The sequence below is a fragment of the Furipterus horrens genome, unplaced genomic scaffold (genome assembly GCF_987537825.1).
Source record: "Furipterus horrens unplaced genomic scaffold, mFurHor1.1.pri manual_scaffold_13, whole genome shotgun sequence".
Classification (NCBI taxonomy): domain Eukaryota; kingdom Metazoa; phylum Chordata; class Mammalia; order Chiroptera; family Furipteridae; genus Furipterus; species Furipterus horrens.
The window spans coordinates 53,823,999-53,896,087 of NW_028327183.1; the positions used below are offsets into that span (position 1 = coordinate 53,823,999).

The window sequence follows — 72,089 nt, forward strand, 5'->3', positions numbered from 1 at the left end:
TAGGTTGTTCTGGGGCCCAAAGGTAATGGTGAATACTTTTCTTTTTACTGTTTACTTTCACTTTGTGTCTTTTCATCTGAATTGGGTCTCTTATAGACAGCATATTCTTGCCTCTTGTTCTGTTATCTATTCACTATCCTGTTTTAAAAATATTTTTATTTACTTTTAAAGAGAGGAAGGAGAAAGAAAGAAACATAGATGTGAGAAACAGCGATGGCTTGCCTCACATATGTGTCCCATCGGGTGACTGAACCCACAACCCAGGCACATTGCCTGACCAGGAATGGATCCAGAGATCTATTGCTTGTGAGACACGCCCAACTGAGAGCCACACCGGTTACGGTTACCTTCTCTTTTTTGTTCTGATTATGTAATCCATTTACATTGCAGTGATTATTGATATGTACACAGTTATTGCAAGTTCTATATTCAGCAATACAGCCATAGTAGGTGACTTTAACTTTCCATAGACATCCAAAGAGAGATCTGACAGAAAGTCAACAAGAAAACAGTGGCCCTCACTGACACATTACAGGATATTGACTTGGCATATTTAGAGAATTTTATCCCAAATCAAAAGAATATATATTCTGGACAGAATGATGCCAGAATGATCCCTAAACCTAGGGTCAATACACGCTTTTCTTTTTAAATGAACACAATAAACAAACAAAAACCAATGTAGGTAATATTTGCATCAATACACATCTTTAATGTTCCTAACTGGAGTACCTGGAAATGAACAACTCTCATCTAGCTGAAATAGTATTCCTATGGATGTTCTGGACCCTGGACGTTGTCCTGTAACAAAACTAAAACCAGAGTCACCTGTCCAGGTAATGAGTCCTAGACACAAAATGAATTCTGATGTTGACTGAGGTTTGCAAATGGGTACAGCTGTTCCACATTTTTTTTTTTTTGCTACATTCTCTCCAGTATCAATTTTGAGATATTGACAGAGATATGAAAGAGGATGAAGAACTTTACCAAATTTGTTACATTTTCAAGACTTCTCTTCAGTAAAAATTCTCTGATATTGAATGAGGGTTGAAAATGCTTACAGTTTATTCTTCTCATTTTCTGTTTCCCTGCAGCATTAATTTTAATTTTGAATAACTTCTGAGCACAAGGTAAAACATTGGCACATTCTCTACATTTAAACAGTTTTCCTCCAGAATGAATACTCTCTTGGTGCCTAAGACCTACTGATGATTAAAAAACATGGCACTTACATACGATACACTTATAAAGTTTCTCCCCAGTATGAGGAGCTGATGTGGGATCAGTTTCGAGGAGTGAATTAAGGATTTGCCACACGGTCCATATTTACAAGACATCTCTCAAGTATGACTACTGAGATGTCAAATAAGGGCTGAGGCCTGTCTAAAGGCCTGCCATTTTCCCTACACTACATCACCTTCCACCTTTATGAATTTTCTGAAGTTGAGCAAGTTTTCAGGAATCCCAAAGGGCTTTGAGACATTCTGCACTAATGAGGCTTCCCTCCGTATGAAGTTTTGAATGTTGAATTAGGGTAGAGGACTGGCAAAAAGGCTTTACCACATTCTCCAGTATGAATTTTCTGATGCTAAGCACTGAGGTTCGGAAAAAGGCTTTACCACATTGACTACATTTGTACAACTTCTATCCAGTATGACTTCTCTGATGTTGAGTAAGAGCGGAAAACAGTCTAAAAGCTTTGCGACATTCTCGACATGTATACGGCCTCTATCCAGTATGTATATTCTGGTGTTGAGTAAGCTTTGAGGACTCCCTAAAGGCTCTGCCACATTCTCTACATTTATAAGGCTTCTCTACAGTATGCATTTTCTGATGCTGGGTAAGTTTTGAGGACCGGCTGAAAGCTTTACCACATTCTGTACATTTATAAGGCTTCTCTCCAGTATGAATTTTCTCACATTGAATAAGGGTTGAGGACTGGCGAAAAACTTTACCACATTCTTTACATTTATAAGGCTTCTCCCCAGTATGAATTTTCTGATGGCGTCTTAGCACGGATGAGCAGGAAAAGGCTTTACCACATTCACTACATGTATACGGCGAATCTCCAGTATGTATATACTGGTGTTGAGTAAGCTTTGAGGACTCCCTAAAGGCTTTACCACATTCTCTACATTTATAAGGCTTCTCCCCAGTATGAATTTTCCGATGTCGAATAAGGTTTGATAAGTGGCAAAAGGCTTTGCCACATTCTCTACATTCATAAGGCTTCTCTCCGGTATGAATTCTCTGATGTTGAGTAACAGCGAAAAACAGTCTAAAAGCTTTGCCACATTCTCTACATTTATAAGGCTTCTCTCCAGTATGAATTCTCTCATGCTGAATAAGGTTTGAGGACGTGTGAAAAGCTTTACCACATACTTTACATTTATAAGGCTCCCTAGTATGAATTTTCTGATGTTGAGTAAGCACTGAGGTTTGGAAAAAGGCTTTACCACAGTCACTACATTTTTACTTCTCTCGAGTATGAATTCTCTGATGTTTAGTAAGAGTGGAAAACAGTCTAAAAGCTTTGCCACATTCTCTACATGTATACGGCCTCTCTCCAGTATGTATAGTCTGGTGTTGAATAAGCTTTGAGGACTCCCTAAAGGCTTTGCCACATTCTCTACATTTATAAGGCTTCTCTCCAGTATGAATTTTCTGATGTTGAGTAAGGCTTGGTAAGCGGCAAAAGGCTTTACCACATTCGCTACATTTGTACAACTTCTCTCGAGTATGAATTCTCTGATGTTCAGTAAGAGCAGAAAACAGTCTAAAAACTTTGCCACATTCTCTACATGTATACGGCCTCTCCCCAGTATGAATATTCTGATGGCGTATTAGCTTGGATGAGTAGGAAAAGGCTTTACCACATTCTGTACATTTATAAGGCTTCTCTCCAGTATGAATTTTCTCATGTTGAATAAGGGTTGAGGACTGGCAAAAAACTTTACCACATTCATTACATTTATAAGGCTTCTCCCCAGTATGAATTTTCTGATGGCGCCTTAGCACGGATGAGTAGGAAAAGGCTTTACCACATTCACTACATGTATACGGCGACTCTCCAGAATGTATATTCTGGTGTTGAGTAAGCCTTGAGGACTCCCTAAAGGCTTTGCCACATTCTCTACATTTATAAGGCTTCTCTCCAGTATGCACTTTCTGATGCTTTGTAAGTGTTGAGGACAGGCTGAAAGCGTTACCACACTCTGTACATTTATAAGGCTTCTCTCCAGTATGAATTTTCTCATGTTGAATAAGGGTTGAGGAGTGGCGAAAAACTTTTCCACATTCTTTACATTTATAAGGCTTCTCTCCAGTATGTATATTCTGGTGTTGAATAAGCTTTGAGGACTCCCTAAAGGCTTTGCCACATTCTCTACATTTATAAGGCTTCTCCCCAGTATGAATTTTCTGATGGCGTCTTAGCACGGATGAGCAGGAAAAGGCTTTACCACATTCACTACATGTATTCGGCGACTCTCCAGTATGTATATACTCGTGTTGAGTAAGCTTTGAGGACTCTCTAAAGGCTTTACCACATTCTCTACATTTATAAGGCTTCTCCCCAGTATGAGTTTTCCGATGTCGAATAAGGTTTGATAAGTGGCAAAAGGCTTTGCCACATTCTCTACATTCATACGGCTTCTCTCCGGTATGAATTCTCTGATGTTGAGTAACAGTGAAAAACTGTCTAAAAGCTTTGCCACATTCTCTACATTTATAAGGCTTCTCTCCAGTATGCACTTTCTGATGCTTTGTAAGTGTTGAGGACAGGCTGAAAGCGTTACCACATTCTGTACATTTATAAGGCTTCTCTCCAGTATGAATTTTCTCATGTTGAATAAGGGTTGAGGAGTGGCGAAAAACTTTACCACATTCTTTACATTTATAAGGCTTCTCTCCAGTATGTATATTCTGGTGTTGAATAAGCTTTGAGGACTCCCTAAAGGCTTTGCCACATTCTCTACATTTATAAGGCTTCTCCCCAGTATGAATTTTCTGATGTCGAGTAAGGGTTGGTAAGAGGCAAAAGGCTTTACCACATTCGCTACATTTGTACAACTTCTCTCCAGTATGAATTCTCTGATGTTCAGTAAGAGCAGAAAACAGTCTAAAAACTTTGCCACATTCTCTACATGTATACGGCCTCTCTCCAGTATGTATATTCTGGTGTTGAATAAGCTTTGAGGACTCCCTAAAGGCTTTGCCACATTCTCTACATTTATAAGGCTTCTCCCCAGTATGAATTTTCCGATGTCGAATAAGGTTTGATAAGTGGCAAAAGGCTTTGCCACATTCTCTACATTCATACGGCTTCTCTCCGGTATGAATTCTCTCATGTTGAATAAGGTTTGAGGACTTGTGAAAAGCTTTACCACATCCTTTACATTTATAAGGCTCCCTAGTATGAATTTTCTGATGTTGAGTAAGCACTGAGGTTTGGAAAAAGGCTTTACCACATTCACTACATTTGTACTTCTCTCGAGTATGAATTCTCTGATGTTGAGTAAGAGTGGAAAACAGTCTAAAAGCTTTGCCACATTCTCTACATGTATATGGCCTCTCTCCAGTATGTATATTCTGGTGTTGAGTAAGATTTGAGGACTCCCTAAAGGCTTTGCCACATTCTCTACATTTATAAGGCTTCTCTCCAGTATGAATTTTCTGATGTCGAGTAAGGGTTGATAAGTGGCAAAAGGCTTTACCACATTCTGTACATTTATAAGGCTTCTTTCCAGTATGAATTCTCTGATATTGAGTACCTGTTGAGGAAAATCTAAAGGCTTTTCTACATTCTCTACACTTATATGGTTTCACGGAAGTATGAATAGTCTCATGAATAGTAAGAGCTGAGAAGTAAATAAAAGATTTGCCACATTCTCCACATATGTAAGGTTTCGGTCCAGTATCTATTTTCTGATGTAGAGTAAGATCTAGAAGCCAATGATATGTTTTTCCACATTCTATACATTGTTTTTCTCCAATACAGATTTTCTTCACTCCATTTTCATTAACTATTTTACTGAACACTTTCCCACACAGTAAAGATGTTGAAACTTCCCTCAAGATCGGAATATTCTTTTGTTCAGTACTATTTGAAGATTCCTGAAATAATCTAACACAGTTAATTTGTTGGTTTGTCTTCTTCACAATAGGAATAACCTGGTAAGTTTTGTGATTTGACATTTGGTCAAACACTTTTCCGTTTTTATAATGGTTCTCTTGAAGATGAGTATTCTTACATATTTTACGATTTGACTTGTGGTTAATAATTTTCGAGTTTTGACTGCACTGATAACTTCTGTCTTCATTACATGTACTCTGGTGGTAATCATTAAAGATAGAAAGGCCTTTAGTGACACCTATAATTTATTAAACATGTACACTTATTCCCAAATAACATTTGTGTGATACCTATTAATTCGGTAGTTGAATGAAAAAATCACACCCAAGTTAATAAAAATTTTATATATTGCAGTAAAACATTTCTTCTCAATGAAGTATAATAATTCCTCTAATAAAGGTATTGCCAAGTCAATTATATTTAAATTTTACATGTGATTACAATTCACTAAACTTTATAAACTACTGAAAGTTTAATCCCACTCTCCATTTTAGACAATTCAAATGATGATATTCAGCATGAAATATGAGTTGATAATTTTCCAGACTGCTTTTAGAAAAATATATACACCTCCAAAATTGTTTTCTGGCTTCAAATTTTGGAACACACTGATCTGCAAATGTGACTGACTTAAAGTGAAAGTCTCCCCAAATGTGTTAGTTTTTACCTCTTTAGATAATAAGGATTTTATCATGAATAATTATCTGATTTTAACATCCTTTTTTCTTGTGGCACTTTCTTATCAGCCTTTCATTACATTATCAAAGGCACACCTTTGATATCTTACCAGTATTATTTCAGATAATAAATCTTCTATTCCTTGCTTTTCCAATAAGGCCTGGTTGCCTTCCGATGACAGGGCTGAAAGATAAAAAATTAAGGTTCAGAAGAATGACACTCAAGTGAATGTACACTTAAACAAAATATATTTGTTTGTTTATTTTGAGAGAGAAAAGAAAGGAGAAAGAGAGGGAGAGAAACATCACTGTGTGGTTGCCTCTCACTTGTGCCCCCAACTAGGGACCTAACATGCAACCTAGTCATGTGCCCTGACTGGGAATCGAACCAGCGATATACTTGGTATGCAGGCCAAAGCTCATCCACTGAGCCACAGCAGCCGGGTAGAACGTACACTTAAGTTAAACAATTACTGGGTATATTACATTTTTGAGCACTTCAAAAATGTTAAATCTTCAAAGCAAGACCAAGAAAGGTAAAATGAGAATTCAATCAGAGGAAGAAACAGTTCCTTACATTTGGTAACCATATTGCTCATCCCATGACACACAATGGCAGTACTTTAAGAATACTCCCAATTCCCTGTTTCTACTCTGGAGAGATGGAGGGTGCAGCATGTTCAATGAATCTGCTTTTCATAAGCATCTTCGAAATATGTGTTTCTGTGTTGCACGACATACAGTGCTAAAACCATGTCAATAAATGGTGAATGCATTGTAGCGCATAGTTAAAAGAAGAGTTGACTAATGGATCAAACACCATAGGAAATACAGTACTGAAGACCAGTATCAAGCGCCCAAAAAACATCTACAAAACAGTTATGAGATTGTTTTTCATAACATCAAAAGAAAAAGCAAAATAAATATAGACAATGGGATTACATAAAATATGAAAACTCCCGCACATAAAGGGAAATATACAGGGGTGAAAAACACAACCCGTGGAACAGAAGAAAATTGAAGCAAAGCATATATCTGATGTCTTTAGTATTCAGAATATATAAAGAAATTTTACAAAACATGATAAAACAAGTAACAAATTTTTACATGGTCAAAGATATATGGATAAGTAATATAAAAAAAGGCAGGAATAAACAATGGAGTGAGAGTGAGACAGATTCTTTAATAAATGGTACAATGAATACAGGACCAATACACACAAAATAATATAACTCCACCAATTTCATATGCCATGTACCAAAATAAATTCACAATGGACTGAAAACTACATTATAAGACCTAAAACCATGAAACCACGACAAGAAAGGATAGTCAATGAACTCTGCAAATGCACTTAAAAAAAAAAAGGATATATTTCGGTAGGCATGGCAAACAAGAACAAACATTTAAACAAATGAGACTACAACAAAATAAGTTTTTTTTGCACAGCAAAGGAAACCATCGAGAAAACAAATAAAATAACCTATCTGCTGAATAGGGGAACATACACCAATAATGCTATATATTGAAAAACATATGAGAAACTTACACAGCTTAACACTAAAAAACCAATATGATTGAAAAATGGGCAGAGGACCTGAATAAATATTTGTCCAAACAACACAGGAAGACAGCCATGACTTCCGGCCAAAATGGACACATAGGAAGAGATGCTTCGCCTCCTTCCACAACCATAAGAAGGATTACATCCACCTTAAAACAAAAAAAAAAAACGGGAACTACCAGAAAATCGAACTAAGTCCAACAAACAAAAATATAAAGAACTAATACTCATGGAAACAGGTAGGAGCGGTAGAGCTGGGAAGCCAAACAGAGAGACACAGTGTGGCTATAGAAGTGGCTGCCATAGTTAAGGCACTCGCTACAGCTGGCCAGTGGAAAGAGCAGTCACACATTATAAAAGTGGGGAGGGAACCCTGGAGGACGATTCCAGAGACAGGCCAGACTGCGAAGCTAACAGTTTCATTACCAGGAAAATAAAACCTCATTACTTCTGGCTGTAAAACCAGTGGGCATAGGAAAGGAGGAGGAAACTGTCTCTCAAGAGTCTATTGAGAAGAATCCACGGTCCTAGAATGTACAAACCCACCCACTCTGGGAACCATCACCAGGGCAAAGCTATAGGGGCATCGGTCACATATGGGAAGCGGGTGAACTGACTAGAAAAAGGGAGAGTGCTGAGAAGGCTACATTGTTCCCTCTCTGACCCCTTCCGCACATACAGCACCGCAAGGCAGGGAAATGGATCATCCATCCTGACAAATACCTAAGGCTCTGCTCCTTGAAACGTAACAGGTGCGACTGTTCTACCTAAGATACAGAGGCAAATACAGGATAGTGTAAAGCTGAGGAGACAGAGAAGTATGGAACAAAAGAGGGACTGGATCAAGGTTCCAGTGGGAGAAATAAGCAAAGAGGTGACAGACAACCTAACAGACGCAGAGTACAAAACACTCGTGATAATGATGCTCACAGACTTGACAGAAATGCTTGAGTATGGCAAATGCAGAAGGAAAGAAATGAAGGCTCATCTAAGTACAATGAAGGAAAATCCACACAAAACCAAGGGTGAAGGGAAGGAAGCTGGGGTTCAGATCAATGATTTGGAACATAAGGAAGAAAAAAACAGTCAACCAGTACAGAATGAGGAAACAAGAACTGAAAAAAAATGAGGAGAGGCTTAGGAAACTCTGGGACAATTTTAAACATACCAATATCTGAATCATAGGGGTGTCAGAAGGACAAGGGGAAGAGCAAGAAATTGAAAACTCATGTGAAAAAATAATGAAGAACAACTTGCCAAATTTGGCAAAGGAAATAGACACACAAGTCCAGGAAGCACAGAGAATACCAAATAAGCTAGACCCAAAAAGGACAACAGCAAGACACATAATAATTAAAATGTCAAAATTAAAGGTAAAGACAGAATCAAAAGCAGCAAGATAAAAGAAAGAGTTACCTACAAGGGGATTCCTATAAGGTTATCAGCTGATTTCTCAAAAGATACTTTGCAGGCAAGAAGGGATTGGCAAGAAGTATTCAAAGTGATGAAAAGCAAGGACTTATAACCAAGATTGCTCTCTCCAGCAAAGCTATCATGTAGAATGGAAGGGCAGAGAAAGTGCTTCTGAGACAAGGTAAAGCGAAATGAGTTCATCATCACCAAGCCCTTATTATATGAAATATTAAAGGGTCTTACTTAAGAAAAAGATCAAAACTATGAACATTTAAATGACAACAAACACAACTATCAAAAACAGAATGTAAAAAAGAAAATGAAAGACAAACTAAGTAAACAACCAGAATAGAAATAGAATAATAGGTATGGGGATCAGCTGGAGGGTTATCAACAGGAAGGGGGAAAGTGGACAAATGGTGCAGGAACTAAGAAGCCTAATTGGTAGATATAAAATAGAAAGGTGGAAGTTAAGGATAACACAAGAAAGGGTGATCCCAAAGAACTTATATGCATGACCTATGGACATGAACTAAGGGAGGTAGGATTGCTAGAGGGAAGGGAGCTACTAGGTGGAACTGAGCAAAGGAAAATTAAATTTGGACAACTGTAATAGCATACTCAATAAAATACACTTAAAAATAAAATAAAAATATTATGTAATATAGTTTTGATTTTGTAAAAATATAATTCAACTTAGAAAAGTTTTAAAAACAATTTATTTACTTATTTTTATTTTTTAAAAGATATTAGTTATTTATTTTTAGAGAGAGGGGAAGGGAGAGAGAAAGAGGGAGAGAAACATCAATGCAAGGTTGCCTCTCAGGTTCCCCCATCTGGGACCATGGTCCTCAACCCAGGCATGTGCCCTAACTGGGAATCAAACCTGCGACCCTTTGGTTTGCAGGCCAGTGCTCAATCCACTGAGCAACACTAGCCAAGCCTAGAAGTTTTTACTCACATAAACAGAACATAAATTCAAAAATGAAAAGAGATAAAATAACACTATTTCTGAAACACGCTGGACCAGTAACAAAGCACAGAAAGAAACAAGGTGAGTCATGAACAAAGTTGGGTAAAAACCACACAAATGTACACCATAATTTTGATGACAACTGACAAAATACTGATACGTATTAGTAAGTCCCACAATGTCTTTAGTTTACTGAGGGAAAAACTATCATTTATATTCTTAAGACATCAATAAAAACAAAAATGCAATCAACTGAACTTGAGGAACCTATCATAAAGAGGTAACACACCAGAACACTGGTGGGAATTGTGGCTAAGTGAGAATGAGGGGTGCTGGAATCCATGTCTTCCTCTGAAACGGTCGCACACAGACTTACTGGGACTCCCTCGCTCTGAACTCCAGCCTTAGGACAGCAGCTTAACAGGCCCCAGGGACATATGCAGAGGAACTGAATTGTCTGGCCTCAGGACAAAGGCTGGAAGGGCAGTTTTCTCCCACACAGTAGTCCTGGCACAGGCCATTATTCCCTTGCTGAGCCCTCCCCACCACAGAGCCACAGGCAGGTGCCATACATGAGTCCCTGTCTTCCTGGATAACACTGTAGCCATGTTCTACTGATTTCCTAGACCTTGCCCCACTCAACTTGATATCCCACCCAAGTTATGTCCAGTGGATTTTCCATAAAAACGGCCTCTCCTGTCTCATGCTTCAGACTGTCCTTAATCTCAGAAACAAACAGCAACTGGAAGCTCCATATCACACAGTAAGGGGTCACATGCACGGCACCGGCCGCAGCTGGCCTTGGATCACATCTTGGCCTCTCCTGGGCTCCTCCACGACAAACACAAGTAGGAGCAACTGCATATCGCTCTGTAACATAGCCAGGTGGAACCGGGCTGACCTTACACCTGAAGAGAAGATTCAGAGCCAATGCACCCAGTGGACAGATTAGGACAAGGCCGCATTACAACCCTACTACTTCTACAAGGAACACACTCATGGGGCCGACTCAGTGAGCACCAAGGCACCACTGAACACTTTGCTAAAAAAGAAGTGCCTAATAATTGTGTGACCCACTTCTTACCAAAAACACACAATAGGGCATGTTGTCTCAGCACTTCTTAAAACATAAGCAGAAATCTAACCGAGGTGTAATCAGAAAGTGAAAACACATCAGGCACAGTCCCGGGCATCATTGGACTGAACAAGATAGAATTACAGAACGATAGTGATCAAGAAATCAGGTTAAGAATAAAGACCATCATACATGGTGGTTCTAAGGCTGCCTATGGCAGTAATTTACTGAAGAACTCTATAAGGTAAGGAGATACTTTAAACAATTCTAACACAAAGAAACTGGAGTATACAAACTGGAGATTTCGTATGTCAGTTCGTACAAAGCAAAACGACATTGTGAAGGGCAAGAGAAAACTGGATTGTATCATTTGGGGGAGGTGTATAGGGTAGCAATGAAGTCACTGAATTTAAACTTCCTGGGGTTCTGTTTGAAGCCTATAGGATTACAAACTATACACCAGAAATCATGAACCCCAGGGTTCCTGAAACAAATCCCAGGCCCTCAACCACTTTCTTCATAAACTCCATCCATGAGACAAAAACAAAACTTAAAAAAACTAAGGCTGAATTTCTAATTTCTCAGCAATGAACACAGATTTTTCCAGGTCCCCAATGCAATGGTAGCAAAGCCTGACCATTCCGGACCTCATGGTCGAAGATGAGGTCTTTGGCCCCAAATGCTAATAGGATGACACAGGTCACTGGAGTAGAACCAGAGTCGGAAGATGACACTGGAGGAATGGACGTGTTGGAGACCAGCTGGCCCTCTGTGACAGCAACAGAAATCAACCTCAACTTTTCAGACTCCTTTTACTGAAGCACAGTTCACAAACCACATTTTAAGTCTGGTGTCCTGGGTGACCTTTAGGCCTCTTCCCTGTGTCATCTGCTGTTCCATTCCCACCTACCTGAGTGACCAGATATTGGTTTTTTTCTGCAAACATCCCAGCGCTCCTTCATTTGCTCCACAATAGCGACCAGGGCTGGCTTAGGGAAAACATGACCTGTTTATAAAAGAAACATTAGTTCTAATATAAATTCTGCCATTTACAGTGCAGTTTTTGCTAAGGTAAGAAGACTGGTAGACTAATAACCTCCAGTGTCTCCCTTGAGAGTAAGAGTCTGAAAGGCTAAGTCCCCAAATGATATTAAACTAATAAAGAAAACCCCACCCTGCAGCTGGTGTAGGAAGTTTGAAAAAAGACTCATCCTCACCCACGGAGGCCAGGTTCCTGTAGTTCTCCAACATCACATCCATGTACAATTTTCGCTGAGCTGAGTCCAGGCATTCCCACTCCTGCTGAGAGAAATCTACTGACACGTCCCTGAGTGTAAAAGGTCCCTGAAAAATAAAACACCTTTACCAAGTGGCCACCAGGCGTTAATAATGTAACCCAATATGAAAACAGTTAGAAGTGTGTTGAACCTTGGAGACTACACTGAATAATCCAGTAAGATCATTTTGATCCCGTAATATTCTCTAATGTATTTTCTAACAGTAGAAATGAGAATGACACCTGTCCACAATCCACTGCAGAGATTTTTCCATAAAAATAACCTTTTAAATGAGGGACAGACATAGCCGTATGCATTGGTCAGTGTTGTATTTGTAGTATTCATGATCAATTGTGTATATTGATCAGTAGGAAAATCATGGAGAATTGGACATATAAGTACCTCTTCAAATTTAACCTTTTGAGTGCCAATGTTGCTGTGAGTGACGCTGACAACTTTTCCCAAAAGTGCTGTCGTTCCCATTGACTCTTTCGATGGCTATAAATATAAATAACAATGAAGTAATTTGTATTTTGTTTTGTTCTGTATTTTGTACCTCAGGTTATATATTGATATAACTTTTTCTCATTTTGATCCAAATTTAGAATTTTTACGCTTGTTCAAATACTGACATATTGTTATGATTTTTTTTACATTTTAAAGAGTCCTTTTAATTTCATTTATCTTTGCAATAATCATCAAAACTATGCAGTGTGCAAGATAAAGAAACTTGCTTATACACATTTTCATTGTTTCACGGTAGAGCGTTAGCGTTTTGTTTACAAACTGTTTATTACTATTGATATCTATTGATATATGTCTCTAGTGTGAATGCCGTTTCTGTTCATATTTTTTCACATTATGAAGTTTTTTTCCCCAAAAATTTATGCAATACTTGGCATACTTCTTACTTGTTATACATGCTGTTATGTGTATTTTCAAATTATATTCATAGCTTTTATATTATGCCATATATTATACTTCAAAAGTCATATTGAAGAAATTTCTTTTTCTAAAATAATTGTTAATAAAATACTTTTAACGCAATAAATTTTTTGCTAAATTGTGTCAACACTGCTTACAATAGAAGTGTATTTACTAAATGTCGTGAAATTTTCAGCAATTATGAATAATGTTTTTATAGACATTTTTCATAAACTCTGCATTTCTCAGCAAAATAGCCTGGCATTTCCCACACGAATTTCAGCAATTACGCATGAACAAAGAACTGCAGTTTTTAAAAAATGTATATTCTCATTCAGAAGTTCTGGGATGGGGCCTGTGTTTCCACATCTTTTACAAGCTCACACTTTACTAGTGACACCATTGTTTCTGGTCCACATGACACACTTCTGAATAGAACAATAAGGAATACAAAATAATTCATACATGATTTTGAATTGAAGGACTTCTGCACTTCTCAAGGAATAAGAAACATATTGGCTAAAACATTACTTGAAAATTTAGTGAAGGTAAGCTTAGAACAACATTTTTCTTCCTATTAGAATATTTTCTGAAATACAGATTAAAACATAGACCTTCAGATTTTACTCCAAACTTGATCTAATATTTTTCAACAAACAGAGGCAAATACACATAGACACCTCACGAACATTCATTGCAGTTTCTATAATTGAGAATGAAAACATTTTAAGAGAGTAAGAACACTAAATAGCTCAACTGTTAACATTTTATGCACATGGACACATACACATATCGAAACTAGATATAAATGAAAAGTGATAGAAAACTGTACTTTTATGTTAATGAAATGAAGATTTTTCTGTGATTTGGTAAATCTTATGAATCTACTTGTGTATATCTTTTGTTTCAGGAACACAGTAAAAGGAGAAATGTAAAAAAATGATAAAGAATAAAATGTAACTAGTGTTTATTAGTCTTTTATTTTTTAGAAAAGTTTTGTGCATCGCCCTGCCTGGTGTGGCTCAGGTGATTGAGTGCCAGCATGCAACCTGAAGGGTTACTGGTTCGATTCCCAGCCAGGGCACACGCCTGGGTTCCGGGCAAGGTTCCCCAGTCTGCAGCAGGAGAGAGGCAACCAGTTTATGTTTCTCACACACATCGATGTATCTCGCCTGATTTTCCTCCCCCAGCCTAAAAAGAATAAAATCTTGAAAAAAATTTTTTTTACTCTAAAGTGGAGTTATATGTTAGAAATTTTATAATGCAATATTCATTATTATGACTCTTGTAAACTTTCTTAACACAAGTTATAACACAGAGTATGTTGGAAACAAGAGTGTGAAATGTAATGAAAATTTAGTGGAAAAAGGCATGGTTCATTAAACCCTCCATATCAAAAGCCAATGATCTCTAGGAAATAAATGTAGGGCCTTCATTTTCCAAAGCAAACTGAAATTAAGGGTTGTTTCCAATGGAATGTAATGGGTTTTTCCAAAACTATCAAAAATTCCCTGCTAAACCCTGGTTAATGATGATGAGAAACTATTGACTATTGGTGGAGAGACCACCTCAGCTAAATAAACATCAGATGCACTGGAACAGTGAATATCACGTGACCAAAGCACAGAGAAGATGTCATCACTGCTGTGACATTACTGAAAGAAAAAAAAATACGTAAGAAAAGAAGTCTTTGCTGTGGCTGGTGTGGTGCAGGGGATTGAGCGCTGGCCGCCAACCCAAAGGTCAGTGGTCAATTCCCCTTCAGGGCACAGGTCAGGGATGCGGGCCAGGTCTTTGGTTGGAGCCCTGCCAGAGGCAACTGATCCATATTTCTCTTGCACATCAATGTTAATCTCCTTGTTTTTCTCCCTCTGTACCCCTCTCTCAATATATACTATTTTTAAATCTTTTTAAAAAGGAAATAAATCACATGAAAATGTTCATAAATATTAATTTTGCAAATTTCAATGCACATGTGACTCTCATGTGTTGAACTAAAATACTGAAGTATATTTAGATAGAAACAAGCCCTGGCTGGTGTGGCTTAGTAAATGGAGCGCATGTCTGCAAAACAAAGGGTCACAGGTTTGATTCCCAGTCAGGGCACATGTCTGGGTGGCAGGCCAGGTCTCCATCCAGGTCCCTAGCTGGGGGCTCATGAGAGGCAACCATACATTTATGTTTATCTCCCTGTCTCTCCATTCCTGTCTCTCAAAATAATACATACATACATACATACATGCACACAAGCAAGAGATTTGTACCAAACTAGTGAGCTAGTTTCTTCTATCTACTCTTGTCAGAACTTGCTGAGCTATCCTGACCAATAAAATGAGCTTTTATTACTCCGCGTCTACAAAGATGATGCTGCAGCTACATGAACCTAAAAGCTTCATCTTACTTCTTCGCCAATACCTGCGCCTCTGAGCCCATTCCAACAGGGGTGTTGCACACGGGCGCCTTCCCAGGTAGATATGAGAGAAAGAGGTTGTTTTCAGTATTTAATAGCTAGTAATTCATGGCAGATATTCTTCATGGCCTTGGGGATCTTGGATAAAGAGAACGCAGAGAAGGCTCTGGGACAAAGGGGAGAAGTTTGTAAACTGCTGACCTGGGCAATCATAAGAAGAAAGGGAAAAAATAAGAAGATAAAAACAACTTTACTAGGCAAGAATACCGGAGGCAGAGAAATACAGGTTGCAGGTTCTAAGCCACTGACGTTCGGAAGAAAAGCAAACACAGCCTCTAACCCAGGACACATCGTTTACCTGAGAAGCAGCCATGGAACCCTGGTCCTGCTCCTGCTCCGGGCTGTTTTCACAGGCGATAATACGCTGAATTACTCTGGGATTTGAGACTGTACCTTCAGAGGTTTCTGCACAGCCCCTGATTCCTCTTCCAGCACAATGACAAGCAGGACCTGAAAATGCTGGAAAGGTCACCACTTCCGTCCTTTGTCAGAGGAGAGTCAGGAACAGTAAGCTCCTACATCACAACAACCACATGGTAGTTTTTTGTTCTTGTTTTCAGGTGCCCTCTCCCCTCACAGAGGCCCACAAACTCATAGAGCACTGAGAACGTGTGCTGCTCTCCTGAACCCCAAGCAGCAGAGCACCCTGCAGCCCCCCTGACCCAAATGCCCACCTGAACTTACAAGGAATGCCAGCATACCTTTTCTTTCCCTGCTCCTTCCCTTCCACCCTACAGATAAGCTTTCTCCTTTCTTTTTGCTAACTGACTAGAGCCCTTCTTTCAACTCTAATGTTCCCTGAGCTCACTGGTAACTGTGGAATTTTAATGAAAATGTTCTTATAATTAAAATAAAAGACATGCTGGCTGAGTGGCTCAGTTGATTGCAGCATCATCCCGGACACCAAAACACTGTGAGTTTGATTCATCATCAGAATACCTACCTAGGTTGCAGACTCCACCCCTCCCTGGGTGCATATGGGAGGTGCCCATACATGTTTCTTTCACACCAATTTTTTTTTGTCTCTCTCTCTTTTGCTCTGTCTCTACTATCAACAAGCACACCCACAAATAAGGATATTACAAAAATGCATCCCAAAGCCCTCCTTTGAATCCCTGGGTTCACCTTAGGATGAGCTAGAGCACTTGAGTAAACAAGCATGCTCCACCCAGAGCACTTGTCCAACTCTGTGGAGGATAACATAGCTGATGTCCTTTCTCAAACCTTCTCAGGTGATTTAATATGAACCGGAAACAGTTTCGCTTTAATAAGCATGCAGACCCCTAGGGAATGAGGGCCTCACTCTAAGTTATAATTCTGCTGATCTGCAGTGGGGACCATGAAATGGCATCTTTATCTATTTCCCTCCTGGTGCCTGAGTTACTCCCCCAGAGTGGTTTTCTGTAGCACCAGGACACACATATCAGACCCAGTACTCCTCAGAGCTTTGGGTACTGTGAAGACTTTGGGCAGAAACTTCTAAAAGGACAGCCTCCATGGGCATAAATTATTCTTATTTTCTAGGAAATTAGAAAAACTTATTTCAGAAATATAAAGTGATAAATACAAGTTTTGATGATGAAAATTTTAAAAATATTAGCTATGAAAACATGTCCATAAAATTACAGAATGAAATGATGGGCTTTCTGGGACCCATGTTTCAGGTCAATCCAGTGCTTCCTTCAATATTTTCAGAGAATGGACAAGAGGGACTTCAGAGGAACCACTGGCTGTGGCTCACAGTCAGATTCAACAAATCACATAACGGGAAGGTAAAACCTGCTGAACATTACATGAATCTTGAAACTACGTTTGGACTGTAGTAAGATTAAGACATTCTTACCAAGTGCACAGTGAAATAGGCTGATATCATTTACTAAGTGCCAATGGATGTTCCAACATAGGAAAACCAGTAGAAAGGATGCAGCGCTCAGAATTTAAACTAGAAATAATATATTCAAAAGAAAAACTATGTGGAACTTTTTCCTAAATCCAAGTTTTTCCCTGACTGGTATGACTCAGTGGGTTTAGCATCATCCTGCAAATTGAAAGGTTACAATACAAGTTCCATTCCAGATACAGCCACATGCATGGATTTCAGGCTGTGTCCACAATTTGGGTTGTGCTAGAGGCAACTAACTGGTTGATGACTGTCTTACACATTGAAGTTTCTCTCCCTCTCCCTCCCTTTCCCTGTCTTGAAATTAAAAATAAATATATATTAAACCTTTTATAACGTACTTATCATCAATGCTTGAGAGATTAATGACTACAGAAAAATTATTCAAAAGACTAACATTTATCTAAATATGTTCTGTAAAAATATATTCAAAGTGAGAGTTAGAAAAAAAAGGAAATACAAAAAAAAAAGGGCGGGTGGAGACCCAATGGTTTTAATATTCCTGGAAAAAGCATTATGTGGTAACAGACTCAGCTACGTCAGTTCCAGGTTACTTTCCTCTTGCCATTTAAGGAAATGGGGAAGGAGCCATGACTGGGCAACAAGTCTGCCCCCTTGAGTAAATGAGGGTCACAGTTGAGAGCAAATAATTATAAAATTCACAAGCCTGGAGATCTGTATTTCTTATTCAAATGAATTTAAGTGAAACAATTCAGCAAATGTTACATATTGACAGATTATAAAATCATATGGTGACATCTCACGACTTAAATCATCTACATCCCGAAGCCCCTCACTCATCCACATTTGGGTTCCCCTTCTTCCCACTACTGTGTTTCTGTGTACGGATGCGTTTCCGTCTCTTCCCCGTTTCTCTGCACTTTTGTTCTTTCCTGGATTTCCCCTTCCCTCTCCCCTGCCCGTTCTCACCTCTTCTCTGTTCCCGTCCCTACACCCGTTTCGTGAAAGGACGGAAACCTATTTCACCTTCACTTACTCTACTCCCTCAACTGATGGCTCCGCTCCCATCTCCATGCAACCTGCGTCCCTCCCCTCCCCCCCCACCCCGCACCTGTGTCCTCTCTGCGGCCGCTGTGAGTCTTCCCGTCACCACCACCCACCCAACCCAGCTCGGTGACTTCAGCGCTGTTTCTCCCTCTGACCCGTGACCCCAAACCCCGTTCCCGCCCCTGCTCTCACGCCCCCAATCCCCTCAGAACCCCTCCCTCCGTCCGAGCGCCTCGCCCTGTGCCGCCCCCACGTCTGCGCACAGCCCCCGCCCCGTCAGCTCCCCGCGTCTCCCCGGGGCCCCTCCGTCTCCCCGGCATCTCTCCCGCCCTCCTCCCCGGCTGCCCCCCCCAGTGACCCCTCCCTCCCACGGCGCTGCCCCGTCCCTCCCCCATCCCCGGCGCCGCCGTCTCCCACGGCCCCTCAGCGGCCTCTCCTCCCTCTCACGGCCCGTCTCCCTCACCCCGTGCCCGGATCCCTTCACGGCCTCGTCCCGCCGCCGTCCCGCGGGCCCCTCGCCCTCACCGCCTCCACAAAGGCCCTCCCGCGGGGGGGGGGGGCAGGTCGCCTCTTCTGGGGACACGGTGTACTTATCTCCTAGGTCCCACCCCACGAAAAGTGTGCTCTTGTTGGTTTCGGGTTTCTTATTAAATGGCGGAGGGGGAGGGGACGGTATCCGGTGGGCGGACCGCAGATGCCAGTCCCGGAGCAACCGACCTCCTAGAGCGAGAGAGACAAGGCGGCAAGGGAGGCGGCGGAGGGAGGAGGGATTCGCAAACGAATAATTAGGTCTACGCATCAGGGTCTCACAAGGACCCGGGACTCACCGGGGCAGGACGCTCGGCTGCAGGGACTTCAACATCCGTAGTGACTAAGGAATGAGGACTTGAAAAATCAAGTTTCGACCGGAAAAACCCAAACTGGGAAGAACCTCGTGACGTTCCTTGCTCCACTCTCTTCTCTGTGAGACTGCGCATGCTCCTCACTCAGCACGGGATGAGCCTGGGCTGAGCGCTTCCGCAATGAGGGTGGGGGCGGGGCTGCTGCGTGTGGCCCGGCTTGGAAAGGGGCAGGCTTGCGCAGAGATGGGGACTGTAGGGAGGGGGACGCAGTTGCGTGATCTGTGCTTCATTGCACCTTGGTTTCTTTAGTTACAGACTTTCCTTGGTCATCGCTTTTGGTTTGTGCACATAATTATTCCTAATACTTGTAAGATTTCTTTCCAAAATTAATATTTTGGTGACTCGCCAATGATTACTAGGTAACATCTTTCCCACACAATGTCACCTTCCGTCTGGTTTCTCCCTCTCAATCTATACAAAATGGTGCTGGGAGGGAAAAGAGGGTGTTGTGGGGGAGGGTGTCTGGGCAAAGGCTCAATGGACAGGTCAGGGGGCCTGAAAAGAGGCCAGGCAAGTACAGTGACAGTGAGGAAGTGATGAGTGCCACCTTGTGGACTTGCCCCTAGAAAGGCCTGAACTTCCAGTGGGCTTTGCCTCGGAAGTTTCTTTTCTAGGTTTAAATATGCTGGTATGAAACAAGAAAGCTGGCGTTTGTCTGAGAAATGCTCACAATAAAAACACCGGGACACAGGACTTCAGCACTAACCGAGGCATTTGTTTATTCACGGATATGCAGGGCCGAGCACAGCCAGGGCTATGGGCGCTGAAGCAGACCAACCAAACTGATTTTATACTAAAGTGAGTAGCCCCCCACCCCCATCTTCCCCCTTTCTCCATTACTGGGTACTCAGGGGTTACAATCTAACGTGATTAACTAAGGTTAAGGGTAATTTCGTGAGAGGTCTGTTTCCAGCTCTCCCTAGCTCCGTCTGGGTGTGGTGATAAACCTATCTCTAGCTCCCCTTCAAAGAGTCCCAGAGTCCTTGTGTTTGGGTTGAATATCTTCCCCCTTTCATCTTAGAGACATTGATGATGAGCTATGGAATGTTCTTTCCTGATTTGTATGCTAATATTTTCCCTTGCTTTACTTTTGACTCAGAGACTGACCCTCCTAATTCAAGATTCAATTACATTTGTTCTTTGCTGATAATTATTTTCTACTGCTTTGAGTCACCAGTTTCTTTGTCCCTTACATTTGTGCTGTTTGTCACCACCAGACCCAGTAAGTAGAGACAGGGATTCCCTCTCTATGGCGGCCTCTTTTACATGGCTGATGATTGGAAAAGACTGTGCATTATGTACCGTTAAACTGGCTTACATTTCATTTCAAGATAGCTGTTTTTATAAGGAGGGAAAAATAGGGGGTTTGGAATTAAGAAGAAAAAAGTATACATACGCGAGTTGAGATTAAGGTAAAAGGTTACTCATATAAAAGCTGCAGTCCAGAATCTCTAGCATCCTTTCCTGTTGGCAGGTGGTGCTTTGCCTACATCCTGGGGGCCAGAACGTCTCTCCCTGGACCACAGTGGCTCAGAAACCATCTTGATAGCTTGCAGTTGTCCTGGGAAACAGGAGTCAGGATGGGTCCTAACATCAGTGACTGAAACAATAGCTTTTTATATGTACTGATTACTGCGTTCATTAACTATTCCTTAAAACTAAAACTTTCCAACTTTTGAGTTCCTACATCATTCCCCCACCGCGGAGTCAACCAGCTTATTTCTATGAGATCAGTTCCATAGAAAGTTAATCATTTTGCTGTTGAGCATGTATGTTAGCATTAGACAATCTGGTAGTGGGGTTAGGAATCCACCTAATTATACATCTCCATAAGGGGGTCACACCATATTCAACAAGCAGCTATGATACTGAAAAAGATGAAAAGAATAAAAACAACATAGGCCTCTCCAAGACTAGTATTCCTAGGTAGCCAGGTGGTTAGAGAAATCAATACACAAGAATTCTTCTCCTTGTTTTATCCTGGATAATTCTTCATTTACTTGCTTTATGCTCTATGAACTGCCAATTATCAGTCTGAAATAGCAGAGTCCTTTAAATTCTTCACATCCATGATCACATCTTAAAAGGAGGTACTCCATAGTTGTGCAATTTCCTAATACCGCTTCTCTAACTTGTCCTATTTCTTGACTGATGACACACCTTGAGAGGTGGCATTCAAAGCTTTTACCATTGCACACATTCATCTCATTTCTATATTAAAGAGGTTACCATGGATAACATTACACATATAGTCAAAGCTATATATGTAGAAGAGCTAAAAAGATTCAAATCACTGTTACAATCGGGTGCAAGGGAGAGGTTTGTCCAGCCTGGGTGGTGTAGGGCTTCTCAGGCGTTAACACAGTAAGTCTTCCTAGTGAGCATGTTCCCCCAGAACTGTTACTGGAACATAAAAATAAAGTGTTTTTACATAGTGTTCGTAGAAACCCTCCTGCAGGCAATTTGATGTGGCCAAATGCGTAAGATATATTAGTGGTGGTGTTGCAACTCATTTCCATCTGCTGAAAGCATAAAACTTTTTAGTACAGTTGACAAAAACTTGCACACTCTTGCTGGGGCTATGTTAGTGACTTTTACGGAAAACACACCTCTGTCCTTTAGATTTCCCAAGGTTCTCAGTTATGAATATTACAGGTTATGTTCTTATTGATATCCTGAAACTGTCAACTGGAGAGACCTGGTTCTTCTTGCTGACGCATATAAAATAGATAAATCTATTTAGCAGACAAGCAAAAGTTATTGGTGAATGGGAGAGCAAAAGCAAGGGTGGCCAAAGGCTAGGGTGGGAAGCTCACCCTAGTGAAGCCAGAGGCCCGGTCGCCAGAGACGAGAGAGCAAGTCCTTTGTTCTGAGGACTTGCATAGTTAGCGGGATGGGGGTGAAGAAGTTACATATTGATAGATAAAGGTGGTGCCAGCTTTTCTCGGGGTAACTTTACTACCCAAACTTAGGGATCAGTGGGGGTCTCTTAGCCCGAATCCTTATCTTGCTCCAGGCTCCATTTGTTCATCCTGTTGTAAAACACGTTAAGTGAAGGGGGGGAATTAAAGTTTGGACAGTTACCTAAGTTATTTATGGTTTTATTCCGTAAGCCTTAGGGACTCCATTGTAAAACAGATCGTGACCAGAGTAGGGGATTAACCAAGGTTGTTTTATGGGTCTCTTCCCTTTAGTAACTGCGGACTCTCGCCTGCCTTTCTGGCCTTAGAAAGTAGGCAGTTTCAAAGGCTTTCCTTCCTAGTTAGTGGAAAGGATACATAGAATTTCAATGACTTTTCTCCTGCTGTGCTTACATAGTGTTTCTTGTGATGTTGGAACACTTGGCAATATTATGAGACCAGGCTGAGAACTGCTGAGTTAGGGGGTGAGACATGTCTCCCTCTGCTTCTAGGCTCCTCTATTAAGTTCCCTGTTAGATCGCAATGGTGAGGGTCCTGCCTTTACTTCCTCTCTGCTACTCATTCTACTGTAACATAACAAAGTATAATTTCAAAGAGATTCCAGCGGAGTACAAAGAGATACAAGACATGAAGTGAAAGTTTGTTCCACATAGGTTCCTCCTGGAAGATAAAAGTGAGAGATGTTAAAAATCTCTTTTGCTATATATACCCAAATATTTTATTCTCATTTGAAAGTGTGAGAAATGCTCACAATAAGAAACTCGGATACAGGACTTCAGCAGCAAAGCGAGGCATTTCATCACAAGTCTGCAGAAATAAGTGAGCTGCCAGAGGCAGGCACACTGTTGTCAGGACAGACAGGAGTATTTAAGCTCTAACGCAGGGTGCCCTACCATTTCCCCATTGGCTGGGTAGTACAGTTACATTCTAAGCACAAGGTGTCTAAAACTGATTGGTTCTACTGAGTCACATGGTGATCAGTTCTATAACAATGCCTATGTTTAGAAATGATTATGTGGGAATAGAAAGTCTAGATCTATGGCCATTGCTCCTGGGAAATGCTCAAGGGCAGGGAAACCAGGACTCAGCAGGGTGCTGGCAGCTATACTTCAGTTGCTTCTGACAATAGAGAACTTTATGATCAGGTACATGGCCAGCGATGGATACTCTGTTTTAGCACAGGTGTTGGCTCAGGTCCTTCAAAACTGCAGGCAAAGTACGTTTCATGGTTGCCTAACTCTAGTTCCAACTGGGGCAAATAACTCTTTGAGCACATGACAGCTAGCTCAGGAGGGGTGCTTAGTAATTTCCTACTCTAGTTTGAGGCACTCTGTTCTTTTTCTACTTATTACAAAAGGAATAAGTTGTCCAAACACGGGCTTAAACAAAAAGTAATAAAAAGATCATAAGACATTGTTTTCAAAAGACGACTTTCTGGTTTTCTTGTGGTTTGTGGTCCATTGTTCTTCCAGTGCTTTCCTTACTCTGGTGTGATGAATCCAAGTTTTCTTCCTGCTAACTTCACTGAGGTTGGGGTGGTGAGGGTTACATCTCAAGTTCCAGCCCACTTTTCTTCTAGTAAGTTCTCTGGGGGTCCAGTCTTACAAGTCTTAAGTAGAACCTTATCTCCAGGCTCAAAGGAATGTAGGGAACCAGTGGGGCAGAGGTGTCTAATACAAGCAAGGTCATTAATTATAGCTAAGGTCTGACTTAAACATTGTACTATTTCGTTACCTTCACTCCTTGATCTACATTGAAATCTCCCACTCCAATCATAGCCTGAAATGGTCATCCGTACACAATTTTATAAAGACTCAATTGAATCCCACATCAGGAGCCACTCTTAATCCTGAGTAGGCAATAGATGAAGCTTGATCCCAATGAGGATGAGTATCTTGACTCAGTTTGGCTACATTTTTCTTCAAGGAGTGATTCATCTTCTCTACCTTCCCAGAAGCCTGACGTGTACATGCTGTGTGGAGTCTCCACTTGACTCCTAAAATTTTACTGCTCTCTATGTAATTTATGAAACAAAAGCAGGTCCAAATCTCTCTTGCTGTTGCCAGGTAGGTCAAAGGACGAATAATTTCCTTCAGTTAGGCTTTCACTACCTCTGAGGATTTCTCAGTTCTAGTAGGTTTCTACCCATCTTGAAAACGTGTCAACAAAGACTAACAAATCTTTCCACACTCGTATCCCTGGCATCTGGGTAAATTGTATTGGCTAGTTCTAAAATGGTCACTGTACTTGGTATTGTTTCCCTTCTTTCTCTCTTTAGTTTTTAAATAGTTTATTTATTTTTAGAGAGAGAGAAAGGAAGAGTGAGAGACAGGGAAAAAACAACAATGTGTGGTTGCCTCTCACATGCCCCCATACGGGGACGTGGGCCGCAACCCAGGTGCATGCCCTGACTGGGAAACCAACTGGCACCCTTTGAGTTCGCAGGGTACACTCAGTCCACTGAGCTGCACTAGCCAGGGGCCCCTTCATTCTTTTTTAAATATTTTACTTTAGTTTTTGAGACATAAGAATTGAGAGGAGAGAGAGAAATATAGATGTGATGCAGGAAAAACACGGATCTGTTGCCTCGTTCTCACGTGTCCCTAACCAGCGTCCTGGGCCACAATGCAGGCACGTGCCCTGACTGGGAATCGAACCGGTAACTTTGGTTTGCGAGATGATTGCCAACTTACTGAACCACACCAGTCAGGGCTTTTCCTTGATAGAGATCTGTCTTGGGGTTATTCTTTTGGCATAAAGCACATGTAGCAGTTACTTTTTGTATGGCTTTAGACAATCCAGGACCTGTGAGCTGTGGCTCACTATAGGCAGTTAATGAGCCCCTTCCACAGTGAGTGACCTTGTGCAAATGCTTCAGGACGGGCTCTAGCAATTGTCCAGGAAGCAGGGTGACTTCTTTCAAATTCTTTCTCCATCTACTATCAGGACCTTCTTCATCAAAACCTCGGCTATTAGCTTTCTCTAAGTCTGAAGTTGAACATACAGGGTCAAATTGAGACAAGTCTCGAACAGATGCCAGAGGCATTATAAATGTTCCTTTAGCATCCTCCGTCGTTGCTTGATCTGCCAAATGGATTCCTATAGCGACTTCAGTCTCTTTCTCCTGTCCAGGGTAATGCATGACTGCCACCAGTAAAGGTACCTGGATAGCCTCTACTAATTTTAAACTTTCTGCTGCATGCTTAATCTTCTTTTCATTGGAGGTTAATAGTCTTCTTTCCTGCCAGATGGAACCATGTGTAGGCCAAACTGGGAAAGCATACCTCGAAGCAGTATACACATTCACTTTTTGTTTGACAATTTCAGTGCCCTCGTCAAGGCAACATGTTCAGCTTTCTGAGCACAGGTTTCTGGCAGCAAGGGTTAGCCTCCACTATTCCTTCAGGAGTCACAACTGCAAATTCAGCCTGTTTCCTTTGTCCATATAATTGCTTCCATCTGCATATAGACTCATCTCCCTCTTCTAGAGGAAGGTCCTGTAAATCAATGCTGAGACAGTAAAAGTTCAATTATCTCAGTACAGTCATGTATTATAGCACAGCTGAGTCTGGCTCTCAGAGAAGAGAGGCAGGCCTCAGCTTACTTGTAGTTTTGAGGTAGACGCTGAATTGATGAGAATAATTGCTTGCTATTTGCCCATTGAACTGGATTCATTTCATTTGCAGGATAAAGCTCAGCCCGCTCAGAAACAGCAGCAAAAGCAACAAATTTTTGAAAGATATGTTCCTATGAGGTTTTTGTGGAGAAGCGCTGCTTCCTATCCAATTTAAGTTGCTATGTTGAACAGCTTTAAGGTAAAAGCAAATATTTATGGGAGACCCTTATGTTAGAAAGTAAGTTGTTACTTAATACCTTTGAAGAGTTTAAAATCAAAAGCTATTTTTGCCAAAGAGTGCAAGCACCTCCTGCTGGTGAGAATGAAGCAACTCTGTAGGAACTGGGATCTCTGAGACCTGGATGTGGGGACGGTGTTGGATCCAGAAACGTTTCTGCTATTAGAATTAAGAGAAACAGTTTAATTAAACAACTTCTGCAATGATCTGTGTAACCTTGAAGAACTAGGGTGTGAAATACACAGCTATACTTGGGTAGAATACACCACCACACACTGATAGCAGCATTTCCATTTTTAGTCCATGCTCGCCAGGAGGCCATGACTGAACAAGGCTCTTTCAAAGTATTAATAGGGACACGACAAGTACAAAACTGATTATTTAGGACAATATGCATTGCTTTTAGAAAGAAAATGAGGTTTTAAAAGTTGTGTCAATTACATTAAAATAAATGCTGTTCTGTACCATACTTGGAAGAAAATAGTTTGTGAAGTACCATTGAGACAAAGTTCTTCACATCATACGATACTTCAATCGTATCCAAATATAATGCAACTTCAGATTCATTATACGTCCCTTAGGGTAGTAACTACAAAGCTTCCATTTCATTTTAAAATGTTAACCTATTGTTCTTCTTTGCTGTCCTATTTCTGAATGCTATCATATATGAAAAACTAAGCCTGTAAAACATAAACCTCAAGGATATATTCAGACTTATTTTTACCTCAAGAATCACTCATTTTGCACCATTTACTTAAGGCTTATTCTCTGTAATGAAAGCCTTAACTAAATTAAATTATCAAGTATCCAGTAAGTTTATCTCCCTCTCTAAAGACAATAATTTTTGTTATATCTGGTACTCACATCTATGCTGCAGTATGTTTCCTTGTGGAAGATTTCATCTATAGAGAAATGGCAAGACCGTGTGCAGTGAGCAGAGTTCAGATTAAGTGAGCTCGTTCCTGTGAAATGAGGTAGAGATGGATGCGGAATCATTGTTTTGTATTTTTGCTCAAGAGCAATTTACCTTCCAAAGTTTCAAAGTAGTTGAGTATATTATTTAAAATAATAAAACCTCACTAAAATATTATGGTAAAAAACATTTTAAAAGTTTTAAAACTTCTAAGGAAAAGAGAAAGTTGACCTTTATTGGAAATAACCTTTTAGATATTTCTGTAGCATGTACATTTAGTTTGTGATTGATCCCACACCTGCCAAGACCACCTTCAGCAGCTCTACAGCAGAGAATAGTAAATATTAACTTGCAGATTTCTCATTAAAATTATTTTTAAAGATTTTACTTATTTTTAGAGGTGCGAGGGAGGAAGACAGCGAGAGAAACTTCAATGTGTGGTAGGCTTTCTCACATCATGACATTTCTCTCCTCGCTCTCCCTCATTTCCCTTCTCTCTTAAAAAAGGAAAATATTTTTAAAAATTAATGGTATAACAAATTCCACTGAAAATGTGAAACGTAGTGCTACTCTGTTTTTATTGTTCACATCAGGAAATAAGCATTCTTAACCATGTCTCTGCATATGGCAGTGGCACAGAACTTAGAAACACGCTCCTTTGACAGGATCCTTCTGGGAAGGGGTGTCTATTCAGTACTGCATTAGAGACGGGGAGTAGGCTGTGTACCATCAGCAGGGCTGGTTAGTATGGTTTGTTTAGGGGTATATCGGGATGTCCTAGAAGCGCTATAGAAAGGGGGGTTAAGTATATATGTAGTAATGTACCAATGTGTAAAAAATGCCCAAGAACCTCTAGAAAAGAAGAGTGATGCAAGAAATATTCTGTTGGATTTCATAAATGCATTTAAAGAAAAAAAATCAGAGCTTTTCTGATTCAAAAATGTTAATAATTCTTCATACAATGAACAATTCAGAGTTAAAAACTAAATACTGGTTTCTATTACACTTATTGGTTTGAAATGTACATAAGAAATCTGGCAGAAAAGAAACCTCTCACAGACACAAAACACATAATGGTGATTTTCAGAGGGAAAGTGGGGAAGAGGCAAGTAGAAAAGGGTCAAGAAAAATGTTGATGGAAGTACACTTGACTTTGGATGGTGAACACACAATATAACATGCAGAGGATGTAATATAGAATTGTACCCCTGAAACCAACATCATTTTATTAACAAATGTTACCCCCAAAAATTCAATAAAATAGTAACACATGAATGAAATGTTTATGAATCTCACCTCTTTAACATTAACCACTTTGTAATCACTGCACATCGAGTTCACAAAAGCTCAGGTGGTTATTTAGCACTTACATTCAGAGGTGTTTTCTTTTATTTTTTTATAGATTTTATTTATCTTTTTAGAGAGCAGGGGAGGGAGAGGGTGAGTTATGCCAATGTGCCAGAGAAACATCCATCTGTAGCCTCACACACCCTAATCTGGGACTTGGCCCGCAACCCATGCCTTGACTGGGAATAGAACTAGCAACCTTTCAGTTCACAGGCCACCACTCAACTAACTGAGCCACACCAGCCAGGGCAGATTCAGTAGGTGTCTTAAATAAAAATGGTTATCATTTAGCCAAGACATAGAAGCTATCACTATATGGGAGTTCAATGTAAGAAGTAAGGATAGGGGTGTCTTAGATAAACACAAGGGTTAAATGTTCATGACCTTCGATCTGCAGGGAGATATTTAGAATAACACCAATACAACAAAAGAGAAAGATGAAATAAGATAAATCAGTCTTTGTCACAATTAATGCTGTGTAATGAAGGACAGTATCACAGAAGAAAATATAGTCTATCAAAGGGAGAAAATAATTGTAAGTCACAGATCTTGTGTCCATCCACAATATTTGACAAGTTCTTACAACTCATAACCAAAAACAAGACATCCAAATTAAAGATGTCAGTCTCTCATTTTATGTTCATCAGTATTTCGTTTCTCTAATCTGGTGCACGTATGTTGGGTGCAATAATATTTACAGGGATTATATCCTCTGGTTAAATTTATCCCTTAGTGATTATGACATATCTTTTTTCTTTTTATAGCCTGTTTTAAATTCTTTCATTTATTTAACATAAGTATGGCTACCACTGCATTTTAAAATTTACAGTTGCATGACATAACTTTTTTCTTCACATTTCTGTGGAGGATGAACGAAGATTAAAAACTTTACCAAATTTGTTACATTTCAGGACGTCTCTTCAATATAAATTGTCTGATGTTGAATGGAGATTGAAAATGGTTATAGATTTTATTTAAATTCTTTACATTTTTTGTTTCCCTCCAGCATCAATAATCCAATGTTGATGAAATTTTGAGGACAGATTAAAATCTTTCCACATTCTTTACATTTAAGCGGTTTTCTTTCCAAAATGAATACTCTCATGTTGAATAAGACAGTTCTGCTGATTTGAACGTTGCACTTTTACAATATATTTATATGGATTCTCAACAATATGAACGACTTGATGGGCCTTAAGTATTCTGGAGCGAATAAAAGTTCTAAAAGTAAGATGACATTGATGGTAAGGGCTGAGGACCACATAAAGGCTTGGCCACATTTCCTACATTTGCATGGCTTTTTACCATGTAAGTGAATTCTCTCAAGTTGAATAAGGTTTCAGAAATCCCAGGAGGCTTTGCCAGATTTTATACTCCAGTGAAGCTTCTCTGCAATATAAATTTCCGCTGTTGATTAAGCATTGAGGATGGGCAAAAAGGGTTACCACCTTGTCCATATTTATAAGGTTTCTCTCAAGTATGAATTCTCTGATGCCGAGTAAGCTTTGAGGACATCCTAAAAGCTTTGCCACATTCTCTACATTTATAAGGCTTCTCTCCAGTATGAATTCTCTGATGCTCACTAAGCTTTGAGTATTTCCTAAAGGCTTTACCACATTCCCTACATTTATAAGGCTTCTCTCCAGAATGAATTCTCTGATGTTCACTAAGCTTTGAGGACTCCCTAAAGGCTTTACCACATTCTACACATTCATAAGGCTTCTCTCCAGTATGAATTCTCTGATGTTCGCTAAGCTTTGAGGACTTCCTAAAGGCTTTACCACATTCCCTACATTTATAAGGCTTCTCTCCAGAATGAATTCTCTGATGTTCACTAAGCTTTGAGGACTGCCTAAAGGCTTTACCACATTCTCTACATTTATAAGGTTTCTCTCCAGTATGAATTTTCTGATGGTTTCTAAGAAATGATGACCCGAAGAAAGCTTTACCACATTCTCTACATTTATACGATTTCTCTCCAGTATGAATTTTCTGATGGAGTCTCAGCACTGATGACCAGCGAAAGGATTTACCACATTCTCTGCATTTATAAGGCTTCTCTCCAGTATGAATTCTCTGATGTTCACTAAGCTTTGAGGATCCCCTAAAGGCTTTACCACATTCTTTACATTTATAAGGCTTCTCTCCAGAATGAATTCTCTGATGCTCACTAAGCTTTGAGGACCACCGAAAGGCTTTACCACATTCTCTACACTTATAAGGCTTCTCTCCAGAATGAATTCTCTGATGTTCAGTAAGCTTTGAGGACTCCCTAAAGGCTTTGCCACATTCTCTACATTTATAAGGCTTCTCTCCAGTATGAATTTTCTGATGGTTTCTAAGAACTGAACACCAGAAAAAAGCTTTACCACATTCTCTACATTTATAGGGCTTCTCTCCAGTATGAATTTTCTGATGATTTATAAGTGTTGAGAAGCGGCTAAAGGCTTTTTCACATTGTCTGCATTTATAAGGCTTCTCTCCAGTATGAATTCTCTGATGTTCAGTAAGCTTTGAGGACTCCCTAAAAGCTTTACCACATTCTCTACATTCATAGGGCTTCTCTCCAGTATGAATTCTCTGATGTTGAGTGAGCTTTGAGGACTCCCTAAAGGCTTTGCCACATTCTCTACATTCATATGGCTTCTCTCCAGTATGAATTTTCTGATGTTGAGTAAGGTTAGAGGACCTCCTGAAGGCTTTACCACATTCTCTACATTTATAAGGCTTCTCTCCAGAATGAATTTTCTGATGGTTTCTAAGCGTTGAGGACCAGCAAAAGGCTTTCCCACATTCTGTACATTTATAGGGCTTCTCTCCAGTATGAATTTTCTGATGAATAATAAGGGTTGAGATCTGATAAAACACTTTGCCACATTCTCTGCACATATAAGGCTTATGTCCAGTATATATCTTATGATCTAAACTATGACATGAAAGCCAATTAGATGTATTCTCATATTCCTTACATTTATGCATTTCTCCTGTACAGATTTTATGAACTCCATTTACACTAAATATTTTACTGATGAGTTTACCACACGCAAAACTTTTGTAAACTTCATTCCCAATAGCAATATTATTTTCTTCAGTACTACTTGAAGATTGCTTAAAACTTGTGACACATTTACGTCGTTTGTTTGTCTTCTCCACAACAGGAATAACATGAGGTGTATTGTGATTGGACATTTGGTCAAAGAGTTCTTCACCTTCACAATGGTTCTCTGGAAGATGAGTAGTCTTACATTTCTTAAAATTTGATTGGTGGTTAACAGTATTCCAATTTTCAGTGCATTGATAACTTCCGTCTTCATTCCATGTATGCTGGTAATCCTTGAAGATAGAAAAGGCCTTTATGTCACTTTTAATTTCATTAAACATGTACATTATTCCCAATTAACTATTCTGTGGTACCTATTAAACCATGCTGAGTGCATCAAAAATCGCTCCCAAGTTCATACTATTTTATATATTGGAGTAAAATAAAACATTATTTCTCAATGAAGTATAATAATTCCTTAATAAAGGGTAGCCAAATGATTAATTTAAATTCCACATGGGCATTTGATTTCACTAGATATACATATTGTGGATTGAAAGTTGAATCACAGTCTTCATTTTACGACAACTGAAATATCATATCCACCATGAATTATGAGAGTTCATAGATTTTCAGAAAGCTTCTAGAAGGATATATACTTAGATAATGTTATCAGGCTTCCCATTTGGGAATTTGTTGATCTGCAAATGTCACTGCCTTAAAGTCGGAGTTTCGTCAAATATGTTTTATTTTTCACCTTTTTAGGTAACAAGAATTTTATTATGAATCTTCGGTAGGTTCAGTCCATTTTAACTTCTGCTTTCTTCTGACATACTTTCTTATCAGCCTTACACTACATTATCAAAGGCACACCTTTCATATCTTACCAGTATTATTCTAGAGAATAAATCTTCTATTTTTGGCTTTTGCAACAAGGCCTGGTTGTCTTCAGATGACATAGCTGAAAGACACAAAATAAAGCTTCACACATATGACACTCAGGTCAATGTCCATTGAAGTTATACAATTATTGAATATTTCTTTTTTCCCTCTATTACTCTAGTCCTATTTCCCCCCTCATTTCCCTCTACCACCCAGTCCACTTATCCTGTCTCTCACAGTCATTCCCCACCCTGGTGTCCACGTCCATGGGTCATTTATACTAGTTCTTGGAATATACACTTCCCCTTCTTCCCCTGTTCTCACCACCTCCCCCCCTCTGACCACTGTCAGTCTGCTCCTTGTTTCTATGCCTCTGGTTCTTTTTTGCTCATTTGTTAGTTTTGTTCATTAGGTTTCTGTATTAGGTGAGATCAATGGTATTTTGTCACTTAGCTTATTTTGTAAGCGTAATACTCTGCAGTTCCATACATGTTATTGCAAAAGGTAGGAGTTCCTTTTCTTTTTTTCTTCTCTGTAGTATTCCGTTCTGTAAATGTACCACAGTTTTTTGATCTACTCATCCACTGAGGGACACTTAGGCTGTTTTCAGCACTTCGCTATTATGAGTAGTGCTGCTATGAACACAGGGGTGCAGAGGTTCTTTTGAATTGGTGTTTCAAGACTCTTTGGGTACAATCCTAGCAGTGGAATCACTGGATCAAAAGACACTTCCATTTTTAGGTCTTTGAGAAAACTGATATTGTTTCCACAGTGGTTACACCTGCCTGCATTCCCACCAACAGTGCACTAAGGACCTCTTTTTTCACATCCGCGCCAGCACTTGGTGATTGTTGATTATTGCCATTTTGACCGGTGTGAAGTGCTATCTCACTGTAGTTTTTATTTGCATCTCTCTGAGGGTAGTGTGAATATATTATATCTTCAAAATGTTAAATGTTCAAAGCAAGACCAAGAAAGATACAATGAGACAACGTTAAATAAAAGAAACAGATAGGTGCTTACACTTGGCAACCATACCACTCACATCCCCTGGCACACAATGGCAGTATTATAACAAAACTCCCCAAAATTCCCAGTTTCTACTCTGAACAGACGGGGTGTACAATGTGTTTAATTATCTTGCTTTTTATCGCTGTTTTGAAATACGTTTTTCTGTTTTGCATGGCAGAGTGCTAAAGACATGTTAATATACATCGAATGCATGGTGCATTAAAAAAAAGGAATTGAGTGATTGATCAAAGACCACAGAAACTGTAGGACTGAAGACCAATATCAAGTATATAAAAAATGTAAGAATAAAATCTGATGATTTTTTTTTTACACCACCAAAAGAAAAACTAAACCAAGTAAATATAGACACTGGGATTACAGAAACTATAAAAACTGCAGAAAATTAGGGCAAATACACAAGGGTGCAAAGCATATACTTTATCAGTGTTTTCATAATTATTTTCTATTTTTAGATTTTATCTACTTATTTTTAGAGAAAGGGGAAGAAAGGGATAAAGAGGGGAGAGAAAGATCAAAGTGTGACAGAACAGTATTCCCTCACTTTTTGCGGCTATTACTTTCTAGAACACCCCCCCATGCGAAGTAGGAACATTACATTAATTCTACACTCTTAAACCTATGTAATTTTAACAACATACATATACAGTACTGCAAAATCCCGCGATATGTGAAAAATCCACGATAAAAAATTAAATATAGAATTTCCAACCAAGATAGAGGCGTACAGACACGCTGCATCTCCCTCCACAACTAAGAAATACAACTACCTCAAAACTAGAAAGTCAGAAGTTCTAGAAAATCAAACTACATGGAAGTCCAGAAAACAAAGATATAAAGAAGAAATACTCATCCAGACAGGTAGGAGGGGCGGAGAGGACGCAGTGTAGTGATGGCGGCAGCAGCAGGCTGACATAAAGCACAGTCACACATTTTAAAAAGTCGGGAGGGACACCTGCGGAGCGTTTCCAGCTCCTCATAGGATCTCGCAGCTCTCGGTCCCACCACTGGGGAAAATCAAGCCTCATTGCTTCTGACTGTGCAGACCAGTGGGGGCTGGGCTGGAGGCAGAAACTGCCAGTTTCTCAGCAGAGTCTGCTTGCTTAAAGGACCTCCACAGTCCTAGAACGTCCACAGACCCACCCCCTCTGGGAATGAAGGCCAGGACAGCAGTAGAGAGGCGCCAGTCCAGTGCAGAATTGGGAGAGGTGCCTGGAAAAGGGGCAAGTGTTGGGCAGACGGCATTGTTCCATCTCGGACCCCTTCCCCATATATAGCGCCATGACGTGGTGAAACAGGTCGCCTGTACTGAGGAATCCCTAAGGCTCCGCCCCTTACAACATAACAAGAGTGACAGCTCTACCTGGAACGTGGAGGCAAACAAACACAGGAGCCTGTCAGAACGTGGACACAGAGAAGTGGGGCCTAAAAGGGGAATGGATCAAGGTTCCAGTGGGAGAACTAAGCGACGAGGAGATAGCCAACCTAACAGATGTGGAGACAGACAATCTAACAGATGCAGAATTAAAAACACTGGTCATAAAGATGCTCACAGGCTTGTCAGATATGTTTGACTATGGCAAACACATAAGAGAGGAAATGAAAGCTATATTAAGTGAAATGAAGAAAAATCCACACAAAACCAATGCTGAAGGGAAGGAAATCGGGGTTCAAATCAATTATTTGGAACATAAGGAAGAAAAAAACAGTCAACCAGTGCAGAATGAGGAAGCAAGAATTGAAAAAAATGTGAAAAACTTCCCAAATTTTGTGAAGGAGATGGACACATACAGGTCCGGGAAGCACGAAGGGTCCCGGGCGAGCTGGACCCAGAGGGGACCACACCAGGACGCATCATGACTGAGATGCTAAAGGTGAAATATAAAGACAGAGTCCTGGGGGCAGCAAGAGAGAGGCAGAGAGTTGCCTACAGCGAGGTGCCTATAGGACTATCAGCTGATTTCTCAGGGGACACTTTGCAGGCAGGAAGGGACTGGCAAGCAGTATTCAGTGTGATGAAAGGCAACCTGCAACCAGGATTACTCTAACCATCAAAGCTATCATTTGGAATGGAAGGGCAGATGAAGTGCTTCCCAGACAATGTGAAGCTAAAGGAGTTCATCATCACCAAGCCATTATTATATGAAATGTCAAAAGGACTTACTTAAGAAAAAGGAGATCAAAACTATGAACACGAAAATGACAACTCACAAGTATCAACAACTGAATCTAAAAAATAAAAACAAAATCCAACTAAGCATACCAGAAATAGGAATAGAATCATAGGTATGGGGATCATTTCCAGGGTTATCAGCTGGGAGGTGAGTAGGGGAGAAATGGGGAAAAATAACAACAACAAAAACCAATCCAATTAAAATATAAGCAGAGAACCTGAATAAATATTTTTGTAATTAAGCTCTAGAGATGTCCAACAGACATAAGATGTTCAACATCACTCATCATCTCAAAAATGCAAATTGAAACCTCTGCTGAAATACTAGGACACATGTGTCAGGATGGAAATTATCAAGCAATTAAAAAACTACAAATATAATATACGTATTATTTAGTAAAAACATTAATTTTATATACTTCGACTTTCTCAAGGCAAATTCTTTGCCAATTTCCTTTCTCAATACGTAGCATTCATATTTAAGTTCCCATGTCTCAAATCAATCCTTAAGGAAAAAAACAAACAAGCAAACAAAAAAATGATCCTCATCATGAGAAAAAACAGAGAAGCCACATGGTAGGAAAAAATATTTGTAAAAGAAGGTGTATGGGACTATTATGGAAATCACACACAGATGTTTTCAACTTCAGCAGTGACAAAAAATGACACCTGACCAAAATGCACAAACACCCCACTGAAGGAACACTGAATTTATATTAAAAATTAGTACATACAGCTCTGGCTGGTGTGGCTCAGTGGATTGAGTGCTGGCACGTCAACCAAAGGGTTGTCGGTTTGATTCCTAGTCAGGGAGCATGCCTGTGTTGTTGGGAGAGCGTAGAAGGCAGACGATTGATGTATTTCTCATACATTGATGTTTCTCCCCTTGTCTTTCTCCCTCCCTTCCCCTCTATCTGAAAATAAATAAAATCTTTTTAAAAAAAGTACAAACACCCTAAATACTTTATATCACTAAAGAAATGCACATTAAAATAATGAAAATTATACAAACAGCACATTCAAGCAACACTAAAGCTCCTATTAGAAAGGGAATGCAGGACACCGACAACAGCTAATGCTGCTGTGCATGGGGAGGAACTGGACTCTCATTCATTGCTGGTGAAAATGCAAAATGCTACAGACCCTGGGAAAGAGAGTGTGAGAGTTCTAACAAAACTAAAAATAAGGGGACTTCTGACCAAGATGGAGGCCTGGACTGACTCGCTCTGTCTCCCTCCACAACTAAGAAGGAATACAATTACTGCAAAACCAGAAATAACCAGAAGTTCCAGAAAATAAGTGGAAGTTCAACGTATGAAGTGATAAAGAGGTGGTGCTCATCTGGAAGGGTAGGAGGGGCGAAGCCAGGGTGGAGAGGTTAAGCTATGCTGGCGGAGGCAGCTGCGGTGACGGCAGTGGGACAGCAGTAAACACAGACATCCATATTTAAGGAAAGGCGAGAAGCACATGGGGAGCAGCCCCAGCTGCAGACTAGACCCATCAGGTCACGATTCCAATGCCAGGGAACGTAGACCACCATTGCCTCAGACTGTGAGTGCCAGAGGACATGGGGACGAAGGAGACTGAACAACAAGAATCCATCTTGGACCCCCGCCCCCCAAAAAGTGCCGCAGTGTGATGAGAAGGGTCTCCCGGAAGGGAAAAGTGCACAGGGCTCCGCCCCTATAGCACAGGAGGTGTGACAGCCCCGCCCAGGAAGCAAAGGTAAACACAAAACTGTCAGGATGGCACAGATCATGATAGAGACGCAACTGACCAGAGAGCAAATATCTAATATAAAAGCTCAGCAGATAGGAAATCTTTCTGAGGCACAGTTCAGAGCTTTGGTTATAAGAATGCTTACAGACCTAACAGCAAATCTTAAACAAGACGGGGAAAGAATGAAGGCCAGTCCTGCTGAAATGAATGAAAACACATATGAAACTAGTGGTGAGAGAAAGAAAACCAGGGATCAAATCAACAAATCAGAATCTAGGGATGGAACAAACAGTCAACCAGTGCAGAAAGAGGAAACGAGAAGTGGCGAAAATGAGGAGAGGCTCGGAAACCTATGAGACAGCTATAAGTGGGCTAATATCTGAATCATAGGGTTTCCAGAAAGTGAAGGAGAAGTAGAAATTAAAAAATTATGTGAAGAAATAATGAAGCAGAACTTCCTTAACTTGAGGAAAGAAATAGGCTTACTGGTCCAGGAAGCACAGAAAGTTCCAAAAAAACTGGACTCGGAGAACCACACCAAGACACACTAGAATCAAAATGTCAAAAATTATGGATAAAGAGAGAATGTTAAAAGCAGCAAGAGAGAATAAGAAAATTACGTATGAAGGGATCCGAATAAGACTATCAGCTGATTTCTCAAAGGAAACTGCAGACAAGAATGGACTGGCAAGAAATATTCAAAGTAATGAAAAGTAAAAACGTACAACCACAATTACTGTATCCAGCAAAGCTGTCATTCAGAATAGAAGGGCAGAGAAACTGCTTTCAGGACAAAGTAAAACTGAAGGAGTTCATCAGATACAAATAACTGATATGAAATGTTAAAGGGACTAGTTTAGGAGAAAGAGGATCAAAACTATGAACATTAAAATGAAAATTGTATCACAACAACCAAGAACAGAAGCTAGGGAACCCAAACAAAGGCAAACTAAGTAGGCAATGACAGTGGGAAAAAAATTATACGTATGGGAAATATTTTGGGGGGAGGTCAGCGGGGAGGGGGAAGAGGGGTAAGGGAGGGAGATGGTACAGGAATTAAGAAGCACAGTAGGAGGGAGTGGAGTAGATAGGAAGATGCTGAGAAGAACTATATGCACAACCAATGGGCATGGACTAAGGGGGGGACAATTAAGAAGGAGGGGAGTCACTGAGTGGAGGGGAACAAAGGGAAAAGAAATTGGGACAACTGTAACAGCATAATGAATAAAGCCTATTTTTTAAAAAACTAAAAATAAGGAGAAGGCCTGCATGGGGGGTGGGGGGCAAATGCTAATGTTTGAGACAACTGCAATAACATATACAACAAAATATTTTTTAATCCTAAAATACACTCATATAATCCAGTAATTGTTCTCCTTAGATTTAATCAAACTTCTAAAAACTTTTATCTGCTCAAAAGCCTACGTGTGACTGTTTATAGATGCTTCATTTATGGTATCCAATAATCCAAACAAATGAAACTATCTGGCAACAGGTGAACAGATAAGTAAACTGAAATACATAATTTGAATTATCATTCAGTGCATGTAGAAATAATACATCAAGTCATGAACAGATGTGAAAGAAACCTAAAACACAGAATTAAGATGAGGTGCTCAGTTGGTTAGAGCATTGTCCAGTCACACCAAGGTTGTGGATTTGATTCCTAATCATGACACATACAAGATTTGACCAATGAATCCATAAATAAGCTGAACAACAAATGGATGTATCTCTCTCTCTCTCTCACTCTCTCTCTCTCTCCATTCTCTCTCTAAAAAATCAACAAATAAAATTAAAAACATGAGTCCAATTTAAGCATGTTACAGACTATAAAATAGGAACTACATGACATTCCAGAAAATAAAAGAGACATGGTAAAAAGATCAACGACTGCAAGAGTTTAGGAGACATAGAGATAAACAGGCAGAGCACAGAGAATACTGAGGGCTGAGAAACAAGTCTCTAGGACACTATCATGGGGATATATGTCATTATAAATATTCCAAGCTCATGTATATATACAACCCACCAGTGAACCCTACCGTAACCTAAAACGTGTGTCACGATGATGTACAGATGTAGCTTCATACACATCTCAAAAGTACCTCTCTGGTGGGGGGGCATTGATGAGTGAGGAGGTTATGCAGGCAGCAGCAGGGAGAGGGTGGGAATTCTCATTTACATTTACAATGTTGCAGTGAACCTAACACTATTCTGTGAAAAAAGTCATTCAGAGACCTTCTTCTCTGAAGTATCTATACTCAGGTCTATGCATCTTACCTATGAGGTCTTTATGCCCATCCAAGAAACAAATGTTTTCATCCTCCATTAAAACACACACACACACACACACACACACACACACACACACACACAATATATATTACTTCACAATGATAAGGGTGGCCAGATTCAAAGAAATAAACTACACCGAGTGTTTCCAAAAATGTTGGAAAGTAGACCCTATACATGGTTGAGTGAAAGATAAATTGTTGCAAACAGAATGAATAATAACAAGGGGATTATCAAAAGATTAAAATAGAACCGTTTTGTCATTCAGCTCTTCTACTGAGTGTTTATCAAAAAGAATTCAAAGGAGCATTTGCAAGACATATGTGCACACCTCTGTCAATTGTAGCATTATTCACAAAATATATAGGAAGAAACAACACACAGGTTTAAAGGTAAATAAGTAGAATAAAAAATGTAGTCAATACATAAAATAAAATACTGCTCTGCCTGGAAATAGAAAGATGTGTTATCACCTTGTAGGGGCTTCAAATGTTCTTTGTAAGAAGTAGCAAGGACTTGCTAAAAAGCCTTGGAAAGAGGAATGTAGGGAGGAGTGTTATAGCAATTGGTGATTTACAAGCTAAAGCACCTCAGGCTCTATCACCTTCCATTTGCTTGTGTCTTGTTTATAACATTTGTGAAGGTTGTGCTTTACAGAACATCTAGCCCTCTGAAGATAAATTGCTTCGCAAAGAATTCGTCCCTGGCTGAAGGGCTATGCTGCCACCGGATATAACCTTATAGCCTTCCGAATTCCTGTTCCCGTTACTGCCAAGACATTCCTGCAATCCTGCCCAGCCCCCCTCTTCCTAAGGCTGTTTCCTGCCAAAGAAGAAGCAAAGGGGCACTACCAGTATATAAGCCCCTGCCTAAAAATCCCAGGACGGCGGAGCTTGTTAGAGACCAGCTCAGCGTCTGCCCGACTTGCCCGCAACCATTAAAATCCTTTGCTTGCTTTATTGGCCGCTTGAAAGTGTTCAATCTCACCTATGTAGCTGTAACAACCTAACACCACAAAGACAAACATTTAGGACTATTTTAAGTGAAGCACACAAGTCACAAAGAGACAGACACTAAAGGATTCCACTTAGTTGGAGCGCTTGTCATAGGAAAAAAAAAAAGGTAGTTACCAAGGCCTTGGTTTTCAGGCAAATGAAGAAGTGGTTGTATAATGGACAATGAGACATTTCTGCAAGGTGGAAGTTTCAGAAGAACAGGTGCACAACAAAGAGAAGATACTGAATGTGACGGAATTGTACAGTTACACATGGTTAAGATGGTAAATGTTTTTCTTTTTAAAAAAGATTTCATTTTATTTTATTTTTTTTTAAAAGGCAAAGGGAATGAGAAACAAAGTGAAACATCAACGTGTGAGAGAAACATCAATCAGCAACCTCTTTCTTGTAGATGCCCACACCAAGGGCTGAACCCGAAACCCAGGTGAAGGTGCCCTGACCAGGAATTGAACCAGCAAGCTTTCCGTTTGCAGCAAGATGCCAAACCGACCGACCACACTGGTCAGGGAGGTTACTCATCACAATTTAAAATGAAAAATAATATCTAAAATAGAGAATTATAAAACTTTAATAATACATTCAATATAAAAATGTTTTTATCTCACATAAACAGAACATAAATTCAGCCATGAAGAGATAGAATATTAAGGCTACTTCTGAAACTCACAGGACCAATCAATCACTGACCATTAACTGAGCACAGAAAGAAACAAGGTGAGTCATCAACAAAGCAGGGTAAAAACAACACAAACGTGCACATAATGTTAATGGGAATCGACATATGGCTGATACATATTTGAACTAAGCCTCACAATGTCTTAAGCGTACTGAGTGGAAAACTATCAATCACGTCCCTAATATGTAACTAAAAACCAAAACTGCAATAAACAGAATTCAGGGAACCTAGCATAAAAAGGCACCACGCTACAACCACAGTGGGAACTGTGGCTGAGTGAGACTGAGGGGCGCTGGAGTCCAAGTCTTTGCCCAGACACAGACTTACTGGGACTCCCACGCTCTGAACTCCAGGCTTAGGGCAGCAGCCTGAAAGGCCCCAGGGACATATGCAGAGGAACTGAACTGTCTGGCTTTAGGACAAAGGCAGAAGGGGCAGTTTTCTCCCACACAGCAGTCCTGGCACAGGCCATTACTACCTTGCTGAGCCCTCCCCACCACAGACCTAGCAGGCAGGAGCCATGTGTGAGTGCCCATCTACCAGGCTAACATTGTGGCCCTGTCCTACTGATTCCCTGAGACCCTGCCCACCCCACTTGACAGCCCAGCCAAGCCATGTGCAGTGGCTTTTCCATAAAAATGGCCTCTCTTGGGAAGAAAAAAAAAAAGGCCTCTCTTGCCTCATGCTTTAGACTTTCCTTGATCTCAGAAACAAACGGCACCTTCACACCCTATACATCTCACTGAGGGGCTCCATGCATGGCACCAGCTGCAGCTGGCCTTGGATTGCGTCTTGGCCTCTCCTGGGCTCCTCCACACCAAACACAAGTAGGAGCAACTGCATATCACTCTGTAACTCATGCCAAAGGACCCGGGCAGTTCATAGGTGGTGGCTAACCTTGCGCCTGAAGAGAAGACCCAGAGCCAGAGTGCACCCAATGGACAGCTTAGGAAAAGGTCACATTACAACCATACCAGTTCTACAAGCGACACATTCATGGGGCTGACTTGGTGAGCACGAAGGCACCACTGAACATTCTCCTAAATATGAAGTGCCTAATAATTGTGTGACTCACTTCTTACCAAAGGAGTACATTCGGGGATGTTGTCTCAGCACTTCTTAATATAAAAGCAGAAATCTGACCAAAGTGTAATCAGAAAGGGAAACCACACAAGGCACGGTCCCAGGCAATAATGGACCGAACCAGAGAGAAAGACAAAATGATAGTGATCAAGAAATCTGGTTCACAATAAAGACCTGCCTACATGGTGGTTCTAAGGTCGCCTATGGCAGTAATTTATTGAAGAACTCTCTAAGGTAAGTAGATGCATTAAACAATTCTAATACAAAGAAATAAGATTATACAAAATGGAGATTTCTTCTGCTAGTTCATACAAAGCAAAACGACACTGTGAACGGCAAGAGAAAACTGGATCATTTTGGGCAGGGGTATAGGGCAGCAATGAAATCACTAAAACTATATACTCTCTGGGCTCGTGTTTGAAGCCTCATAGGATTAGAAATTATATACCAGAAATCATGACACTACTCCTCAGGGATCCTGAGATTCACCAACAATTTCAAGGACCTCAATCACTTTTTTCATAAACTTCATTCATGAAACAAAAATAAAACTTAAAAAAACTAAGGCTGAACTTCCAATTTCTTAGCAATGAGCACAGATTTTCCCAGATTCCCAAGGCAATGGAGGCACAGCCTGACCATTTTGGGCCTCAGGGTCTAAGGTCAGATCTTTGGACCCAAGTGCTAATAGGATGACACAGGTCAATGGAGTAGAACCAGAGTCCCAAGATGATATAGGAGCAATGGACATGCTGGAGACCAGCTGGCCCTCTGTGGCAGCAACAGAAATCAACCTGGACTTTTCAAACTCCTTGCACTGAAGCACAGTTCACAAACCACACTTTAAGTCTGGTGTCCTGGGTGACCTTTGGGCCTCTTCCCTGTGTCATCTGTCATCCCATTCCGACCTACCTGAGTGACTGGATATTGTTTTTTTTCTGCAAACATCCCAATGCTCCTTCATTTGTTCCACAATAGCGACCAGGGCTGGCTTAGGGAAAACATGACCTGTTTATAAAAGAAACATTCATTTTAATAGAGATTCTGCCATTTACAACCCAGTTTGTGCTGAGATAAGAAGACTGGTAAAATAATAATAACCTCCAATGTCTCCCTTGACAGCAAGAATCTGAAAGGCTACCATACAAAGCAAAGTCCATAATGATATTAAACTAATAAAGAAAATGAAACCCTGTGGCTGGAGTAGGAAGTTCAAAACAGACTCATCCTCACCCACGGAGGCCAGGTTCCTGTAGTTCTCCAACATCACATCCACATACAATTTTCGCTGAGCTGGGTCCAGGCATTCCCACTCCTCCTGAGAAAAATCTACTGACACGTCCCTGAACATAAAAGATCCCTGAAAAATAAGACACATTTATCCAAAGGCCACCAGGAGTTAATAATATAACCCAAAGCGAAAACTGTGTTAGAAGTGGGTTGAACCTAGGAGACTACACTGATTCATCTAGTAAGATAATTTTGACCCAGTTAATGTTCTCTAATGTACTTTTTTAAAAAAATTTATTTTTAGAGAAAGGGGAAGGAACGGAGAAAGAGGAAACATCCATGTGAGAGAGACAATGATAAGCTGCCTCCCGCAGGCCCCCAATTGGGGACCTGGCCTGAAACCAAGGCATGTGCCCTCACTGGGAATGAAACCAGTGACTTTTTGGTTTGCAGGCCATCACTCAGTCCACTGATCTACACCAGCCAGGGTTAATGTACTTTCTAACACTGAGAAATGAGTGACACCTGTCCACAAATTTACTGCAAAGACTTTTCATAAAAATAACCTACTACATGAGGGACAGACAAAGCCACATGGATGGATGTTCAGTGTTGTATTTGTCTAATTCATGATAAACTGTGTATATTAGTCAGTAGAAAAATCATGTAGAATCAGAAGTGTAAGTATTTCTTGACATTTAATGCAGACAACAAAGAACTGCAGTTTTTAAAAAATGTAGATTCTCAGTCAGAAGTTCTAGCATGGGGCCTGTGTTTCCACATCTATTACAAGCTCACGCTGTACTAGTGACACCATTGTCCCTTGTCCACATGACATACTTCTGAAGAGAACAATAAAGAATACAAAAAAATGCATACATGATTTTGAGTTGAAGGACTTCTGCACTACTCAAAGAATAAGAAACATATCAGTCAAAATATTACTTGAAAATTTAGTGAAGGTAAGCTTAAAAGAACATTTTTCTTCCTATTAGAATATGTTCTGAACCACAGAGTAAAACACAGACCTTGAGACGTACTACAAACTTGATCTAAAATATTTTTAAAAAACGGAAGCAAGTACACATAAAAACACCCCATGGACGTTCATCGCAGTTTCTGTGACTGAAATGAAAACATTTCTGAGAGTAAGAACACTAAATAGCTCAACTGTTAATGTTTATGCACACGGACACACACACATCGAAACAAGGTAACAATGAAAAGTGACAGAAAACTAAATATTTATGTTAATGAAATGAAGATTTTTCTGTGATTTGGTAAATCTCACAAATCTACTTGTAGATACCGTTTGTTTTAGAAACACAAAAAAAGAGAAATGTAAGAAATGGTAAAAGAATAAAATGTAACTAGTGTTTATTAGTCTTTTGTTTAAAAATTTTTGTGTATCGCCTTGCGTACTGTGGCTCAAGTGATTGAGCGCCAGCCTGCAACCTGAAGGGTTGCTGGTACGATTCCCAGCCAGGGCACATGCCTGGGTTTTGGGCCAGGTCCCCAGTCAGGAGCATGACAGAGGCAACCAACTTGTTTCTCGCACACATTGATGTTACTCTCCCACTTATCCCTTCCTTACCCCTCTCTAAAAACAAATATATAAAATCTTAAAAAAAATTTTTTTGATTCAAAAGTGGAGTTATATGTTAGAAATTTTATAATGCAACACTCATTATTATGACTCTTGTAAACTTTCTTAACACAAGTTATAACGTAGAGTATGTTGGAGACATGAGTGTGGAATCTAATGAAAATTTACAGGAACAAGGCCTCGTTCATTAAACACTGTATATCAAAAGCCAGTGATCTCAGGAAATAAATGTAGGGCCTTCATTTTCAAAGCAAACTGAAATTAAGGGTTGTTTCCAATAAAATGTGATGGGTTTTTTTCCAAAACTCTCAAAAATTCCCTGCTGAACCCTGGTTAATGATGATGACAAACTAGTCACTGTTGGTGAAGTGACCACCTCTGCTAAATGAACATCAGGTGTACTGAAACAGTGGCTATCACGTGACTAAAGTACAGAGAAGAACATGTTATCACTGTTGTGACATTTCTGAAAGATAAAAAAAACATACGTAAGAAAAGAAATCATTGCCCTGGCTGGTGTGCTGAAGGGAATTGAGCGCTGGCCGCCAACCCAAAGGTCGGTGGTCAATTCCCCTCAGGGCACAGGCCAGGGAAACGGGTGAGGTCTCCTGCACATCAATGTTCATCTCCCTCTTTTTCTCAGCTCCTTCTCCTCCCTCAATATATGTTTTTTAATCTTTAAAAATGTCAACACACATGTGATTCTCATGTGCTGAACAGAAATACTGAAGTGCACTTCAATAGAAACAAGCCGTGGCTGGTGTGGCTTAGTAAATGGAGCCCAGGTCTGCAAATGAAAGGGTCACAGGTTTGATTTCCAGTCAGGGCACAGGCCTGGGTGGCAGGCCAGGTCTCCATCCAGGTCCCTAGCTGAGGGCTCACAAAAAGCAACCAGACATTTATGTTTCTCTCCCTGTCTGTCTCCCTCCCTTCCCCTCTCTCTGAAAATAATAAATAAATAAATAACAAGAGCTTTGTACCAAACTAGTGAACTAGTCTCTTCTATCTATTCTTGTCAGAACTTGCTGAGCTATCCTGACCAATAAAATGAGCATTTATTACCCCTGGTCTACAGAGCTGATGCTGCAGCTACATGAACCTAAATCCTATCATCTTACTTCTTTGCTGATACCAGAGACTCTGAGCCCATCCCAATAGGGGTGTTGCACACAGGTGTCTTCCCAGGTTGGTCTCTGAGAAAGGTAAAGTTTTCAGTAGTTAACAGTCATTAATTCAAGGCATAAATTCTACATGGCCTTGGGGACCTTGGATAAAAAGAACGCAGAGAAGTCTCTGGGACAAAGGGGAGAAGTTAGTAAACTGCTGAACTTCACAATCATTAGGAAGAAAAAGAAAAAAGACGATGATGAAAAAGTCCCACTAGTCAAGAACATCAGGGGCAGAGAAATACAGGTTGCAGGTTCTAAGCCACTGATGTTCAGAAGAAAAGCAAACACAGCCTCTGACCCAGGACACATCATTTACCTGAGAAGCAGCCATGGCGTCCTAGTCCTGCTCCTGCTTCGGGCTGTTTTCTCAGGCGATGATATGCTGAGGAGTCACGCTGGCATGTTGAGAATGTGCCTTCAGAGGTGACCGCACAGCCCTTGAATCCTCTTCCAGCACAATGACAAGCAGAGGGACCTGAAAATGTCAGAAAGGTCACCACCCAATCCTTTGTCGCAGGAGAGTCAGAAACACTAAGCTCCTACATGAGGACTACATGGCAGTTTTTCATTCTTATTTTCAGGTGCTCTCTTCCCTCACAAAAGTCTACAAACTCAAAGAGCACTGAGAACGTGTGCTGCTCTCCTGAACCCCAACCCAGCAGAGCACCCTGCAGCCACCCCTGACCAAAGTGCACTCCCGACTCTTACAAAGGCATGCCGGCATGCCCTTTCCTTCCCTGCTCCTTCCCTTCCACCCTCCAGATAAGCTTTCTATTTCCTTTCTGCTGACTGACTAGGCCCTTCTTTTGACTCTATTGTTCCCTGAGCTCACTTCTAACTGTGGAGTTTAAATGAAAATTTTCTTATAATTAAGAAAAACAGAAGCATGCTGGCTGAGTGGCTCAGTTGAATGCAGCAGCATCCCTGACACCAAAACGCTGTGAGGCTGATTCACAGTCAGGACACCCACCTAGGATGCAGGTTCTACCCCTCTCCGGTGCCTGTGGGAGGCAGCACATCCATGTTTCTTTCACACCAATGTATTTTCTCTCTCTCTTTTCCTCTGTCCTTATTATCAATAAGCACATCCACAAATGAGGATATTTTTTTAAATGCATTCCAAAGCACTCCTGCGAATCCCTGCGCTCACCTTAGGATGACGCAGAGCACTTCAATAAATGAGGATGTTCCTCGCACAGCACTTGTCCAACTCTGTGGAGGATGACATAGGTGATGTCATTTCTCAGAACTTCCCAGGTGATTTAATACAAACATGAAAGGAAACAGTTTAGCGTTCATAAGCATGCAGACCCCCATGGAATGAGGGTCCCACTCTAGGTTATAATTCTGCTGGTCTGCAGAGGGGACCATGAAATGGCACCTTTATCTGGTTCCCACCTGGTACCTGAGTTACTTCCCAGGAGCTGTTTTCTGTTGCACCGGGACACACATATCAGACCCAGCACACCTCAGACCTCTAGGTAATGTGAGAATTTAGGCAGAAACCTCTAAAAGGACAGGCTCCATGGGCAAAAATTATTCTTACTTTCTAGAATATTACAAAGATTTATTTCAGAAATATAAAGTGACAAATACAACTTTTTATGTGGAAAATTTTTTTAAATTTTGCCATGATAACATGTCCATCAAATTACACAATGAAATGCTGGCTTTCTGGGATCCACATTTCAGGTCAATCCAGTGTTTCCTTGTATATTTTCATAGAATGGACACATGGGACTTGAGGGGAACCACTGCTCTGTGGCTCACAGTCACTGATTCAACAAATCACATAAAGGGAAGGAAAAAACTGCTGACATTAGACGAACTCTGAAACTACATTCTGACTGTAGTAAAAAAAGACATTCTTACGAAGTGCACAGTGAAATAGGCTCATACAATTTACTAAGTGCCAATGTAGGTTCCAACACATGATAAACAGTAGTAAGGAGACAGGCTCAGAATTCAAACTAGAAATAATATATCCAAAAGGAAAACTATGTGAAATTTTTTTTTAATGTAATGACTTCTAAGGTCTAAGTTTTGCCCTGACTGTAATGACTCAGTGGGATTAGTACTGTCCTGCATAATGCAAGGTCATCAGTTCAATTCCAGAAGTTTCTCTCCTTCTCCTTCCCCTCCCATTCCCTCTCTTGAAAATATATATATATAAAATCTTTAAAAAGTAGATATAACCAATGCTCATTTTAAAAGTTAATGACTACAGAAAAGTAATTTAACAGACTAAGATTTAACTCAACATGTTTTGTAAAAATAAATTCTATATGAGAAGTAGAAGGAAAAAGAAAATACAATGAAAAGAGAGGAAAAAACCCAATGGTTTTAATATTCCTGGAAAGAAATATCATATGGTAACAGACTCGGTTCCTTCAACTCCAGGGTACCTCCCTCTATCCATTCCAGGAAATGAGAATAGAGCCATGACTGAAAGACAAGTCTCTTATTAACTGGAGATTTGTAATTCACATTCAATTGTTTAAATGAAACAATTCAGCAAATGTCAAACTAAATAAATTATAAAGCCACAGGCCCATAAATCACAATTTAATCACCCACATCCCACCAGCTCACCACTCATCCACATTTGGGTTCCCCTGCTTCCAGCTACTCTGTGTTTCTGTGTATGGATGTGTTCCTGTCTCTTCCCCGTTTCTCTGCACTTTTGTCCTTTCCTGTGTTTCCCGTCCCCCCTCCCCTGCTCTTTCTCCCCTCTTCTCTGTTCCCGTCCCGACAGCAGTTCCTGGAAACTCTAAAACCCTTTTTCACCTTCATTGGCTCTTTCTCCCTGATCTTTCTCATTGCTCCCATGTCCGTGACTCTGGATCCCCTCTGCTGCCCGTCAGTCTATCTTGTCACCCCCTCCCCGCCCACATACACACACGACTGGCTGACCCTCAGCGCTGTTTCTCCCTCTGACCCGTGACCCCAAACCCCGTTCCCGCCCCCGCTGTCGCGCCCCCAATCCCCTCAGAACCCCTCCCTCCGTCTGAGCGCCTCGCCCTGTGCCGCCCCCGCGTCTGCGCACAGGCCCCCGCCCCGTCAGCTCCCCGCGTCTCCCCGGGGCCCCTCCGTCTCCCCGGCATCTCTCCCGTCCTCCTCCCCGGCTGCCCCCCCTCCCAGTGACACGTCACTCCCACGGCGCTGCCCCGTCCCTCCCCCACCCCCGGCGTCGCCGTCTCCCACAGCCCCTCACCGGCCTCTCCTCCCTCTCACGGCCCGTCTCCCTCACCCCGTGCCCGGATCCCCTCCGGCCTCGTCCCGCCGCCGTCCCGCGGGCTCCTCGCCCTCACGGCCTCCACAAAGGCCCTCCCGCGGGGGCAGGTCGCCTCTTCTGGAGACCCCGGGTACTTCCCTAAATCCCACCCCACGGAAAGTGTGCTCGTCCTGGGTTTGGGTCTCCTAGTAAATGGCGGAGGGGGAGGCGACGGTCACCGGTGGGCGGCCTGCAGATCCCCAGGCCCGGGTGTTATCCGCCCACGGAGCCCAAGGCGGGGGGAGGGGCACAAAGGCCGAACGTCGGCAAGTCAGGGTCTCAGAAGGACCCCGGACTCACCGGTGCAGGAAGCTCAGCAGCAGGGACTTCAGGGTCTGCAGTGACCCTCAGCTTTTCCTCCTCACCAACGTGGACTTGGAAAACCAAGTTTCAGTCAGAACCACGGGAACCCGATCTGTTCCTCCGCTCAGTTCCTCTGTAAGAGACTGCGCATGCTCCTCACTCATTCCGTGGTTGGGCGGGAGCCGGAGCTGAGAGCTTCTGCATTGGGGGCGGGGACGGGGCGGGGGCGGGGGCGGGGCGGGGAGGGGAGGAGGGGCCCGCGCTCGGGAAGGGCATAGGGGAGCATAGGGGCGGGGCGGGAGCAGTGGGGTGCTCAGGGCTACGTTCCACTTCAGTCTCCTGGGTACGTGCCCATTCTTCCAGCAGAGAGCCACAAATTTTCCTTTGTACCAGCCGGCCCAACACTTGGTGGGGTGCATAAATGGTGACAGACTGTCCCAAGAAAGCTTCAGCATCCTGTCAAACCTCCCGGGGACTGCCACAGCTCTCAAGCAGGTTGGGCACCCCAAGACACTGTGGTAGTTGTATGACAAGTATGCGATGAGTCACTAAGCATTTGGGTGAGGAATCCTAGGGCAAAGCTCCGCCTTTCCTGCATGAAGAAATTAAAGGGATTTAGTAGGTTTGGAAGCCCTAGGCCAGTGCAGAGGCCAGGTGCGCCTTCAGGGACTCTCAATCCTGAGCGCACTCTTTAGTCTATATGAAAGGGCTGTGTTCTGGTCCTTTCAGTGCTTTTCCAGTTTACGGTCTGATGTAGGATACACAGTATGTGCCCAATAATATACAGCGGGCTGTCCCTCTGGCCCTGCTCCCACTGGAACGAACTTTCTTTTTTGGAACTGTGAATTTTATACAACTCCTTCAGCTCAACGTCATGTATGAATTAGTTTCTTTGGTTTCCTTAGTGTGGTATTCAGAAGTGTGGCATATGACCAGAGACATTGCTGTCACCAGGAGAAAGTGAGCTTATTAAAGATGTAAACACACAGACCCCATCCCAGAACTTCTGAATCACAATCTGCAGTTTTACAAATCAACAGGTCTTTGTTGTCTGAATTAAACATGAAGTGCTTACACTTCCAAGTCACCATGCCCTTTCCATCTGAGCAATATACACAAGTGATTCAAAGGGTAAAAATACAACACTCAACGGTCCATATACCTGTGTCTATTCTTTCATTTTCAAATTTATTTTCCTGAAAAGTGTCTGCACTGGATTTGTAGACATGTATCATCCTCATTTCTCAGTGTTAGAAAATACACTAGAGAATATTACTGGGTCAAGATGATTTTGTAAGATAACTCAGGTTACTCTCCTAGGTCAAAACCACTTTTACTAAGACTATTTCATGTTGGATGTCAATATGAAGACTGCCCACGGATGCATGGTAAATGTGTCTTTTTTTTTTTTTACAGGATCTTTGACCTTCAGAGATGTGGCCGTAGATTTCTCTCAGGAGTTGGAGGGCTTGGTCTCAGCCTTGTGGAAATTGAACACAAACATGATTTGGACAGCTACTGGAACCTGGTCTCCCTGGGTGAGGATGACTTCCTTCAGATGTCCTACTACACTGGCAGGATTTCTTTATTTTTCATTAGTTTAACATATTTTGGATGGTAGCCTTCCAGATTCTTGCTCTCAAGGGAGAAATGGGAAAATTATCTGGTGCAGAAACCAAGGCCCAGGTAACTGCACTTTTTTTTCCCCTATGAGCTAGATTCCATTATATTACTCACCTAAGTGGAATTCTATAATGTCTGTCTTTTTGTGACTCATGTGCTTCATTTTTAAAAAATGTCCTCACTGTTTGTCTTTGTGGTATCAGGTGATAAGATTTTTTTCCTATTTTTCAAATATTATAGTTATCTTTAGAGAGAGGGGTAGGGAGAAAAAGATGGAGATAGACATCAATGTGTGGTTGCCTCTCATGATCCCCAACTGGAGACCTGGCCTGCAACCCAGGCATGTGCCCTGACTGGGGATCTAACCAGAGACTATTTGGGTCACATGCTGGCCTCAATTCACTGAGCTACACCAGACACAGCAAGGTTTTTTTCTATTTCCTGGCAGAGCAGTATTCCACTGTAGGTATATACTATATTTTTAAATCTATTTATCCATTCACATGGGTTTCCTTTCACCTGTACAGGCTAATGTGAGTAATGCCACAATCAACACAGGTGTGCAAATGTGTCTTGCAGATCTTCCTTTGAATATTTTTGTTCTAATTTCCTTATTTTTATTATCAATGTGTTTCCTCTTTTTCAAAAAAATTAATATTTGCATCAATGTCACAAATCAATGCTATAATAACAGGGGTTTTATTTACACTACTCAGTGATGCAGATTCAGAGGGCATTAAAGTTAACCTGTCCCTTTTATGTATTTTTTAGATATATTTAACTGATTATGCTATTACACTTGTCTCAATTTTTTTCTTTAATCCCCCCCAACAGCTACCCCACTTCCACTAGCAATCCTCCCCCTTAGTTCATGTCCATAGGTCGTGCATACAAGTTCTCTAACTTCTCCATTTCTGTTACCATTCTTAACACTCCCCTGTATATTTTGTACCGACAAATTATGCTTCTTAATCACTGTATCTTTTCCCCCATTCCCCTCTTTCCCCTCCCAGCTGATAACCCTTCATATGATATCCATATCTATGGTTCTGACCATGTTCCAGTCTTTTGCTTACTTTGGTTTTTTGTTTATTTCTTTAGATTCAGTTGTTGATAGTTGTGAATTTGTCATTTTGCTGTTCATAGTTTTTTTAAAGTATATTTTATTGATTATGTTGTTACAAGTTCCAATATTTTCTCCTTTACTCCCCTCTGCCCAGTACCTCCCTTCAATTCAGCAATCCCACCCCCCTTAGATCATGTCCATGGGTCATGCATATAAGTTCTTTGGCTTCACCCTTTCCTATATTATTCTTAACTTCCCCCTGTCTATTTTGTATCATGCAGTTATGCTTCTTAGTCCCTGCAGCACTTTCCCATTTCTCCACCTTTCCCTCGCAGCTGACAACCCTCCAAATGATCCCCACAACTATGATTCTGTTCCTATTCTGGTGTGTTTCATTGGATTTTATTTTTATTTTTTAGATTCAGTTTTTGATAGTTGTGAATTTGTTGTCATTTTAGTGTTCATAGTTTTGATTTTCTTTTTCTTAAGTAAGTCCTTTTGACATTTCATATAATAATGGCTTGGTGATGATGAACTCCTTTAGCTTCACATTGTCTGGGAAGCACTTCATCTGCCCTTCCATTCTAAATGATAGCTTTGCTGGATAGAGTAATCGTGGTTGTAGGTAGCTTTTCAGCTCATTGAATATTGCTTGCCTAAGTCCCTTTCTGCCTGCAAAGTATCCTCTGAGAAATCAGGTGAGAGTCCTACTGGCACTCCCTTGTAGGCAACTCTCCGCCTCTCTCTTGCTGCCCCCAGGACTCTGTCTTTATATTTCACCTTTAGCATCTCAGTCATGATGCGTCCTGGCATAGTCCCCTCTGGGTATAGCTCGCCCAGTAGCCTCCGTGCTTCCCGGACCTGTATGTCCATCTCCTTCACAAAATTTGGGAAGTTCTCCTCATTTTCTTCAATTCTTGCTTCCTCATTCTGCACTGGTTAACTGTTTTTTTCTTCCTTATGTTCCAAATGATTGAATTGAACCCCAGTTCTCTTCCCTTCAGCATTGGTTTTGTGTGGATTTTTCTTCGTTTCACTTAGCATAGCCTTCACTTCTTCTCTTATGCGTTTGCCATACCCAAGAATTTTTGTCAAGTCTGTGAGCATCTTTACCACCAGTGTTTTGAATTCTATATCTGTTAGGTTGGCTATCTCCTCGTGGCTTAGTTCTCCCACTGGAACCTTGATCTGTTTCCCCTTTAGTGTCATATTTCTCTGTCTCCTCATTCTGACAGACTCCTATGTTTGTTTGCTTCCACATCCCAGGTAGAGCTGTTGCTCCTGTTATGTTGTAAGTGGCAGAGCCTTGGGGATTCCTCAGTACAGGGCAACCTGTTTCACCACGTTGTGGAGCTGTATGTCGGGGAGGGGTCCGAGAGGGAACAATGCCACCTGCCCAGCACTCGTCCCTTTTCCAGGCATCTCTCCCACTTACACTCCAGACTGACACCCCTTTAGCTGCTGCCCTGGCCTTTGTTCCCAGAGTGGGTGGGTCTGCAGACGTTCTAAGACTGTGGGGACCCTTTCAACAAGTGGACTCTGCTGAGACCGGCAGTTTCTCCCTCCAACCCAATGCCCACTGGTCTGCACAGTCAGAAGCAATGAGGCTTGATTTTCCCCAGTGCTGGGACCATGAGCTTTGAGGTCCAGTGAGGAGCTGGGAACGCTCCCCATGTGTCTCTACTGACTTTTTAAAACGTGTGACTGTGCTTCCTGCTGGCCTGCCCCTTCCGCTGCTGCTGCTCCCACCACACTGCATCCTTTCCACCCTGGTTCTGCCCCCGCTACCTGTCTGGATATTTCTTCTTTATATCTTTGTTTTCTGGACTTCCATGAAGTTTGATTTTCTGGAACTTCTGGTTGTTTCTAGTTTTGAGGTAGTCGTATTCCTTCTTAGTTGTGGTGGGAGATGCAGCATGTCTGTCTATGTCTCCATCTTGGCCAGAAGTCCGTGTTCATAGTTTTGATCTTCTTTTTCTTAAATAAGTACCTTTAACATTTTGTATAATAATGGCTTGGTGATGATGAACTCTTTTAGCTTTACTTCATGTCAGAAGCACTTTATCTCTCCTTCCAATCTAAATGATAGCTTTGCTGGATAGAATAATATTGGTCGTAGATCCTTGCTTTTCATCACTTTGAATACTTCTTGCCAGTCCCTTCTTGCCTGCAAAGTTTCTTTTGAGAAATAACCTCATAGTCTTATGGGAACCCCCTTGTACGTAACTCTCTTCTTTCCTCTTGCTGCTTTTAAGATTCTGCCTTTATCTTCAACCTTTGGCATTTTAATTATGATGTTGCTCGGAGTAGTCTACTTATGGTCCAGCTTGTTTGGACCTCTCTGTGCTTCCTGGACTTGTTAGGGAAGTTTTCCTCCACTATTTTTCCAAATAAGTTTTCAATTTCTTGCTCTTCCTCTTCTCAGTCTGGCATCCCTATGATTCTGATGTTGGCAATTTGGAGATATCCCAGACACTTTTTTAACTCTCCTTTTTTTTTTTTTAAATTCTTGTTTCTTCATTTTGTTCTGGTTGAATGTTTATTTCTTCCTTATGTTCCACCTAGTTGATTTGAATCCCAGCTTCCTTCCCATCACTGTTGGTTCCTAGTATATTTTTCTTTATTTCACTTTGTGTAACCTTCACTACTTCCTTTATGTTGTGACCCTACTCAGTCATTTCTGTGAGCATCATTATCACCAGGATCTTGAACTCTTTATCTGATATGTTGTCTATCTCTTTTTTGCTTAATTCTCTTTTGGAGTTTTGATCAGTTTTTTCACTTGGGCCATATTCCTTTATCTCCTCAATTTGGCAGCCTCCCTGCTTTTGCTTCTGTGTATTAGGTAGAGTTTCAGCGCTTGTTACATTGTAAGGTGTGGCACCTCAGGTATTCATCAGAGTGGGGCAAGGAGTTTCACTGCTTTGTGGTGCTGTCTGTGACAGAGGGGTCAGAGAGGGAACAATGCCACATGCTAGGCATTCTTCCCTTTTCCAGTCACTTCACCCACTCCATATGGCACTGGCACCCCTCTAGCTGTTCCGCTGATGATAGTTCCCAGATTAGATGAGCTCATGTACATTCTAGCACCATGTGGGACCCCTAAATGGACTCTCCTGGACTTCCAGTCAAGGTGGAGGCATATGTAGACACGCATTGCCTCCTTCCACAATCATAAGGATTAGAGTTACCTGAAAACAAATGTCAACTAGAACTAACAGGAAATTGATCTGCATGGAAGTCTGACAAAGATGTAAAGAAGCAATACTCATCCACACACATAGGAGGGGCAGAGCCGGGACTGAAAAGACCCTTTTTTGTAGCTGTGGCAGCAGCAGTGGCAGCAGCAAGGGAGTGGTTGTGGCCAGCTGTCAGAAAGAGCAGTCACACATTACAAAACCTGGGAGGGACACCTAGGGGGTGATCCCAGTCCCAGGCCAGACCGCTCAGCTCACAGTCCCAGCACTGGGAAAATAAAGTGGCAATTCTTCTGTCTTTGAAAACCAATGGGGGTGGGGGTAGCAGAAGAAACTTCCTGTGTCTCATGAGTCTGTTTAGAGGGCCTCACAGTCCTAGAACATCCACAAACCCACCCACTCTGGGAACCACAACCAGGGCAACAGCTAGAGGGGCACCAGTCATATATGGGAAGCAGCTGAAGTGATGGGAAAAGGACAAGTACTGAGCAAGTGGCATTGTTCCCTCTCTGTCCCCTCCACCACATACAGCACCACAAGGAGGTGAAACTGGTCGCCACGCACTAATACCTAAGACTATTCTAGTCAATCTGCCATTTTACTCCATGGCCAGCTCTGGAGGAACAGGTCTAACTACCAACCTCAGATTCTACTCTAGTCCAGTGTATTCTAGTCTGCCCTGCCTCCTTGATTGTCCTTGGCATGAATGCCAAACTACCAATGTCACACTGTAGCCTAGCCTAGCCCAGTCTTTTCTAGTTCTACGTAGTCTGTCATGGTCAAATCTTGGGAATAAGTCCTACATACGTACTCACCATGGAGTCTAAGCTAGTGTACCGAAGTCTAAGTTAGTCTGCCTTGGCTCCATCTCTGGCTCTGGGGAAAGGGGCCTACCTCGTAACCTCACAATTTATTCTAGTCTAGTGTAGCATAGGGAGGAAGGTCATAGAAAAAAGAGTGAAATGTAGTTCAAAGCAAAGAGGTTTTCGAGGTGGAAGAGGTAGATCAGATAGATCTCAGCCTGGATAGTCCCACTGACATCCTACTTCCCACTTGCTCTCCCCACGTGGGTGACAAACACATAATGTGAAGCTTATGTTCAGAACTGAACTCCTGCTCTTTCCTCCAACTTGACTGTCCTAGAATTTCCCTCACCTCATTTAAGGGCAGCTTTGTTTTTCCGTCTTCAGGCTTAACACTTGGGAGTCTTTTGCTCACAACCACACAGCCAATCTACCAGCAAAACACTAAAATATACCCAGAATCCAGCACTTACTAATACCCCCCCCACCCTCTGATAAAAGTCAGCACCACCTCACACCCATTGCTTCCAGCTTTGTTCACCTATAGTCAACTTGTAACAGAGCAAGAAGGCAATCTTTGCAAAATAGAAGGTGACTGAGTTCCATCTCAGCTATATATCCACCAATGCTTTTCTATTTCACAAAAAGTAATCCAGAAATCTTTACAATGACCTGCCAGGATGCACAAGATCTAAACCATCATCAGTTCTCTGACCTTCCTTTGACAACACCTCACTTCCTCACATCTCACCACTAAGTCCTCCACCCACCTCAGGGCTACTGTACTTGCAGTTCTTGCCCTGAGGACCCTCTTCTTCAGTGTCTGACTTCTCACCTTCCTTTTAGAGATGAATTTAATTTATATTTTCCAAGGAAGCACTCAGAAAATGAAACAGACTCAGTGCCTAGCTACTAATTTATTTTTGTTAAGAAGCGCAATTCCATGAAAGGAAACATCTCCCAGATTCCAGAACAATCATGGCCACACAACACCAGCCACGCACCAGAAGCCTGAGGTGGAAATGATAAGCTGACATCAGTCAGGTGCCTTCTACCCCCACGGAAGAAGGCTCAGGAAGGAGATCGCATAGCCTCAAAAAACCAAGGTCCATGGACCCTAGGAAATCCACTGCGCTATTTTTGCCTGAAAAGATACCCTTAGCCCAGTAACTTTAAATGTAAGATCTGATTTCCTTATAGGTAAGATATTAGCAAAGAAAGCATGTACAGCATTTTAAAATTTCCAAGTGAATGAAACATTATTTCCCCCCACAATGGCACCTTTCTTTATTGGAGTTCCAAATTTTAAAAAGAGAGAGTAAACAATCATCAATTAAATGGTTAATATTTTTTAAAAAACAAAACTTTGCCTTAATTACCCATGAGGCCTTCTCTGACCTGCTGGAGGACCTGACAAAATAAGTTTCTGGGTACCTAAAAACTGCTTACATGGTGACTCCATTAAGTCACCTCTACCACACAGGTCAGCTAACTATTAGCACGGTCCTTCTCACACCTATTATAAGTACAGAGTCCACTATCAGATGTCTCAAAAGAACAGAATTCTCTGCAGAGTAGGTTGTTCTGGGACCCAAAAGTAATGGTGAATACCTTTTTGTTTTTAATCTTTTCACTTTCACTTTGTCTTTTCATCTAAAATGGGTCTCTTGTAGACAGCATATTCTTGGCTCTTGTTATGCTGTTTATTCACTGCCCCATTTAAAAAAATATTTAAAATTATTTTTAGAGAGGGAAAAGAGAAAGAAGGTGAGAGAAACACAGATGTCAGAAGGAAACGTCAATGACTTGCCTCCCATATGTGCCCCACAGGTGAATGACCCTGCAACGCAGGCATGTGCCCTGACCTGGAATGGATCCGGAGATCTTTTGTTTTGTGAGACATGCCCAACTGAGGACCATACCAGTTACAGCTATCTTCCCTTTCTCGGTTTCATCATGTACTTTATTTATATTGAAGAGATTATTGATACATATAGAGTAATTGCAATTTTTATATTGAGCCTAGAGCCATAGTACATGACTTTAACTTTCCATAGACATCCATAGATAGATCTGACAGAAAATCAACAAGAAAACAGTGGCCCTCAGTGACACATTAGAAGGTATTGATTTGGCTCATTTAGAAAACTGTATCCCAAATCAAAAGAATACATATTCTGGACACAAGACAAGATGACCTCTCAACCTAGGGAAAATATATGCTTAAAAAAAAATTAACACAATATACAATCAAAATCAATGTAGGTAATATTTGTATCAAGACAACTCTTAGACGTTCCTCACTGAAGTACCTGGAAATGGAACAACTCTCATCTAGCTGAGATTGTTTTCCTATGGATGTTCTGTAACTGGACGTTGTCCTGTAACAAAACTAAAACCATAGAGCCTCTGGTCCAGGTAATGAGTCCTGGATACAAAATGAATTCTGATGTTGAGTAGGGTTTGAGAATGGGTACAGCTTTTCCATTTTTTCCTTTCGTATGTTTTCTCCACTATCAGTTTTGAGATATTGACAGATGCATGAAAGAGAATTAAGAACTTTACAAAAATTATTAAATTTTCAAGACTTCTCTTCAACACAAATTCTCTGATGTTGAATGAGGATTGAAAAGGGTTAGTTTTTCTTAAATTTCTCACAGCATCAATTCCTCATGTTGATTAAGTATTGAGCACAAGTTAAAAGCTTTGCCACATTCTCTATATTTGGTTATCCTCCAGAATGAATACTCTCATGGTGTATAAGAGCTACTGATGATTTTAAAATTTGGCACTTGAAATTCACTCATATGGTTTTCTCCAGTATGAACAACCTTATGTGGCATAACTTTTGAAGAGTGCATAAAGAATCTGTCCCATAGTCCATATTTATAAGACCTCTCTCAACTATGATTATTCGGGTGACAAATAAGGGCAGAGAACCACCTAAGCGCCTTCCAAATTCCCTACAATTACATGGCTTTTCATCTTTATGAGTTTTCTGAGGATGAGTATGTTTTCTGGAGTCCTTAAAGGATTTGAGACATTCTCCACTTATGAGGTTTCTCTTCAGTAAGAATATTCTGATGCTGAATAAGGGTTGAGGACCACAGAAAGGCTTTACTACATTCTCTACATTTATAAGACTTCTCACCAGTATGAATTTTCTCATATTGAATAAGGGTTGAGGACTGGAAAAATGCTTTACCACATTCATTACATTTGTAAGTCTTCTCTTCCATATGAATTCTCTGAGGTTGAGTAAGAGCCCACAACTGTCTAAAGGCTTTGCCACATTCCCTACATTTATAAGTCTTCACTATGGTAGGTATATTTTGATGTCGAGTAAGGGTTGATGACACCAAAAGGCTTTGCCACATTCTCTACATTTATAAGGCTTCTCTCCAGTATGAAATTTCTCATGTTGAATAAGGGTTGAGGACCAGCAAAAGACTTTAGCACGTTCTCTATATTTATAGGGCTTCTCTCAAGTATGAGATTTTTGACAATTATTGAGAGCTGAGGAGGAGGGAAAGGCTTTACCACATTCTCTACATTTATATGGCTTCTCTCCAGTATGAATCTTCTGATGTTGAATGAGGGTGGAGGACTGGCAAAAGTCTTTACCACATGTTCTACATTCATATGCCTCCTCTCCAATATGAATTTTCTGATACTGAGTAAGGTTTGAGGAATGGGGAAAGGCTTTACCACATTTGTTACATTTATAAGGCTTCTCTCCAGTATGAATTTTCTCATGCTGAATGAGGATTGAGGACCGGCAAAACGTTTTATCACATTCTCTACATTTATAGGGCTTCTCTCTAGTATGTATTCTCTCTTGTATACCAAGAGTTGAGAACCATCTAAGAGATTGGCCACATTCTCTATGTATATGAGGCTTCTGTCCAGTATATAGTTTCTGATGTAGGGTAAGACTCCAAGGCCAATTATATGTTTTACCACATTCTTTACATTTTTGTTTTTCTCCAGTACACATTTTCTTAGCTCCATTTAGACTAACTATTTTCCTGAGGGCTTTCCCACATGGAAAACTTTTGGAAAAACCCTCCACGATGGGAATATTCTTTTCTTCAGTACTATTTGTAGATTTATTAATTGGACACATTCACTTTGTGTGCTGGACTTCTACACAATAGGTATAACCTGATTTGTGTTGGGAATTGACATCTGGTCAAAGCCTTTTCCAATGTTACAATGGTTCTGTGGAAGGTAAGTATTCTTATATTTATACTATTTCACTTGTGGTTAATTTCCAAATTTGATTTCATTGATAACATCTGTTTCATTACATGTATTCTCATGGCTATCAATGAAGATAGAAAGGCCTTTAGGGCCACCTATATCTTCATTATACATGAAAACTTATTCCCAAATAACTGTTCTCTGAACCATTAAACCATGGTGGTTGAATCATAAATATGCCCCAATATCATAAAATTTTAATATTGGAATAAAAGAAAACATTATTTCTCAATGAAGAATAATAATTCCTTAATTAAGGAAATGCCAAACTGATCGCATTTATATATTATATGTGCATCAAATTCATTAAATTTTACAACTGTTGAAAGTTTAATCCCACTCTCCACTTAAGACAATTCAAATGATTATTCACACTATGAATAATAAGAGTTCATAGATTTTCCAGATGGCTTTCAAAGAATATATACACTTCAAAAATTGTTTTGGACTCCACATTTGGAATACATCGGTCCGCAAATGTAACTGTCTTAAATTGAGAACTTCTCCAAATGTGTTTTATTTTTAACCTCTTGATAACAAGCATTATGAATAATTATCTCATTTTAACATCCTTTTTTCTTCTGACACACTGTATCTGCCTTTCATTACATTACCAAAGGCACTCCTTTGATAGCTTATTAGTATTATTTTAGAGACTAAATCTCCTATTCCTGGCTTTCATAAGAAGGCCTGCTTGTCTTCAGATGATAGAGCTGAAAGATACAAAATAAATGTTCACAGGTATAACACTCAGGTATGTTGAAGTTGAGCAATTATTGAATATATTACATTTTTGAGTGCTTAAAAACAAGACCAAAAAAGAAACAATGAGAAAAATTCAATCAAAAGGCACCAACAGTTACTTACATTTGGCAACCATACAACTCAGCACCCATGACATACAATGGCCATATTATAAAAATTCTCCGTATTCCTAGTCTCTACTCTGGAGAAATGGAGGGTACAGTGGGTTCAATGATCCTGCTATTTATAAGCATCTTCGAAATATGTTTTTCTAGTTTGCATGACAAGAGTGCTCGAAGCATGTCAATAAATGGAAAATGTATTATATAACATACCACAAAGAAGAGGAGTTTATCCAACAGCACAGAAACTGCAGGCTGAAGACTGATATCAAGCAAACAAAAAATGTCTGGATTGCGGTCCAGGTCCCCAGTTGGGGGTGTGAGAGAGATCTGATAGCTGTCTCTCTCACACATTCACGGTTCTTATCCTTTCTTTCTCCCTCCCTTCCTCTCTCTCTAAAAGTAAATAAATAAAGTCATTAAAAGAAATAAATTAATAAACAACAAGATTGGCAAGGATGTGAAGAAATAAGAACTCTTATGCACTGTCAGTGAGATTTAAATAAATTGTTGCAGATACTACAGAAACAAGATGAATGTTTTTCAAAAATTCCCAAATAAGTACCATATAACACAGTAATTCCATTTCTGGGGAATCATCCAAAGCATACAAGAACACAAATTCAAAATGGTATATATGTCACTATATCCACTGGAACATTATTCACATTAGCAAAGATAGAGAATGCAAAAAAAAAAAATAATGACCATCGTTATTATTATACCACACAAACGTGCCCATTAATTTAAATGGCAAATGACATGTGGCTGATACATATTTGATTAAGTCGCACAATGTCTTAAATGGACTGAGTCCAAAACTATCATTCACATGCCTAAGGTGTAAATAAAAATGAACAACGCAATCAACTATATTTGAGGAGCCTATCATAAAAAAAGAAACACACTGGAACCCCAGTGGGATCTGTGGCTGAGTGAGACTGATGGATGCTAGAATTAAGGTCGCACACAACATACTGATACCGGCTCACTCTGAACTCCTGCGTTAGGACTGGTGTTTTAAAGATCCCAGGGACAGACTTCCAGCCAAGGTAGAGGCATAGACAGACACGCTGGGTCTCCCTCCACAACTAAGAAGAAATAAAACTACTTCAAAACTAGAAACAACCAGAAGTTCCAGAAAATCAAACTGCATGGAAGCCCAGCAAACAAAGATATAAAGAAGAAATACTCATTCAGACAGGTAGGAGGGGCCGAGCCGGGACTGAGAGGACATGGTGCGGTGGTGACAGTAGTGGCAACAGCGGCAGGCCAGCAGAAAGCGCAGTCATACATTTTTAAAAGTCAGGAGGGACACCTGGGGAGTGTTCCCAGCTCCTCACCAAACCTCGCAGCCCATATTCCCAGCACTGGGGAAAATCAGGCCTCATTGCTTCTGACTGTACAGACCAGTGGGGGTTAGGGTGGAGGGAGAAACTGCCGGTCTCAGCAGAGTCCATATGTTTAAAGGGCCCCCACGGTCCTAGAGTGTCCGCAGATCCACCCACTCTGGGAACGACAGCAAGGGCAGCAGCTAGAGGGGCGCCAGTCTGGTGCAGAAGTGGGAAAGATCCTTGAAAAGGGGCGAGTGCTGGGCAGGTGGCATTGTTCCCTCTTGGACCCCTCCCCCACATGCAGAGCCACAACATGGTGAAGCAGGTTGCCCGGTATTGACAAATCCCTAAGGCTCCGCCCCTTACAACATAACAGGGCAACAACGCTACCTGAGTTGTGGAGGCAAACACACACAGGGACCTGTCAGAATGAGGATATAGAAAAAAAATGGCCAAAAAGGGAAAACGGATCACGGTTATAGTGGGAGAACTAAGCGACAAGAAAATAGCCGACCTCACAAAAGAGGAGATAGACAACCTGACAGACACAGAATTCAAAACACTGGTGATAAAGATGCTCACAGGCTTGACTGATATGCTTGAGTTAGGTAGATGAGAAGAAGTGAAGGCTATGCTAAGTGAAACGAAAGAAAATTCACACAAAACGAATGGTGAAGAGAAGGAAACTGGGGTTCAAATCAATGATTTGGAATATAAGGAAGAAAAAAACAGTCAACCAGTGCAGAATGAGGAAGCAAGAATTGAAAAAAATGAAGAAAACTTCCCAAATTTTACAAAAGAGATAGACATACAGGTCCAGGAAACACGGAGTGTCCCTGGTGAGCTGGATCCAGAGGGGACCACACCAGAAAGCATCATGACTGAGATGCCAAAGGTGAAATATAAAGACAGAGTCCTGGGGGCAGCAAGAGAGAGGCAGAGAGTTGCCTACAGGGGGTGCCCATAGGACTATCAGCTGATTTCTCAGAGGACCCTTTGCAGGCAGGAAGGAACTGGCAAGCAGTATTCAATGTGATGAAAAGCAACCTACAACCAAGATTACTCTATCCAGCAGAGCTATCATTTAAAATGGAAGGACAGATGAAGTGCTTCCCAGAAAAGGTGAAGCTAAAGGAGTTCATCATCACCAAACCATTATTATAGGAAATGTCAAACATTTAACAAAAAAGAAGATCAAAACTATGAACACTAAAATGACAACAAACTCACAACTATCGACCACTGAATCTAAAAAAATTAATTAAAAAATCCAACTAAGCACCATAATAGGAACAGAATCATAGGTATGGGGATCATTTGGAGGGTTATCAGCTGGTAGGGGGGAGGGAGAGAAATCGGGATATGGTGCAGGGATTAAGAAGCATAATTGATTGGTACAAAATAGAAAGGGGGAAGTTAAAAATAATATAGGAAAGGGTGAAGCCAAAGAACTTATATGCACAACCTATGGACATGAACCTATGGGATTGCTGGAAGGAAGGGGGTACTGGATAGAGGGGAGCAAAGGGGAAAAAATTGGAATACTGTAGCAACACAATCAATAAAATTGATTTTAAAAAATTATAGGAACAAGGCCTGCTTGATTAAATACTTCAGAGCAAAAGCCAATGAACTCTAAGAAGTAAAAATAGGGCCTTCATTTTCTAAAGCAAACTAAAACTAAAAATGGGGGTGGGGGGGTTCATATGAAATATGTTTTTACTCCCCAAATCTCTCAATAATTCCCTGCTATAGCCTTGTCAATGATGGAGGGAAACTATTCACTATTGGTGATGACAGCACATCAGTCAAATGAATATCAGGTGGACTGGAACAATGGCTATCAGGTGACTGAGGCACACAGAAGGACTTGTAACCACTGCTCTGACATTACTGAAAATAAAAATAGGTAAGAAAAGAAATCATTGCCCCAGTTGGTGTGGCTCAGTAGACTTAGCCTTTGCCTGCAAACCCAAAGGTCATTGTCTTGATTTCCCTTCAGGACACAGGCCAGGTGTTCGGGCCAGGTCTCTGGTTGGGGTTATGCAGGATGCAATCAACTCATGTTTCTGTAGCACATCGATGTTCATCTCCCTCTTTTTCTCTTTCCCTTCCCCTCATTCAAATTTTTTTTAATCTTTTAAAAATATTTTAAAAGTAAAATAATCATTATGTGAAAAGGTTCACAAATACATTTTTTCAAATGTCAATGAACATGACTCCCATGTCTTGAGCACAAACACTGTAGTACATTTAAATAGCAAGAGTTTTGTACCAAACTAGTGAGCTGCTCACTTCAATCGACTATTCTTCAAAACTTGCTGAACATTCCTGACCAGTAAAATGAGCATTTTTTAAAAATAATTTATTTGTTTGTTTGCTTATTTATTTTATTTTTAGAGAGAGGGGAAAGGAGAAAGAGAGGGAGAGAAACATCGCTGTGTGGTTGCCTCTCACTCGCGCCCCCAACTGGGGACCTGACATGCAACCTAGTCATGTGCCCTGACTGGGAATCAAACCAGCAACACTTGGCTCCCAGGCCGACGCTCAATCCACTGAGCCACAGCAGCCAGGGCTTAAAATGAGCATTTTTTACCCCTGCTCTACAGAGCTCATGCTGCAGCCACATGAACCTAAAACCTACATTTCACTCTTCATTCATACCTGAGCCACTGAACCCATCCGAACAGGGGTGTTGACATGGGTGCCTCCCTAAGTTAATCTGTCAGAAACAGGATGTTTTCAATAGTTGAATGTAGTTAATTTAAGGCCGTAATTCTTCATGGCCTTTGGGAAACTGGATAAAGATAATGCAGGCAAGGCTCTGGGACAAATGGGAAAATACATAAACTGCTGACAGTGACAATCACAAGACAATAGAAAAAAATTAAATAGATGAAAAACCCTCACTAGGCAAGATAATCAGAAGCAGAGAAATGAAGGTTGCAGGTTCTAAGCCACTGACGTTCGGAAGAAAAGCAAACACAGCTGCTGATCCACCATACATTGTTTACCTGAGAAGCAGCCATGGCGTCTTGGTCCTGCTCCTGCTCCGGGCTGTTTTCTAGAGGGTGATATGCTGAAGACTCACACAGCCTTTTGAGACTGTGCCTTCAAAGGTTTCTGCACAGACCCTGAATCGTCTTCCAGGATACTCACAAGCAGAGGGACTTGAAAATGCTGGAAAAGTCACCCTCCCCTGTCCTTCGTCACAGGAGAGTCAGGAACAGTAAGCTCCTACACAGAGACTACACTGGCAGTTTTTCATTCTTCTTTTCAGGCGCTCTCTTCCCCCAAAACATCCACACACTCACAGAGCAATGAGAACGTGTGCTGCTCTCCTGAACCACAATGCAGCAGAGCACCCCGCTGCCTCCTCTGACCAAAGCCTGCTCCCCCCTCTTACAAAGTCATGTTGGCATACGTTTCCTTCCCTGCCCCTTCCCTTCCTCCCTAGAAATAAGCCTTTCCTTTCTTTCTGCTAAGTGTTGTTTTCTCTAGCACCGGGACAGACATATGAGACCCAGCACACCTCAGACCTCTGGGTACTGTGAGGACTTTGACAAGAAACTTCTAAAAGAACAGACTTCCTGGGCAAAAAAAATTTTCTTCTTTGCCAGGAAATTACGACTTATTTTTAAAACAAAAATGATAAATGCAGTTTTGATGCTGAAATGTTTAAAAAATATTAACTATGAAACCATGTCCATCAAATTACACAATGAAATAATGGGCTTTCTGGGATCCACATGTCAGGCCAATCCACTGCTTCCTTCTATATTTTCAGAGAATGGACAAGAGGGACTTGAGGGGGACAGCTGCCTTGTGTCCCAGTCAGATTCAACAAATCACATTAAGGGAAGGAAAAAGCTGCTGAACATTAGACGAACTCTTAAAACTACGTTCTGACTGTTATAAGATTACAGACATACTTACTAAGTGGACAGTGAAATAGCCTGATATTATTTAATAAGTACCAATGGATGCTCCATCATACGATGAACAGTAGAAAGGATACAGGGCTCAGAATTTAAGCCTGACACTACATAATCAAAAGGGAAGCTATGTAAAATTTTTTACTAAATCCAAGTTTTGCCCTGACTGGTGTGACTCAGTGGGTTTAGCATCATCCTACAAACTGAAAGATTACAAGTTCCATACCATATACAGCCATATGTTGCAGGCCAGGCCCCCAGTTTGGGTGTGCTAGAGGTCACTGGTGGATGATTGTCTCATACATTGAAGTTACTCTCCCTTTCCTTCTCCCTCCCTTTCCCTCTCTTGAAAATAAAAATGATATATATATATATATATATATATATATATAGATATATATAGATATATATAGATATAATCTTTTAAAATGTACATATCAGCAATGTTTATTTTGGAGATGAAAGACTACTTACAGAATATATTTTATAAAAATATATTCTAAGTGAGAAGTAGAAGGAAAAAGGGAAATACAATAGAGGGGTGGGGGAGACCCAATGGTTTTAATATTCCTGGAAAAAGCATTATGTGGTAACAAACTCGGTTATTCAGTTCCAGGGTACATCTCTCTGGCCATTCAAGGAAATGAGAAAGGAGCCATGACTGGCCGACCAGTCCGTGCCCTTGAGTAAATGAGGGTTGCAATTGAAAGCAAATAATAAAAAAATTCACAAACCTTATAAACTGGAGGTTTGTATTTCTTATTCAAATGTATTTAAGTGAAACAGCTCAGCAAATGTTAAATATTGGCAGATTAAAAAACCATAAGGTAACATCTCACAACTTAACCGTCCACATCCCACACCCCATCACTCATCCACATTTGGGTTCCCCTGCTTCCCGCTACTCTGTGTTTCTGTGTATGGATGCGTTTCTGTCTCTTCCCTCCTTTTCTGCACTTTTGTTCTTTCCTGGATTTCCCCTCCCCCTGCCCTGCCTTTTCTCCCCTTTTCTCTATTCCTGACCCTACACCTGATTTGTGAAATAACTGAAACCTATTTCACCTTCACTTACTCTACTCCCTGATCTGATGGCTCTGCTCCCATCTCCATACAGTCCTGCGTCCCCCCACCACCACCCCGCGTCTGTGTCCTCTCTGGGGCCCCTGTGAGTCTTTCCTGTCACCCCCCCCCCACACACACACACAGCTCGGTGACTTCAGTGCTATTTCTCTCTCTAATCTGTCTCCCAAACCCCATTTCAGTCCCTCTCTCGCGCCCCCAACTCTTCTCCTCAGAATCACTCCTTCCGTCTGAAGCGCCTCACCCTGTGCTGCCCGAGGTCTGCTTACTTGCCCCCTTCCCTATCAGCTCCCGTCACCTCTCTGCGGCTCCTTCGCATCCTGTATCCTCAGTATTTCTCCTGTCTTCTTCCTCGGGCTGCTTCCCCCAGTTACCCCTCACTCCCACGGCACTGCCCAGTGCCTCCCATACCCCCACCCCCACCGTCGTTGACCTCCCTCAGGGCCCCTCACCGACCTTTCCTGCCTGTCATGGGCGCACTCTCTCACCTCGACTCTGGATCCCCCTCGTCCCGCCCCCTTCCCACCAGCCCTTTGTCCTCACCGCTTCCACAAAGCATCTCCTGCGAGTGAGCATGTTACCTCTTCTGGGGATACCCTGTTCTGTCCTGTTTATTTAAAGGTTATACAGATTTAGATTATTCACTGATTTCTGCCATCATGTCTTATTTTCTTTAAAACACCCACAAACACATAGTTCTGCCTCCCTCTACTAAACCAGGCTAGTTTTAGAAAAGTCAGAGATATACTTTTCCTACTTCCCAGACACAATTTAGTTTAACCAGCAGCTCCCAATCAATCAAGCCTTATTAGGGAGGTTTTCCCTGTGTTGCGGTGCTCTCCAGTCTTAATTCAGAACCACGAGGAGTTCCCAGCCTCCTTGGAAACCGCATGGAGTTCTCACTTTCTTTTCCAAGCCACATGGTACTCTCCTAGCAAAAATGCCTGCTGCCTTATTTTTAAATCCCTGACTGCGTCCTGTGACTCAGTGGGCAGGGTGACTAATTGGAGCCACTTGGAGAAATTTACATAGGCCCTATAAGCTTATCATTACTATTTTATGGTTAAAACCCCTCCCATCTCCTTGGGGACCCTGGTCTGTGACAATTTTGCTGTTGAGCATGTATGTTAGCATGAGACAATCTGGTAGGGGGGTTAGAAATCCACCTAATTGCACATCTCCATAAGGGGGTCACACTTTATGCAACAAGCTATGATACTGAAAAATATGAAAAGAATAAAAACAACACAGGCCTCTCTAAGACCAGTATTTCTAGGCAGCCAGGAGGTTAGAGAAATCAATACAAAAGAATCCCTCTTGACAGGACTTCCGGCCAAGATGGAGGCCTAGACAGACACGCTGGGTCTCCCTCCACAACTAAGGAATACAACTGCCTCAAAACCAGAGACAACCAGAAGTTCCAGAAAATCAAGCTGCATGAAAGTCCAATAAACAAAAACATAAAGAAATACAGTAGTCCCTCTCTATATCGCGGTTCACTTATCGTGGCCTCACTGTATCGCGGGATTTAAAAAAATATTATATTTAATTATTTATCACGGATTTTTCGCTATATCGTGGGATTTTACGGTACTGTATATATATGTTTTTAAAGTTAACGTAGGTTTAAGACTGTAGAATATGTTAAGAACATAAGTAGTGTTTATAAAAGTGTGGGAAAGGTTAATAAGGAAGTGGGAAAGGTTAGTAAGGGACTGGGAACAGTTTGTAAGTGTGTGGGAAGGGTTTATGAAGCCTTAATATATATATAAATACTAAAATAAATGTAAGGTTCCTACTTCATGGATTTTCACCAATCGCAGTGGGGTCTAGAATGTAATACCTGCAATAAGTGAGGTAATATTGTACTCTTCCAGACATGTAGGAGGGGCGGAGCTTGGGTGGAGAGGACGCATTGTGTTTGCAGCAGCAGTGGCGGCAGTGGCAGGCTGGCGAAAAGCACTGTCACACATTTTAAAATGGGGAGGGACACCTGGGGAGTGTTCCCAGCTCCTGACCAGACCACACAGCTCACGGTCCCAGCACCAGAGAAAATTAAGCCTCATTGCTTCTGACCAAGCAAAAAAGCGTGGGCAGGGGTGGAGGAAGAAACTGCCAGTCTTTCAGCAGAGTCGGCTAGTCTAAAGGGCCCCCACAGTCCTAGAATGTCTGCAGACCCACCCACTCTGAGAAAAATGGCCAGGGCAACAGCTAGAGAGGCGCCACTCCTGTATGGAAGTGGGAGAAGTGCTTGGAAAAGGGGTGAGTGCTGAGCAAGCTGCATTGATCCCTCTCAGACCCCTTACCCACATACAGCACTACAACGGGTGAAACAGGTCACCCTGAACTAAGGAATACCTAAGGCTCCGCCCCTTACAACATAACAGGTACAACAGCTCTACCTAAGACACAGAGGCAAACTAACACAGGAGCCTGTCAAGATGAGGAGACAGAGAAGTATGGCCTAAAAGAGGGAAAGGGTCAAGGTTCCAAGTTGGAGAACTTATCGACGAGCAGATAGCCAACCTAATAGATGAAGAGATAGCCAACCTGACAGATGCAGAATTCAAAACACTGGTGATAAAGATGCTCACAGGCTTGACAGATATGCTTTAGTGTGGCAAATGCATAAGGGAAGAAGTGAAGGCTATGATAAGTGAAATGAAGAAAAATCCACACAAAACCAACGGTGAACAGAAGGAAACCGGGGTTCAAATCAGTGATTTGGAATATAAGGAAGAAAAAAACATTCGACTAGTACAGAATGAGGAAACAAGAATTGAAAAAAATGAAGAGAGACTTAGGAACTTATGGGACAACTTTACCTTGCCAATGTCTGAATCACAGGAGTGCCAGAAGGAAAAGAGGAAGAGTAAGAAATTGAAAGCTTATATAAAAAAATAATGAATGAAAACTTCCCAAATTTGACAAAGGAAAAAGACATACAAGTGCAGGAAGCACAGAGTGTCCCAAACAAACTAGACCCAAGGAGGACCACTCCAAGACACAACATAATTAAAATGCCAAGGTGAAAGGAAGAGAATCTTCAGAGCAGCAAGAGAAAAGCAGAGTTACCTACAAAGGGGTGCCTATAAGACTATCAGCTGATTTCTCAAAAGAAACTTTGCAGGCAAGAAGGGACTAAGAAGTATTCAATGTGAGGAAAAGCAAGGACCTACAACCAAGATTACTCTATCCAGCAAAGCTATCATTTAGAATGGAAGGGCAGATGAAGTGCTTCCCAGACAAGATAAAAAGCTAAAAGAGTTCATCATCATCAAGGTATTATTATATGAAATATCAAAGGAACTTAAGAAAAATAAGATCAAAACTATGAACATGAAAATAACAAACTCACAACTATCAACAACTGAATTAAAAAAAAAAAATCCAAATAAGCAAACCAGAATAGGAACAGAATCATAGGAATCATATGGAGTGTTATCAGTTGGGAGGGGAAAGGGGGAGAATTGGGGAAATGGTCCAGGGATTAAGAAACCTAATTGGCTGGTAAAAAATAGACAGAAGCAATTTAAGAATAATATAGGAAAGGGTGAAGCCAAAGAACTTATATGCATGACCCATGGGCATCAACTAAGGGGGGATTGCTGGGGGACAGGGGTTACTGGGCAGAGGGGAGCAAAGGGGAATAATGGGGACTAGTGTAACAACATAATCAATAAAATATACTTAAAAAAGAAAAAGAAAGGTCAAAAAGTTAAAATAACCAGAATTGAAATGCTATGCTTCAAAGCTCCAATTCACTTGGATGGGGAGGGGAAAAAATTATAACCTTATATGGAGTCTAGAAAGTAGACATGAATGGCTCTGTCCACTATGCTAGTGTTGGGCAAGTAGCCTGTATTGCACAGGAACTGGCTAATGGGTGCTGCTGGTGAAGGACACGCAAGTATATATGCAGATGGAAGAAGGTTGGATCAGGTGATTCAGCTGCGGTTTGATGACTAGATTTAGGAATGAGATCATGAAATCCCTCATAGAACTGGAGGGGAAGAAAGACAGAAAAGTTGTTGCTAATAAAGGACCAATAATAGGAACACAGTTGTTCCTTCTC

The 72,089-nt window shown here is 41.1% G+C and overlaps 1 protein-coding gene across 1 annotated transcript; it reads right to left on the bottom strand.

The window, feature by feature from the left end:
- Positions 1-2,608: 2,608 nt before the first annotated feature.
- LOC149995347 (uncharacterized) lies at positions 2,609-50,010 on the bottom strand. The gene is given in 9 exon segments (XM_090259454.1): positions 2,609-2,668; positions 2,671-4,391; positions 4,551-4,786; positions 29,866-31,676; positions 32,280-32,353; positions 43,178-43,273; positions 43,499-43,625; positions 46,587-46,745; positions 49,845-50,010. Coding segments are annotated over 8 exon segments (4,140 nt in total). The 5' UTR covers positions 46,602-46,745; positions 49,845-50,010.
- Positions 50,011-72,089: the final 22,079 nt, after the last annotated feature.